The 67358-nt window shown below is 46.6% G+C and overlaps 1 protein-coding gene across 1 annotated transcript; it reads left to right on the top strand.

Annotated features, from left to right (window-relative positions):
- The first annotated feature begins 8575 nt into the window (after nucleotides 1–8575).
- On the top strand, nucleotides 8576–63451 carry LOC149328569 (A disintegrin and metalloproteinase with thrombospondin motifs like). Its single transcript, XM_089559024.1, has 14 exons — nucleotides 8576–8669; nucleotides 13158–13330; nucleotides 14716–14805; nucleotides 15882–16005; nucleotides 34542–34598; nucleotides 34666–34784; nucleotides 35344–35415; nucleotides 35523–35659; nucleotides 35727–35776; nucleotides 38815–38923; nucleotides 39799–39951; nucleotides 46816–46966; nucleotides 49069–49188; nucleotides 63371–63451. The coding sequence occupies exons 1-14, from the start codon at nucleotides 8576–8578 to the stop codon at nucleotides 63449–63451; spliced, it is 1530 nt and encodes a 509-aa protein (XP_089415150.1).
- The last annotated feature ends 3907 nt before the right edge of the window (nucleotides 63452–67358 follow it).

The raw sequence follows: 67358 nt of genomic DNA, 5'->3' as shown, positions 1-67358 counted from the left end.
TGGAAAAACAGCGCGAAAGCGACGGAAGACAAAGATGAAGGAAACCAGGAAGGATGAAGGAAGACAAAGGAAACCACACGGACGAGCGCTGACTCACAACTATTTTTTTGTTCAGAAAAAGCAGATATTTATATTTAAAAAAGTCACATGACCTGACGTCACCCGCGCACATGCCCAGAGTACAACAGTCGAAGAACTATATCATGAGTCAATAATGAATCTTTACAAAGCGATTTCAGAACACCGTGATTAACCGTAAAAGCACGAGACAGGCAGAAATAAAAAACAAAAGCGCGAGAAAGCAAAACAAAAATCAAGTGTTGTCGAGAAACGCGACCTCTTTATTGACCATCAATAAGGAAGGCTGACCGACGCATTCCTCCCGTCTTTTCCGAATATGATATGCCTCAATGAGCTCCTTTTCATCTTATCTTTATGGCGAAATGAAATGCGTGTGTGCGCGACTTACGGTCTGCATACTTTCTTATTTTCATTCTTGCAAGCTTTACAGTACTCTTTTAGATGCGAATAGTTTTAGTCCGAAAGTGAACGAAGATGCTCCCTAAGTCGAATATTGATACATCGGCCGGTCTGTCCTATATATACTTTTTACATGAGAGAGGAAGTTCATACACAACTGAACATGCGCACTCTACACACCTTGATCTATGTGAAAGCAAAGAACGAAATGGGCTAATTCTTAATATGTTGTCATGGCGGTTCCTTATCATGCGGCAAAGCCCCCCCAACTTGTGTGGCGCAGAAATCACCACATTCACGTCAAATCCGCCCGCCACCTTTTTTAGATTATGAGCCGTTCGGTGCACATACCGAATAACAGCGAATTTTTTCCCGTTCTGTCCAATTTTGTATTCAAGAAATCTTTCCGCACTGCCCTCACCAGCTTCTCACAAGTTGCTGAAATTCCCACCTGTGGAAACCTTGCGGCTTCTAATCTACTTCCTTGTAACAGCACACTGTCAGCTATGCAGTGATGGCATGAACTTGTGGGGCTTGAACGTATGAAAAAGAAGAGCTGATGCCCAAGAACACAATCAAAAGTGAAAAAATACTGAGTGTGCTCTACGTGCTACAACTGAATCTGAAGTGACAGAATTGTACACGCCTGTAAATTCCTGTGAAGCTCTGTGCAGTGCATCTCGTAGTGCTTAGCATTCTTGACCTCATAGAAGTGCTGACCAGGGTGCCAAAAATCTTCACGCTCCTGAATATGTCAGTAAGCATTTGGTGAATATTTAGTTTAGGTTTTCTCACCTATCCGCATTTAGGTAGGCTTCAGCGCTGCATGAACCATTCTTTAAAATTCGACTATACATTTATCGGAATGCCATGGCTTCAGGCAATAAACTCGAGCTTTACTTCTAATAGATCTTTTTCCAGTTCGTGTAGACCTTTCCAACATTTTCAATCTTGCGGTCAAAGCCTGAAATCAACCGGCTGAAAGCAAACATTAGCTGGCTGGCAACGAGAGTAACGCGCATCTTACTGTTGCCAATACACTCTGGGTGCTTGACGAACGCTTGAACTTCTGCTCGTGCGTGCGCTATAATTGTGTACTATTTTTTTCGAGGTGGTTGCCCTTAGTTTTAATGCCCGAGAGCCACTGAACACCGTTTGGACAGCATCGCGCTGGTAACGACAGCCCAAGCAACGAGAAAAAAAATATTCAGCAGAGACGCTTAAGAATGCTCAGGTGTGGGAATGAGAAAGCATTACTGGCGCTTGGTGCATGGTTTGCACGTAATGTTTGTACATGCATTAAATTTATTTTCTACGAGTTTATATGTACGATGCTACCCGGAACGCTGTACGACAAATCATAGCGTCATATTTTTGGTATGATTATATGGGAAGGCATATAACTAAAGGTGCATAGTCGTCGGCTTAAATCTTTGACTTAAGGTAGTCGCTGTAGGACTAGCAGTTGCGTCACAATTTCTATGTGAAGGCCGCGGTAGCTCACTGGTTATGGACCTCGACTGTTGACCCGAAAGACGCAGTTTCAATCCCGGCCGCGACGCTGGAATTTCTATAGAGGCGACAATCTAGAGGCCCGTGTACTGTGCGATGTCAGTGCGCGTTAAAGAACCCCAGGTGCTCGAAAATTCCGGAGACCTTCACTACGGCGTCCCTCATGATCTGAGTCGCTTTGGGTCGTTAAATCATCATAAACGAAACCATAGACGAAACTATTTCGATACGGAACTCTTGGAAGGCATAACATTGAAGGTGCATATGTCGTCTGTTCGAATCCATCTCTCAAGCCATCCTCCAACCTGACTAGCACATGTAAATTATATGCTACGAGAAATCGTAGGACGCCACTGGGACCGCTGTGCGACAAGCGGTTCCTTCAAAATTTTGGCATGAATGTAACCACATGAAGGGAGCCTCATGATGGTCACCCAGTGGGGGAGTGTATAGAGAAAGACGACATCTCAATGACTCCCTTTAGTAGCGGTTCTGGGCTTCCTGTGTAAGTAATAGGGATTCCTGATGGCGTCACTGTAGTTTTGTTGCTATCGCTGGGCTTCTGTACGACCTGCGAGTACACGCACACACAAAGACACGGCACCGGCTTGCCTCGTAATGGTACCAGTATTGCTTCCGCATTAAAGAAAATTAAATGCTGCAAAGGAAGCGCTCCGCAGAGCTCCGATGGTTGGGCGAGAGCCGTGAGGGAGCAACGTGTTTCAGATCCACAGTTTCTGTAAACGATGACTTCAGGCAATGTTGGGTAACACGCACTCAATTGTAAGCATTTTGCCCCCCTAGACTCATAGTGGATTTAGTCTGTTGACTTCGTTGACAGCAAGCGAACGGATTAAAATCCGGTACCCATGCTTCACCTGAGACTTGTAAGGAAGGTAAAGCGTGTAACCAGTGCAATAATACGTGCTCGCATATAGCCATGAAGCAGTTGTTAAAAGCCGTGAAAAGCAAATGGTGGCAAATAAAACAATATCATCTTGTGCTATAAAGACACTTCTTAAAACGCAGAGTTCCGAACGACGGTGCTAAAAAATGCTTGCGTTTTCAGCGAGCGAAAGAAAACCTCCGTGCGGAACCAAATACGATTGAAAAGTAGTTTTGCTTGCGGGAAGGGGAAAATAGTTTGCCATGAAATAATTCGCCGCCAACGGTAAAACTACTGTATTTGCTACGGAAAGTTTTTGTGCAAGAGATAGGCGTTAGCCAGTGAACAGACATACATTTAACGCGCACCTTCCACGCTGCCAGCTGGCTTTACCCAACATTTTCTCTACAATATCATTTCCTTGGGTTTTATAATTAGCGTTGCTCGCTTCTAAGGTGGCACCTCGATAGCACACTGTTGTGCTCTCGGTTTAATTTATAAATCGTTTGACTAGTCTGCATGTTTCGGCTTCTCATGCGAATGCTAGCAAGATAAAAATAAAATAGGGAGATATCGGTGCTTTTCTGTTCATAGCATAAAGGTTGCTTCAAAATGCATCCAGGCCAAAGCTTATTGGGGTGGTAGTGTCTTTCTAATGGTCTGCACCTATTAATTGCTTATGCGAACGATAGTTCTTTTTTTATTCAGAAAGGGCACATTATGAGCAGTAAAATGTTCTAAGTTCGTCTGATGATACGTGTAAAAAACACCTTATTTCCCTTCACTATATATACGCCAGAGAGACAAGGAAAGAGTTCTAAGAATAAAACTGGTTCAGTTGTGAGAAATGTCTTTCAGTGTAGCCTGCATGCAGCATTACCGGAGGGGTTTTGTTAATTGTGTACTCCAGACTTAAACGAAGTATATGTCGGTTTGGGTGCACAAACTATGGACTTTTAATTGGCTATAGTAGCTTGGCTCACGTTCTGCAAGAAAAAGTTTGTGCGACTTGTCGTTCACAACAGTATACTTCCCTGAATTATCCAGGGGCATGCAATGCAGCAGATTTCGGTCCTCCTTTAAAAATCCTACTTTCGCTTTCAGTAACGGTTAAAGTGAGCCGGAAGAGCGCGGGAAAACTGTGTTTATAAAACTATTTCTGAGTTTTCAGACTGAACTCCTGGTTGCTGAAAAACTCGTCAGCCGCAACAGGCTTCATTAGCTTCCGGAGGTTTGTAGCTGTGTTTCCTGGCGGCTTGATCATGCTCTGGCGGCTTCCTTAGAACTTGTATTTGTGCTCGACGTTTTGATAATATTCTAAACAGCCAAAAGGAGCTAGCGTGAAAGTTCCTAAGTTGGGTGGCCGGCTAACAGTCTCGACCAGTAGAGAACTGGCTGGTGGAGGCGACACAATCGTTTACTTAGTATTAAATAGTGTCCACTGCGTGAAGCTGTGGTTAGTGTGATTCTCATACGTTGGTCGCTTCGCCAGCTTATACGAAGACTCGCATTGCTCACCGGTGCAAGGAGAGGATTGCATAAAATCGTTTGTGCATAAAAACAAAATCTTTACCATTGTCAGCATGCAGTGGCATCACTGCGGATGTTGGCAATTCATTTTTATGTTTTTGTAATGTATTGCTTCTGGAGTTACTTGTGATACCGGCATAACTATGGAATAACGGAATGTTGGTCGAGTTGGCGCATTAGCAAGAGAACAGTACCGCAACTAAGAAAATACAGCAAGAGAATGGCGGAGCAACTGTTCGTGTTCCTTTTGCAGTGTCTTGTCTTTGTTACGCTGATATTCTCTTGATAATACGCAAGTGTCGTGTTCCTGCTTGTGTTGGCCTAGTTGCGTAGCTGTTGTCTTGCGTAACCGTGGCCTGAAAAGTTTAATTCTGCTACAAAAGACTGGAATATGCCCCAGACCAATTGTTTTACTGACTCGAAGTAACATCCTGATTCCGCGTTGCTCTAATTACTAGCCAAGAAAACCAGTGTTAAGAAATTCTGGCAGCCAGAGATAGGCAAATGGCTTTATTTCTGGCTTTCCTCCCTCACCTTCATTCTAAAATTTTTAGGCCTCCCTCACCCTCACCTTGATGCTGTATATAATCCCCTAGCCCTCCTTCTCTTTCGCATTTAATTCGCCGGCCCTCTCTCCCACTCACAACCAGCAGTCTTGGCATTCGAGCTATCTTTCCTTAATACAGGTATGTGTTGATGTTACAAAGTCGCACTAGGGCCAAACTATTGTTCACTGACTCTACGCTACACTACGACGAGACCTGTGGATCTTGCTTAGCAATCCGCTTGTACCCAAGAGTTGGTCTAATAAATGCCAAAGGAATTGCGGTTAATACTGTAGCCGATGACTAGCAACTGCTGCTTAACTCGGCTGCTTCCCCTGAACGTGGTCAAATGAACTGTTCCCGGAGAATAGATGCCACAGAAAGCACTTAAAAACTCAGAGCACCCTAATAACCAAATTAGAGGAGAGTGCCGGAACAGTTTCAACCAGAAAACAAGGCGACAATCATTAGTCCAAGCCTGAAAACGCACTTAGCATACGGATTTCCAACAGTCCAAGATGATTTCACCATCTTCGCTGCCACTCGTAAGAAGGTCTTAAAATGGTGCACTTTGTTGGAAAGGTCTATAGACCGAGCCGCCAATTGTTCGGAGCTTGCTCAGGTCAGAAGGAAATGTATCAGTCGCCATGAATAATATATTTATATATTCCCCTAAACCAAATAAACATTACCCTAAAAGCAATAAAATTTTCGAGTAATTCCAACCCGATATGTCAGATATGTGAGAAATTTAGTCTTGAACCTGACAATAACGTGGGACAATTACGAATGGCTAGTTTCGCAAGGTCATAGTGCAAAAATATTCTGCTCTCTTTAGTCCAGTACCCATGAACCCTTTTTTGTCACTCGTTTAGTTAACGTAGAAGTGTTGGAAAATTTTTGTATTGAGCGGATGTATTTTTCGAAAACTTGCGGGGTTGCAGTGGAGCGCCAAAACTAGAAGTGCAACACGGTAGGCTTCTAGGACCGAACTGCCGGCGCCCGGATTGCGCCCCCGGGGCTTGCATAGCGGGGCTTGCACCCCGGGCACGTGCCGCTCTGCTTTATCGTGAACTTCGGCCGCATTGCGCAACAAGGAATTTGTAGCGCCCACCACGCGGCGGCGACGATGGGCGCTACAAATTCAATTCACGCTCTCGTCTGTTATTGATTTGGTTTTTCATGCGCTTCGGTTAATTTTGGGGCCTTATTCCAACAGGTTGGCTTTTATCTGTTTCGAATTACGGGACCTGCTTCGCTCAATTGCTTTCCGGCCCGTCATCAGTAGTGCCCGTGGTGTGTATTGTTATTGTTAATCTTTTTGTGAAAGGCTTCTGTAATGTGTCTCGGATACTTGATAAAAATTCAAGGGTTTGTCGGAAGAAACCTCATTTGAAAGTAGGAGCCTGTCGCCTCCTTTACTTGTGCTTACCTTATCTCTGTACCTTTTACGCAGGCTTCAAAGTTAACCTTACCAAATTTCTTATGTGAGCATAAAAAAAAATTTTGTACACATTCTATTTATTAAGATAAATAAACTTCCATGCTATGCATTTGGTTCCAGAAGATTTGGCATTTTATGTCAGGACGGAACACTTCAGAACTACGAAAATCAAGTCCCAGTTCTTCTGAGCAGGTCCTGCACAGCTGCTTTGCCTTAATGCTAGCTGCCTATAATTTAATAGCTGTGAGCGGACCTTGAATTTTTAGGTGCCGCAAAACGCACCAGCAGTTGGTTTGCGGGAAGATTTAGTTTCATCTGTGCGGCCGCGGTGGGTCAGTCGTTATGGCGCTCTGCTGCTGACCCAAAAGACACGGGATTGACCCCGGCCGCGATGGTCGAATTTCGATGGAGACGAAATTCTAGAGGCCCATGTACTGTGCGATGTAAGTGCACGTTAAAGAACGCCAGGTGGTCAAAATTTCTAGAGCCCTTCAATGCTCCCTCATAGCCTGAGTCGCTTTGGGACGTTAAACCCCAATAAACCAAAAAATACCAGCTCCATCGGACCAGCAACTTAGCAGCCAACCAGGTGTCAAGTTTTGCAAAAGATTATCTCGCAGAAACTATTTTACAAACGGTCACGTCTTCTTGGATATTGGTAGCGAGAGTGGTTTTCATAAACACCTCATAGGCATTCGTCAGCCTTTTTGCTTTTTATCAAATAGACCTCATTGACATGTTAACAAATACGCTAACGATGTTATTTCACGCAATCAGGAGGTAAAGCAAACACGTCTAAGACGCGAACACTCCAGTGCATTTGAATGTTGCGTGTGTTTTCCACTTTCTTACACTGTTCCTTCATTCCTCTGCAAACATTGCCTCTTCTGCGTAACTCTTATAATTATATATGCAAAGCGAAATGCGCCGCTAGAGGGCTATAAATGTACACAAAAAAATGGTCGCGCTCAGTATGCATGCAGATTCATGTCATCATGTGTGCATATTTCAGAGATGTTGAAAGAACAAACGCGCGTTAAAAACATTCTAGTCAAAATCACGAGGAAGAAATAAGCTTGGGCAGGGAAGGGCATGTAGTGCGAAGGCAAGATAACCGCTGGTCCTTAAGAGTAACGGAGTGGACTCCAAGACAAGGCAAACGTAGCATGGGCCGTCAGAAGGTTAGGTGGGCGGATGATATTAAGAAGTTTGCGAGCAAACGGTGGCTGCAACTGGCAAAGGACAGGGTTAATAGGAGAGACGTTGGAGAGGTATTTGCCCTGCAGTGGACGTAGCCAGGCTGATGATGATGATGATGACATATGGCGGGAATTACCGAACTCCTCTTAAACACTTAACTGTCTGTGAGGGGAACTTGCTGTGTTGTGTCGTGAAGCAAACGCTATCATTCAAGGGGAGCCTGCCTTAATTCTAGCAACGTCTGTATAAGGATTGCCATGTGTAAAAGAAGCAACTTTGTATTCCGTTTTTTTCGGACTGAGGAACGTTATCAAATATTTTAGTTGCCCTCTTCACCTCTTTTCAGACCGTCGAAAAATTTAAGTTAGATGACACCATGGGTTATCATCCTATGCTTCCTTTAGGTTTTGCCTGCTGGAATTATGTTAATTCTGCTCCATATTTTTATTCAGTGCCATCCATAGAGCGGCCAGAGCGTTCCCGTGCAAAACGTAGCAACTGGCAGTGTTCTGTAAACATACGTACACATTTCACCTTTTATAAAACGCATAAATACGAGAACAGTATTTTTCCCAACATTACTCTAATCCCTATTCACCTTTCATGTTTCGTAGAAGCCCCGCACTTACCCTTTTGCATCGCATGGACGCACATGATTTGATCAAATTACTCTCTGAACTGTCCTTCACAATATAATGGGGGGGGGGGGGGCTCTCGAAGCAGTTCCGAGAAAGAAAAAATACCTAGCTGATATTATTTTTTTACTCCCACAGGATATGTCAGCATGATCTGAAGGCGGGGGTACCTTAAATGTTGCTGTAATGGCGCGTCGGAATTGTAAAAAGTCAAACATAAAGCTGTCGAGGTTCCTTCTATATATTAATTGCATATTGGGAGGTTCTCCCGCTCATAAGGCATATTCCAGCATAAAACTACTGCAGAACATTCCGTGTTTCAAGGGACCATCTCAGCGGAAGCATGTTGCCGCACTCTGGGCAGCAACATGTTAGGCGTTCCCAGTTCTTAAGAGTTTGCCTCTTCATCCTTTTACACGCTACTGAATGCGCCAAACGTAAGCACTTTTTCTATAGCATAAATCTAGAGGGAAATCCACCCTCACCACAGCATGTAAACTGCGGTAGTGCATTATTGACTTTTAAACCATTGCTGCTGAACGCGACAGGGTGTATATTCTAACAGTGTAATTTCGGAATAACTGTTGGATGGAAATCCGTGATAACTCACGGATTTTTTTTATGACTTCTTGTATAATATACTATTGACCCTAGTGATACCTTAGGGATTTTTTTTTACTTCTTGTGTAATACTATTTACCCTAGTGATATTTAGAATGAATATTTAGTAACGTGAAAGATGTGAACGTGATGATAATAGGTGTAAGGGTCCTCTGTTCCTCATATATAATCGCTAACAATTCCGAGCACTAATCATGATCAGGGTGTCGCGAAAAAGTGTCACCCTCGGCCCTCGTCAGGCCCTCTTTAAGAAACCAAAGCAAGATTCCGATAATCTATCAGTTTGAGGACTGTTGACAATAGCTCCTCTGCTTCCGCTGCGGTGAGGTTGGGCGAAGTCGACTCAGTGCCTATATACAAGTTTTTACCTAAGACTTTACACAATTTTTGTAAACAGGTTTTTTCATTTAAAAGAGTAGTTTTTCGGAATAGCATTGTCAGCGGCGTAATACTTCCGAATATAGCTAAGATGTACTACCTAGCAGTCTGTTTAAATAATATTGAATCCTTACTTTTTAACTATTACTGTTAGGTTGCTTAATTATTTCATGCTTACAGTTCACCGCAAATAATCTCCCTATAACTATTTAAACCATAACATGAGAGTAGCGCAAAACCAGGACGACGGACAAAAGGGAAGAGAACACACAAAAACAACACAGGTGCTACCTTAACACAGGCGCTAAGTTAGCGCCTGTGTTGTTGGTGTGTGTTCTCTCCCCTTTGTCCGTCGTCCTGGTTTTGCGCTACTGTTATGTTCTGGATCAATACCGACTTGCCCAAATATCCACCCTGGTGATTCAACTTTTTAAAATTTCGAGAACGCGGTTATCCTGGGTACTGTGTCGTCCAACAAATTTCGGCTACATCGTGCCGAAATACATGAAATTTTGAAGCTTGCAGGCAGAGCAACCCCACCCGTGCACCCAACTCGTCGAGAAAGCCAGAATTTGTTGGGCGACAGCGCCGAGGTTAATCTCGTTTTCTAAATTCAAAAAGTGTTATCGACAGTATTTAAGGAAGGCTACGCACCTCTTAATAATTAAGTAGCCTGGATGTATTAGTTGAAAAGCTAGTTATACAATATTAGTTAAACAGCCTGCTAGTTACCTCACCTGAGCTGTATTCTGATGTACGCACTCCAACGCTGAAAATGCTATGCGGAAAAAATCGCTAGTATGTCTCCAAAACCGTAATTTTAAGAATTCTGTAAAATGTTAAGTGAAGCACCTTGTACACGCGACAGCCCCAGTCATTTCATCGTCAACACACTGAAGGCTGATGGCGTCAGGCTGCTAGTACCGCTGAGCCGTCCGTGTTGAACCCATCGTCATCAACTTCATCTCTTGCTTCACGAGGCGATACTTTCGTAGCAGCTAAGCGAGATAGGTGCTGCAGCACCAATGGGATACAGAGAGAAGTAGAGGAAGTAGGTCTGCTATACCATGGCCTCCGAGATCCCCTGCTAGGCGCTCGTTCGTTGGCGGATGATCTCGGAGGCCATGACGATTCCATGAAATGACGATCACAGACAATGCCCGCCGTCGGTGATTGTCGGCGATCGTCCACTACAGCGCCGTCCTACAAAACAAATTTTCTATGACGACGCGAGAGTCTAGAAATGATGGCACAGGATGAAGCCGTTATTTAAAGCTGAAAGCCTATGTAGGCTCATGACTCACTGCCGTGTATGTCTGCAGTTATCCGACCCCAGCTGCCAATCAAAATGATCACGTCATCAACATGGCGTAGTGCGCCGTACCTCGAAATTAGTTCATTAAAACTGATTATAAAAAAATTATTAGAAATATAGTTAATAACTCATGTCGTCATCGGCATTCCGTAGTATGTCGTAACACAAAATGAATTATTAATATTAATTAAATAAGCACTAAAAGACCAAAAATAAAAGAAACTGATGACGTCATGAAGTGACTTAGCATGACGCAACCAGAAATGTACTGCGCATGCGCGCCACGTAACCCATGACGTCATCACCACGGTCTATATATGGAGCGCTGACCGCCGCTCCGGCTCCACCCTGGAAATGGCCGGCGCATGCGCGTGACGTGAGATATGACATCATCACTACAGTAACAGGGGTACCAACAGGGGCGGGAATGGCTTCCGCCTAATCGCTCTTAACTAAGAGCAAAGTGCCCACAGAATTTAGTTATCAATTTTGAACGAAGCAAAGACCTGGAAACAGCTATGGCTCACTGCTTGGACCCTGAAGGTATCTTGAGACATCCCATTTGTTTGGGCAGCCGTTTTTATGAAGCGGAAACAAAATCCCAAGTCGATCGGCTTCACGGTATGGACCGACATGCATACTTCGTCAAAGAAGTTTAACTGAATTTTGGACAATTGACGAAACAGTTCTTCGCCACCTTGAACGACCAGGTCCACTAGGCTACTGGCTTGTGAAAGATGACACTACGGTCCCCGAGCGGGTCAACAACCGGAGCGCGTTTTTGTTGCCTCTCTCTTGTACAGAATGCAAAACATTTGTCTTGAAGGCCAGAGTTGCCTGCCCCGGACTGCGAGAACAGCTACCAAGCTATAGGGCTTTAGTAGCCCTATATTTGCTCGGCCAGAAGTGACGACGAACTCTCTTGGGTTTAGCTACCAAATACTTACCTCCGTACTATTTTCAACCAGGAATTATCGCTAGAAAAGCGTTTCGCCTAATGTATATGATTTTGCCAAAACAGGCGAAATTAAAATGCTGACTCACCAAACTATAGCTTTACTAAATGTCCTACGGCAACCTATTCGTGCATTTTCCCGATTTTGTTTCAAACAAAGTGTAGAAGTAATAAGTTCGCTTTCCACTACTTTCATCGGTTTGACGAAGAAAACGCCAAGACAGTGCTATCGCCCTCCCTGTTTTCTCCTTTTCTACGTGTGACTTCAACTCCGTGTTCTTCGTGCAAAATAAGTAAGTATCCACCACTAAATTTTAATGTATACGTGCTTGAAAATGAGTTGAAGTCTTATAAGTGCTACACAGAGTGAATCATTCTACATGTGCAGTTAATCAAAAAAGTATTAGCCACAGCGGGGGCTTGCAAAAACTGGCCTTCCACGGCTGACCTCAAGTTATCAGGAGCAAATCTGCTCAGTGGCCGCATTTCAATGCACTGGATGGAGAAAAAAAAAACATCCTTAACTTTGTATGACAGTTCACGATGAATAGCATCAGGGGGCCAAAACTAACGCCGAGCGCTCTTCACAGCCCATAGTATTGCCCAACGGAAGCCTAGAAACATCAAAATCACCACATTAGACCGATGTCATAGCACACTACAGGAGTCGTCCGACTGTACTGTGCCGAAGAGTTTTGTTTCGTTCTTTGCCTATCGGCGGTGGTACGTGGTTTTTCCGCTTTTTGTTCGCTAAGCGATGTTCTCTCGTAGTGATGAAGCTGTCATGGTCACACGTAGTAGTCCTTTCGGTATTAGCGATTGCTGTCTTTTTATTTGACGCCTTATCCTTAAGCCTCGCTGCAGGCTTTCATTTGAGCGCGGCTGCTAGCTGCAGGCATTTGTATCATCAACGCCCGCTGACTTAGTTGATGATGTCGCAATCGCAGATTTGTTCACTTCAAGCGGGCAGAAGTTCGCCTATTAAAAAGTTCGTTTGAGTGTTACGCCGGGCCTGTTTACATGTGTCAATCCAACCGCCCTTGACTGCCGGAATAGCAGTATGACGAAAATTGCATTGCACACTATACCCTTTCATATGAAACTAAACCATATCATACCATAGCGTACTTTACCGACCGTACAGTACCATACCATACGACTTCACAACGCAATCTAACCTTATAAAAGCATTCTTTCCGTTTTGATTACCTCCATTAGCTCCATGTATTCAAAAACGGTGGTATGAGTCCGCCATGAAGTTCGGGTACTTGAGTATTAAGCACGAATTAAAAAAGTTAAGCGGCAAATTCATTCTTCTCTTCGCAGAAAGCCGCAGTTTTTCTCTTCGTTGCTTCCAAGGCTGAGTGGGCTGTTTAGGAATAAATTGGACGTCTGGAAAATTTGTCGGCGTATTTGCAATGGCGGCTTACTTGAGAAAACCTATAAAAAATTCTTTCCGTCCATCTACATTTTATACATCCGGAAATCAACTTTTTTGCATTTAGAAGGTTATCAGCTTCTTACCGCATCTTCACTGTAATCATTAGTAGTGATGACAACTTCAGGTCGGGGTTTTGTTCAAAGGTGTGTTCAGACTTCTAGCATTGGTAGCATTCACAGTCACTGTGCATACTATCGGTTTTCTTCTTTTTTCAGTTTCCGAAGGACAAAAGCTCGTTTTTCCCATACTTTTGGAGAGCCGCAGTAGCCATGGTGTGAGAGCAGTCCAGATAACAAAGGATGTTACGCTCAAGTTGGAAAAAAGCTCCGTTGTAGGAAAGGAATTCCTGCTTCGCACGTACCAAGAAGGGTTCATGCAGCACACCTATGTAAGAGGGCCAAAATTTCTTTCACACTTTCTATGCATTGAGAATTACTGCTCCCTTCTTTGTGTACTTCGTCTGGATCAAATGGAAGGGAAAGAAAGTTGAAGGTTTTCATTATCCAGAAATTCGTTGGCGTGAAACAGTACGATGGTCGATAGTCTCGCAATCACGGCTGTCCTCATAGCCTTAGTGTTCACACCATCAAGGTAGTCTCCTATTTTCGATTTTCTCGTAATTTAGTTGCAAACGCTTGTTTTATATTCGATCATTTTCACACAAAAATGTCTGACGTTAAAACACGACCACATAAGCTGTAGCCTTGCTCATGGAACCTAGGAAATGCAAAGATTTTGTTTAACTAGATTTACTCAACTGGAAGGAATTAAAGAGCATATTGCGCTGCGCTTAACCTTCTTGCACTGAGAAAATTCTTCTTCAATTTGTAGAGGACGTATGCGCGTAGTTATGGGAGAGCGCTTCGCTAGTAAACGCTAATATTTAAATGGCATTACAAATATGGATATTGATTGGTTCCATAGCACAATCCAAGACCAAGAAATGAATGTCTTGCACACTGTCATGGGCAACAAGGAAGCTAAGGTTTTGACTCCTCAGAGGTGTCGGTTGTATCAGAATTTTTTTTTATGTTTAGTAGGTTAATATTGCGTGTTTCATTACCCATTGGGTTGAATTTTTAGACGGCGCATGTAACGAGGTTTGGTTCAGTTTATTGGTTTATTTGGGTTTAACGTCCCAAAGCAACTCAGGCTATGAGGGACGCCGTAGTGAAGGGCTCCGGAAATTTCGGCCACCTTGGGTTCTTATACGTGCACTGACATCGCACAGCACACGAGCCTCTAGAATTTCACCTTCATCGAAATTCAGCCGCCGCAGCACAGATCGAACCCACGTCTTTCGGGTCAGCAGCCGAGTGCCTTAACCACTGAGCCACCGCGGCGGGGCGTAACGAGGTGTCCGTGTGGCACAGAGCTACAGTTGCTGGGAATTGTTGCAACTTACTAATTCTGTTACCCACAACGATGAGGTTACTTGCAACGCCCCCTGTTGAAAGACACCTTTGGAGCATGGAAGCTGAGACTAAATGGACGCATTAATTACTGGTGGGAAGTCGCACCAGTTGTCGCATCACGTTTAGGTGAATAACTCTCTCAACAAACACATTCCATCCTCTCACATCTGGAGAATATGGGTACTCTTATCTCTGCAGCCGTTCTTCTACTCTATAGTGCGCGATTAAAAATGCCCGTGCGATCATTTCTGAAGTGTACCGAGGCCTTATCTCTCCCACATTGCTTTAGACATCGACTAAACTAAGATGCTTTTGTTTTTGTTTTACTGATGTCACTATATCCATTTCCCTCCTTCAGCTAGACGGCGAAGCACTCGAAGAAGACCTCTATCACGACGCTGAAGCTCTGGCGTCTGTAATGGTGTCTGAAGAAAACGGGCTTAAAGTGGTTTGTATATTGAAAATAACTGGTTTAGGGAAATGATTTTCGGATATTTCAGTATTAGAAACGTGTTTAGTTTGTTCAGGCTGGCACTTATTTCTTTACTTCAATTATATACTCTTTTATTTGCTTTTATTGATGAAGCTCTTATTTGCGTAATTTTTACGCGATGCCAATTTTCAACTTCTTTGCATAAATACGAACATCGTTCTGGCCTCTTCGTAAGTCATGTCTATTAAGACGGGAAAGAAAAATGATAGCTCTAACGTCCGAGACCCGAAACGGGCAGAGTTGGTGACGGAACAAACGAGGGTTAATGACATCCTAGTCAAAATCAAGAGAAAAAATGGGCTTCGGCAGGCAAGATAACCGCGGGTCTTTAAGACTGACGGAGTGGATTTCAAGATGAGGCAAGCATAGCAGGGGGCGACAGAAACTTGGGTAGGCGGGTGAAGTAAGGAAGTTTGCGGGGATACGGTGGCCGCAGCTGGCAAAGGACAGGGTTAACTGGAAAGCACTGGGCAGGCAGTGGGTGTAGTCCCCTGCAGTGGGCGTAGTCCGGCTGCTGATGCAAGACACGAAAGTGACCAATGAATGTTGATTTTGCGAATATGGGCTTCCGGTGCACGCGAACATGACAGAATGTATGCAGCATAATGAAAAGAAAAGCAGAAAGTCCAAATTTTACTAGAGGTAGGCAGACAAGGTAGGCCAGTCATATGTCTAGCACTGTCTCTCACTGAGAAGTTGCATTTCTTCGATAGAAAGAAAACTAATGCGGAGACTTGTTCTAATTTTTATTGCCTTCTTCAGATGTGCCACTCTAAGGTTGTAGAATTTCAATTCTTTTATTTCTGGGTGTTCTTATGCATTTTGCTGCTTTATAAAGCTTACATCCAGAGCAGTAAATCAGCATAGTCAGCTCTAAATTGTTCCGTTGGTTTCCTTCCATGTTGCGACGTAGTTGAAGGGAGAAAATTGCATTGATATGAGCGCAATTGAGATTGGCATGTTTAAAACCGAAATATACCAGAAAATATGGTGAATTAAAGTTTGGCTAGGTTTGACTTTTGATTGCACAGGAGGGAATTCTAGGCCTAAAGCTAAGAATAAAACCACTGGATGGGCAAGAACGGACAATCGAAGGCCACGTTCCACATGTGCTCTATGAATACTCGGACGAAGACTCTATCGATGACGTCAAAGGCAAGTGATTCTACTAGAGGAGAAAATAAATGCGGAAATGGTCATGCCATAAAAAAGGCCAAAACGCCAAGTGCACAGGCATGAGAGTTGATGACCACACTGCAAATATCAAACTATCTGCATGGCTGAGAGAGGGCGAACTTTCCACTGGCCAAGGATCTCATCTTTTAGTAGCGAAATACTGCAGAGCTGGTAGTAATGCCAGCCTATGCTTTGCTAAAGTACACTGCCCAAACATTTAATCTATAAATACTGCAATTAGAAACTAAAAAAAAAGACAGATGCCTTTTCTGCTCGGAGTCGAATGCATAGAAATGCGCGCAAAGATTTTCTCGGCAAAGTGGGCGCATTAATATAGAAAAAGAACGTAGCTTTGCTGATTTTACTGAAATGTTCCCCGTGGACGGCGCGGTCATGCTGCCCTGCTATAGAGCAGGAAGGTTTCGATATGCTGCCCTACTCACCAACCACAATATGATTAAAGTGTATTTAAAAAACGGTGGTGTATGTAGGTTTTTGCGACACTTTATAGGTTATCTTGTGCTCAAAACATTTAAAGAACTTTGATGTTATGGTTTCGCCCCTAGAATTACAATATGTGATCTCACGAATCTAATAATCGGTTTTTTAAAAAAAACTATACATTGAAAGCAATAATTTCGCAGCACAACAAAAGCAGTTATTCTTCTAATACACCGAGCTAAATTTACTAGTACAGCTTTGGCGTTCTCCACCTATATGCTCGTCGCTTCGCCGTCGGGTTGTGTATAATAATCGCATGGTGTCATGTATCGGACATATTTTCGTGGTGTTCCTTATGCTTTGAAGCCTCCATGGGGGCAGTGTAGCTATGTTTCTCAGCTGCATACCGATAAAAACGCTGGTTCGATTCCTGCCTGCGCGGGCGCGCTACCATGGAAGCAAAATGATTGAGGCGTGTGTACTGTGTGATCTCACAACACGTTGTAGAAACACAGGTGGCTGAATTTATATGCCGCTCTCTACTACAGCGTCCTTCGAAGCCTGAGTCACTTTGGGGCATTGAACCTCACAAATTAAACCAAACCAATGAATCGGAGCGTCCTCAGGTGCATGAAAATCTGCGGCGAAGAAACTTTGGAAAGTGCTGGATTTCTTATCACCCACGCCTAGAACAAGATAAACGGTAGTCTGCGAAATGTTGAACGGGCCGGTATGGGAAATAAAAATTGATTCTCCTCGTTTTTCCACTCACGCCAATGCATGGGATGAAAGAAAAGAGCCTCGAATTCATAAATCCCTTCCAAATATGATTGTGCCTGCCTGAGACGACAGTGAGCACTGGCTGGTCATAATATGCAAATAGATATCTCAATCATGTAAGCTAACGGTAAAGGCGTGACCAGAACTTGAGTCACTTTAACGTAGGAGCTTTTGAGTAGATTTAGCGAAGAATTTTCTGTTACTGCTATCATGGGTTTGGTGACTTTAAGCTTCCTTGAAATGTACGTCATATAGAGCCCCTCTTCTTCCAAGGTTTGACTCCTCAATAGCTTAAAGAGGGCCTAGGTTCCGAAAGCCATAATGCCGTTGGTAGGAAAACAAAGTTGTCGCATAGCTGCCCGTCTTCACCACTCCAACGTCTTGTGTGACAAAACTTGCACCAAATATTAAAATATAGTGGCGCACCACAGCTGGAAGAAACCAAGCGGCTCATGGTTTCCTTTCTTGAGGAGCTCCTGAAAGTATTTTTGGAATTCCATTAAATTTATAATCAGTGAAGATTATTTAAATAAATTTTAAATATTCACTTTTCTATTCACATGTGTAATGTTAACTGATAGTGTGGTTAAGAAAGAATAGTTACATTTTTGGGAAGCAGTGTATCTCTTACGTGGTCATTTCATTGCCACATTTTAAGAAACCTCGCGAAATATGGGGAGAGGAACCCGTGGCTGCATTCCTACGAAACCATATTCCAGCGTTCCCAACCGTGTTTAGAAGGAAAGAAATGTACGCGCTCCGCCCCATTCGTATTCTAGATGATTCAATCTCGTGATACGGATCTGCGATGACCACTTTTCCGAAGTAGACGTATCAGCTTACCACTTCAAGTGCCTCATTACCAATTATATATAGCTGTTCCTTTTGGAGGCTGTTGAACATTACTTTTATATTATTTTTGGACTCGCTTTCTGCTCTGCCCGCCTAAGTCATTGATAATGATTTGGAGTTAATTCCATGAATGACTTGCCAAAGCAATGCTTCCGTAATTCAGTAATCAAGCAGGTGTATAAGTGATTTGTGAAGTCATTGTCGTCTCCTTTTTTTATGGATTGAGATGATGTTAGCGGTTTTCCAAGCTTCTGGTACGCTCGAGGTAATAAAGCATTGCGCATATAGGGTGGCTAATTTTTCTAGTACAACCTGCTCTCCGTCCTTCAATAGATCTCCTGCTACCCGATCCTGACCACCACCTTTACCCCTTTGCATTGCTCTTGAGGCTTTCTATATATTATCTTTTCTTACTGGCAGGATGCTCCATTGCTGTGCACTACTACCGCTCTTTTTATCGTCCTGATTACATTAGCTACTATATAGATTTCGGTACAATAATTCGGCTGCTCTGACTATCTTATCCGTAGTAATAAAGCAAACAAGGGAAGGGGAAAGAGGGGCTCGTTATAAATATGAGAGAAGCCAACAGCCACAGAAACCAAGGGGCAAAGGGAACTTTTTTATTATTATTTATTTTGTGGTGTTGATCAATTTAGAATATTACTGAATATGTAATCGCTTAATGCTAATTGATTAGAAAAGCAGAAGAAAAAACAACCACATGCCGCCGGTGGGATCCGAACCCACGACCTCCGAATGGGTCGGAGGGGTCCGGGCGTCATGTGTGTTTTCGTTGGTAGAAGTTACGAACTCGGAGACCGTTTTTGGATGATTCCGGATTTGGCACTCGTGAAAAGGCGTTTCATATCTTCCACAAACGCAGTTACAGACTCATTTGCGTGTTGATGACGGCAGCAAGACAGTCGCTCTTTGTTTCCGCACGGCGCTAATGAACGTTCCCAGTAGCTGCTTCTTGACGGTCGCCCTGGCCGTGAGGGAAGATTCGTGGTTTTCAAAACATGTTCAGGCAGGGCCGTCCAATGCAAAATAAACGTTCCGAAGCTTGGCGCTGTCGTCCCAGGCATTTGAGCGCCGCCACACGGTCGTACACGTCCAGTCGTTCTAAATCTTCATTTTGCTCTCCAGTGAAAGTCGGTGGCTCACGGGGCTGGCGAAGCACGACAGGCGTTGACTGTGCTCCGGGTTCTATCGTGGGAGACATAGCAGAATAGCAGGTGAGCACCCCCACCAGATGTCACGTAAGGGTGACTGCAGTCCGGCGAGCGGGAAAAAAGCGAAAATGGCTTCCGAACGAAACTCTTTATTTGGGGTCGCTTGCGTCCCCAAAAACTGAATGTCTGGGCGGTGACGTCAAGTGTGCTCGCCGGTCGTAGAAGACAATGCCCGCGGCTCTCGGCCGTGCTCCATTTAAAGCTGATAGCGAACTTTCGAGATAAAAAAACGCGAAGTTATCAGGACATTCTGTAACTATGTCGACTCGGCTCCGCCTGTGTGCGTTCAATCGAGATAAATGTGGTCGCGTCTGGCATCACATCCAAAACGATAAAGTGGCGTGCCAGCAGCTTCGAAGAATGAACAAACAAACACTGCAAAGATTCGCGGGAATATAATGCGCTCAAGGACACCTCTTACTCAGAAATACTACTGCTTCGTTGGTGCGGATCCCGTCGGTCGTGCGGATCACGAACGAGAGAAACTTGCATATTTGGCGGCTTCATTTCAGAAAACTCCTGCCAGAAAAACCGAGCTATTCAGCCTTAAACATTGTACAAAAAGCTGCCGAATATTGGCTACTTTCTGCTCGAAGTATTTTCACAACGGTACTTACCTGATTTATCTCTTGTAAATGAGAAACCACTGCCGGTTGCGGGCACAATTTTAATGTAAAAACACTACATCCCGAGGTCCAGCCACCTCACCGAGTTTGTGTGAAGCTTAACCTTGAAGATGACCTGCGCAAAACCTAGAGCAGCAACAGCTCATGCAGAAATGAAATGAAAAATGTGGCGACTGGGTACGAATCCACTGCTGCGTGAACAGATCAGCTTCGCTGGCGACTGCACGAGGGCAATGTGCTATTATCGCAGCGAATTATGACTCATGTTAAGCTGCAACACACTGTTATGCTGTGCATCGCACATTGTCGTTCTTATGCGCTTCCACCTGCGGCGCGAACAGATCACATCAGCTTAATGCCGATAAGAGTTTAATTTGAGCATAATATCGTCGCCAGACGTGCCAAAAGCCCATACAAGTGAAACCAGGGAAGAACCATGCTAAACACATGCTTCCGCCGGTCTAGCCAGTTCATGAAAGACATGAGAGCGCAAACCGGGGACACGGACGAGTAAGCGAACAGGACGAGCGCTGCAGGACGAGCGCTTACTCGTCCGTGTCCCCGTTTTGCGCACTCATGTCTTTCACGGATACGCGCCAACAAGCCCAGATTCAAGTACTTCCTAGCCGGTTCATTTTTGAAGACACCAGCTAAACAGCCAATACAGGAGGCAGTGCCACCTGCCGTACAAGAAAGGAACGTGTTCCGCGTTTGCAGCTAACGCATCAACTGAACCTGGACGTCGGCTGCTTCGTCCTCTAGAATGTGGCGTCGCTGTTGGGATTCACTCCTCAGCTCACCTTTTTAAAAACGTACTCATAGGTAAAAAAAGTTTCTCATAATCTCCGTAAAATTCAGGCTAATGCTCTGGTTACCTTTTTCTAAAGCCATGAAGACTATTACATTCTACTATAGATCATTATCCTAAATTGATATAAATTCTATTACGTGGAATAGATTTCCCATAAAGGGCTAATAAGTCAACATAATGCTCCAAAACGCGGCCAAGCGGCTGCAAAGGAAAGCTGTAGAGCTTCTATAGAAAATACATAATTTAATAAAAATGCTCCTAAGCAGCGCTCAGAAGTTCTGATAGCTGTGAGCTGCCGAGGTGGCTGAGTGCCTTTAGCTTTCGGCTGCTGATCGCAAGGTCGCGGGTTCAGTTATGGTTGACGCGGTTGGGTTGCAATGGAGGCGAAACCGTAACGCGCCGCGCCGTTTTTCTGCGTCGCAGCAAGTAAAAGAAACTTTGTGGCCTAAATAATTGCGAAGCCTCGACACAACCGTGCCCCTAGTAGCCTGTTTCGCATTCGTATCGGAAACCCCGCATACCGTACCAGGCAATTCCGATAGCACCCTGGCTCCGGCTCGAACTGGAAGCAAATAGCACCATACATGAAGAAAGTACAGCATTGATTGATACCACTGTAGTTTACGCCTCTCATGACCTGAAAAGTAACCACGGCGACATAACTGAACTCTGAGTTATTTCACAACTGAAAAATACATTTTTAGGGAAAGCACTTTTCTGGGTTTTATTTTTAACACAGCCGTCTAGCTCAATCGCCGTCTTGACCGGAATATATATATATATATATCGGTACGTTTTTGTTGACGGCCGTTTTCACATGCAAGGCCTTCCATGCCTCGCAAAAAATGGAGGAAAAAAGGGAAGCCTTTAATGCCTCATCGTTGTAAGCAGGAGCTGTCGACAAGAAATGTCACGCTTTTCAGTTGGTCGAAACGGCCGTAACGTCACAGTGCGCGAATTTCAAACGGGGCCAATTGTACTTTGGCTACTAACCATGCAACCAATTAAAGGGATCGTATAGTGATGCTCCAAGTAAGTTTGAGTTTAGTTAATTGCTTACTTGTCCAATTAGTGCAATTAACTTTTCTAGTAAGACCAGATAAATAAATAAAACCGAGTAAGAAATTGGCCGAGCTTGGGAATCGAACCCCGGTCTCCGGAGTGCGAGTCGAGCACGCTACCACTCCGCTATGCCAGCTTTTTTTTTTCTTTATTGCCTGTATTTGGCTCATGACATTGCACAACAAAAATACACATAACGCTATATACATACGACACTGTCGTGGTCAGCCAGCACGAGACTGGCTTCGTCAGCTTAAAATTCCCGCAACAAACACAACGGCTCTAGTCTTGAGAGCCACTCGGGAGGCTCCGCAGCTGCTTTTTGGATTGCAAGAAACCAGTCCATGCTTTCCCGAAAATAAATTCGGGCCGGTCGTGCGTCTTTGTCACAATGGTAGCCTGCCATTCTGGAGCGCCATATACAGTGGAGGCCCAAGAGCATTATGAGATCAAAAGGTGCCCCATCCTCATTATCAGTGCTGAAATAGCGAATTCCGTGCGCGTCAAGTGGTAGCTCTTTCTTGATGGTCCTTTGTAACACGTCCCAAAAATAAACCCCTTCCCAGCAATGCAAAAAAACATGGTCTATTGTTTCAGGCTGTTTACAAATTAAGCAGTTCGATCCCCACGGTAAAAAGAAATCCTTTCCCTCTAGAAACTTTTTAACTGGTAACGTCCCGGTGTGTAACTTAAACAAGAAAGTCTTTACTCCTGGTGGCACCTGCATTTTCTTCACCCTTTTTAAAACATCCCCTCCCGGGCCTCCACTGTACATGGCCCTGTACATGGGCTCTGGGAAAACAATATCACAAAGATCATTGTACAACTTTTTCCTTTTGCTTTTCCAGAAATAATCGGTGGAAAAACGTGCCGAAAGAAACCGAACGCTTGCTACAATCTCTTTGTAGTAACCAAAAGTTCCACCAGAGAGCTCTTCTGTGGATACCACAAACTCCGGCAGCAATCGGCGCAGCTTCACGTGGCACACGGTGCGCAAGAACGGGTCTGTGACGTCGCGAAAAAACAAAAAACGGTTCACCAGCTGCCTTAAAAAGAGGTGCCCTAGCCCTAGCCCCCCGTCTTTTACCCTCCGGAACAGGTTCGTTCTGCTACAACGTTCCCATTCGGACGCCCATATGAAAACTGCAAAAATCCTGTGTAGCTTCTGAACGTTCACACGCGAGCAATGCAAAACCTGCATCACATACCAAAGTTTGCTAATAAAAAAAAGATTGCAGACTGTAGCTCTGGCGAAAATTGAAAGGCTGGTGCCTTTCCATTTCCCAGCTCGGTCACGTGCGTCTTTAATTTGCTCTTTCCAATAGTCCTCGCTATCGCGATAAGCATCGAGCGGAACGCCCAAATACTTTCCCGGGGTCGTCGCCCACGGTACGTTGGCGAAATGGTCCGGGTGGGATGGCCACCATCCATGCCAGAGCCCAAGGCACTTGGACCAGTTAACCCCGCTACCTGTGACTTCGCTGAACGCGCGTACACACCCGACAGCTTCACTTATGCTCCCCTGATCAACCGTAAATACTGCAACGTCATCTGCATAGGCCAGCAGCTTAACTTCAGCTGCTTGTAACCTAAAGCCATTAATACTATTGTTTTCTATGATTTTCATGCACAGCGTTTCGATGTAAATACAAAACAAGAGAGGGCTGAGGGGGCAGCCCTGACGCACCGAACGCTGCACGCTAATGGGGGCCCCCAAACTCTTGTTAACAATCAGTCTTGTCGTGCAGTTTCGATACGCCAGGGCTACACCCTTACGGATAACTGAACCGACGTTCACATGGTCTAAAACGGTAAACAAAATTTCATGAGAAGCACAATCAAATGCCTTTTCAAGATCAATCTGAAGCATCGCTACTCGCCCATTGATGTCGTCACAGCTTTCAAGCACACTGCGCGCTTTGTGAATGTTGGAAAAAATTGAGCGCCCTTTGATTCCACATGTCTGGTGGGGTCCAACAATATCCGATATCACTGTCTGCTGTCTACGCGCCAACACCTTCATAAAAATTTTGTAGTCCACATTAGTGAGTGCTATGGGTCGATACGCTGTAACCAATTGTAATTTCTCTATATCATCCGTTTTAGGTATGAGCACTGTATGGGAGATCCCAAAAGACGGAGGCAATACGTTTATTTTATAGGCTTCATTGAAAATTGTACACAGCACTGGGGCAATTTCGTGCTTAAATTCTTTATAAAATGCCGCACTGAATCCATCTGGTCCTGGTGATTTTCCTAGGTTTAACTGATCTATCGCGTGCTCTACCTCGCTGTGAGTTATTGTTAGTTCCATTTTCTTTTTGCTTTCTTCGTCAAGCCGTGGCATTGCACCAAGAAACTGATGCGTAAAGGCTACTGCGTCTACAGGAGTCGATGAAAAAAGCCTCTGGTAGTATTCATTAAAGGCTTCTTTGATGTGGTCAGTGTCTGCCGATAAGATACCCCCCCCCCCCCCCCCATTCTATTTTATCGATGTGATTTCTTTCAGCGCGCGCTTTTTCTAGACCAAGAGCCCGTTTCGATGGCGCTTCGCCAGCAGCTGTGTCTTCCGCCCTTGCCCTCACTAGCGCTCCGCGATAACGCCGTTCTTCCATAAGCTCTATCTTTTGTTTTGTTTTCCTGACATCTTCTATCCATTTCCCAGGCTCTTTGCATTCCTGCTTCATCAGCGTTTGAAGCAGTGCCCTTAGCTCAGCTTCGTCTTGTTTTTCCTTATAACGTATACATGTCGCCCTTTCTATTGCTTTGATTTTTAAAGATTCTTTACTTAGCTCCCACTGTTGCCAAATCTTCAGGTTCTTGCGCGGGTTTATTTTTCCTATTGCATCCTTTACTGCTCTGCAGTAGATTTCGTCTTGAAGAAGCGTGTTGTTTAGCTTCCACATTTCCCACGAAAAAGCCTTGCTTCGGTTCACACTTCCCAGGCAGCACTCAACTAAACAGTGGTCTGAGAAGGAGACTCCCACAACTTCATAATGGTTACAAACAGGAGCAAGGTCGACTGATGCGTAAATGCGGTCCAGCCGTGCATGGCTTGAGCCCTGGAAATGAGTGAACTGCACTGTCCGCGCACCCTCAATAAGTTCAGCGACATCCTCAAGGTTTCCGTTCTTGATCATTCGCATCAGCACTTCAGTGCTCCTGTCTCGAAACCCCCGGATGATTGACCTATCGCGCGCATTAAGAACACAATTGAAGTCGCCTAATACAATGAGCCGCCTCTCCGTACAAAGGCGTTCTTGGAGGCTTTGGAAAAAGGCAACCCTTTCCTCAACCACATTCGGCGCGTACACAGTAACAATGCGCCACTCATTGCCGTTCAGACACAAATCAAGCACAATACACCGGCCATAACCACACGAAAAATAAGCCTGCACCTCTAGCCCCGGCAACTTCTTTACAAAAAGCGCACAGCCAGCCGATGTTCCCACTGCTTGACTGACGACAGCATAAAATCTAGTCGTGAAACGTCGCACCATGCTGTCGGTTCCTTCGTTGCCGTCCACTTTCGTCTCCTGCACGGCCAATACATCTATCTCGCGCTCCGTAATAAGTCGGTACACCTGACCTTGTTTTTTGCTTGCCGCCAGGCCCCTCACATTCAATGTAGCGACTCTAAAGGCGGAGGCGGGAGCCATTTTTACGCAAGAGGAAGGAACCAACAGCATGGTGCTTACCTTCCACGTCTAGCGCGCCGCTAGACGCCACTGTTGCCGCCGGTATCATCCGGCGCAAGAACATCACTCTGCTCGAGTAGTACCTTGCCTGCGTAGGAGTACCGTTTGTCAGCCGCATGGTTTGGGCGTGGCCGTAACGACGAACGCCGGGCTTGAGTCGTCTTTGCAGGGGGCTCCTCGACGCCGGGTGCTACCACTTTGTCCCCTTCAGGGCTGGCCTGGTCATGGGAACGCTTCGCCGGGGTGTTAAAGGGGGGCGTGACGCTTGTTGTGCGGGCGCCGGTATTCTCGTGGTGGTCCTCGTTCAGGTCCTTTCCCTCGACGACTACGGGCTCTGATGGGCATGCCCCGTTCTCTGGCGTCTCGTCAGAGACGCCGAGGGAGCCTCCCGTCGGCTGTTGGCTCTCTGCTTCGTCGGCCGCTTTGGTGTCGTCACTGGGAGTCCCTGACGTCGAAAGTGTGGAAGCCGACTTGCCCGCCTCGTCCGTACCAGTGGCTGCTTCCTCCGCCTCGGCGATGTCCATGAGTTCCGCAGTGTCGTTCGCCTTTCCGAGCCCGGTAGCTGACGCGTAGGTACGGACGCAGTCCGCGTCCACGTGTCCGTAGCGCCTGCACAGGGAACACCTGGGCACCCTGCAGTCGCGGCGAACGTGACCCGTGCCGTGGCAACGCAGGCACTGCATCGGTCGCCCAGGGACAACAACGAGGGCCAGCTCACCGGCTACTCGGACCTGGTGTGGCAAATCATCCACCTTAATTCCCGGCTTCAACTTCAGTAGCACGGTCCTGGTGGTCGAGCCTTTCTCCTTCAAGCCTTGGACACGCCAACGCTCCCGCGTCACCTCCGTCACGTTGCCGAACGCCGCGAAAGCAGTCCGGATGTCGTCGTCCGCCACACCGTGCAGCATCCAATGCAGGCGCAGCTTTACCTGCTGATCTTCAGGGTCAAAAATAATGCACCGGCGCCCTTTCACTTGTAGCTCTTTGCAGGCAGCAAGTTTCTTCGCAGCTTCTGAGGTGCTCATCGTCACCGCCCACACATGGTTAATCTGATACGCCCCCAACGCCACGACGTCGGGGAGCGCACCAGCGTTGGCCAGGGCGTCCCGAAAATCTTCCACCCTGTAGGGCCTCGCTCTCACGTCTCCGTGAAGAAACACCGTGTTAAGAACAACACGTCCTGTAGGCAAGGTAGGCAAAACAATTTCGTATTCCTGATCTGCGTCGGCAGCTAACCTGTTTCCGCGGCCAGCAAGTGCCGCTATCGCCGCTCCGCCGGAGCTCATGATCCTGCGTCCGTCACGCTCGGTGGCCGGAAGCTCGAATGTCCGCTATGCCAGCTCGATGGTTTGGAATGAACAAAGGTGCGTCTAGTGAATACGGTGTCTTCGTTCACTCCAATCTTCCTCCCTTCCCGTTACGGCGAGGTTCAGGTGTGCACCGAGATATGCGAGACAGATACATTTCCTTTCCTCAAAAACCAATTTACTGACGAGCAAGGCGTATTTGTCCGCGTTTCAGATTGGTCCAAATTGTCGTGATGTCACCACGCGCGAATTTTGACGGGTGTCCACCAAAATATGTGAGACAGTTACTGCGCAACTTTCTTTCGTCAAATACAATTTTCGACTAGTGCTACTGAGATATGCGAGACAGTTAATGCGCAATTTCCTTTCCTCAAATACAATTTTCATTTTCTTCATTACCGCCCCTCTTTCTTCTTTCATTCCACTTCCTCCCTTCCTGTACAGTGCGGCTCAGGTGTCCACCGAGACGACAGAGAATTACTGCGCCATTTACTTTCCTTAAAAAGCGTTGGCATCGCGCCGAACGGGTGGTAGCGTTCAATGGGCTCCGTGGCAGCGCTACAACACGCTGTCGCGTTCCACTCCTAAAGGCGTAGCTTAAGCGTCATTAATTGGCAGTTAATTAATGCACCAACAAAATGTGAAGTGAACAATCGCGTAGCAGAATGCATCACTCAGGCTTTCGCCTTTCAGCACTTTAGCCGCTAAAGTTCCTCGTAATTTTTTTCTCAAAGTCTCCCCATTTTTCGAATACTTTCATCTCTACTCCCATGTAGATATGTTCGCGTTTCACGAAGGCTCCCATCGCTCGTCACTCTTAGTGGGAGCCGCTAAAAAAGCGACAGGGCTACCGCCTATTGGGGAGAGCTCCTTAGTGTGCTGCGGACCCTCCACAGCCACGCGGTTTTAGTTTCGACAGCACGCGGGCCCAAAATTTCTAGCGCTACATGTAGTGCTCAGGAGAATTACATTTTCGAGAATCTAAACCTAGTAAGGGCGCTCCTCACGGGGAGCGACAGCTATCTCGTATATTGTGGTGCCTAACTGCAACACTTAAATTTCGACTTTTGTCGGCGCTCTTCTTACTTGACAAGACAATAATGGAGTGATTACTCTTTGAAATCCACCCAAGCTCAGCCATACGGTTGCAAAGGAAAGTTATACAGCCTCCACAGACACTTCATGCTTAAAAGAAAAGTTCTTCCTGATCCGGGGTTGAAATCCCGACCACTGGTTTACCTAAGCCATCGAACTACTATTACAGTTAACGAGGACGGCTAGCGCATGGTAGGGCGAGAGCGTACTGATAAATATATCGAAGTGAGAACTGTGTTGATCAGATGTGTTGGTATAGTAACAGCTCCCGTGAAGCGGTGGTTCCTAGTTAGAACCCCGGATCAAGGCGAATTTTCCTTCGAAAATTCGAAATGTTCGAAAGTTCGAAATGTCTGTGCAAGTTGTATAACTTTCCTGTTTTTCCGCATAGCTGCAGTCAATGAGTGCCAATGAGAAATTTGTCTCTTATTACAAATCTACTCCACCTTGATGTATCTTCTAAGACATTAAGATAAGGTGTCTTTAGAATATGCAGTAGATAGCACAGCAGAAGATTTCTACAGAAACCTATAAAGCGTTCGAACACAATGAGGACGTTTAATGATATAGGCAGTAGTTCTCAGCAATCAGACATACCGCCAGTAAGCAAAAAAGAAGACAAGAAAGCCATAGGAGCAATACAAAGGGGCGAAGCAGTGGTTGAGAATGAGGTTCGGTGGACACTAAGAATATTGTACTCGAAAAACTAGCCACTGTGTGTGGAACGCCTTATGACCTCGAACGTACCGGAATCATGGAAGAACACTAACTTCATCTCAATAAATAAGAAAGGAGACGTCAGGAACCTTAAAAATCGCAAACCGATCAGCTTACTCTCGTTTTTTACAAACCATTTACTATGGTAGTCACTAATAGAATCAGGAAAACCTTGCGCTTCAGTAAGTCTAACGATCACACATGCTTTCGTAAAGGCTTCTCGAAAATATACCATATTCACTTTGTAAATCAGCTGATAGAGAAATACGCCGAACACAACTCCTATATACAACCTTCATAGATTAAAAGAAAGCATCTGTCTCGGTGCAAACCTCCGAACTTTTGCTAGCAATACGCAATCAGGATATATATGATCCTCATGTATAATTGCTGGGAGATATCTATAACGGCTAGCAGCCACCGTAGTCTTTCATAAAGTCAGCCAAAAATTATAATAATGAAGGGTGTCAGGCAGGGAGACGCGTTCTCGCCAGTGATCTTCAGCCCCTCTTCAGAAAAAGTATTCAGAGACTTGGATTGGGAACAGTTGGTGATGAGAGTTAATTAAGAAGACCTGATTAATCTGCGATTCGCTCAGAATATTGCATCACCTAGGTGGTCACAAGATGAGATGAAGAACACGACCAATGGCCTAGACGTGCAGAAGAGAATTGTGGGTATAAAAATTAAAATGCAGAAAACCAAAATAATTTTCTGCGGTCTCACAAGGAAGCAGCAGTTTAAAATTGTTAGGGAAGCCCTGGAAGTGGTAAAGGAATACGTCTACTTATGATAGGTACTGACTGCAGATCCGGATCATGAGAAGGAAAAAACTAGGAGCATAAGAATGGGGTGGGACGCATTTGGCCTGTTCTCTCAGACTATGAATAGCAGTTTACCAATACCCCTCAACAGAAAAGTATATCATAGCTGCATGTTACTAGTACTCACCTATGGGCAGAAGCGTGGTGGCTAACGAAAACTGTTCAACTTAAATTGAGTACAACGCAGCGGGCTATGGAAATGAAAATGATAGGTGTAACGTTAATGGACAGGAAAAGGTTACAGTGGGTCTGAGAAAAAACGCGAGTTACTGACATGTTAGTCGAAGTGAAGGGGATGTAATGGGGTTGGGAAGCCCACGTAATGCGAAGGCAAGACAACCGACGGTCGTTAAGAGTAACGGACTGGATATCAAGGAAACGCAGGCACAGCTGCCTGCTGTGCTTACCTTAGAAAGTTATGTGGGTGGATGAGATAAATTTTGCAGGGATACGGTGGCCGCAGCTAGCACAGGGCAGGGTTAGTTGGGGAGGCTTGGGAGAGGCCTTTGTCCTGCAGTGGATGTAGTCAGGTCGATTATGATACTCCACATTCTGGGATTCCCTTAAACATCTCACCTACTTAACGTGACGTAGCTGTTTACCTATTTACAGCAGCAAAGCCAGTATTATAGCGGAAAGAGCTTTGTACCAAAGAACACTTCATTTTACAATTTCAAATGGTCTCCGATGAACACGCTTTGTAGACGCACATCGGGGTTTACGACTGACCCGCGCAATTATTGTTGCAAAGCGATTTTGTTGCGCTCCTTTTATATAGCTAGTCAGCTTCGAACAGCAAGTTTTAATGGACTTTCGAGCTGGTCATTTTCTGGCTCCATAATTTCCAGCCAGGGTGACTTTGGCTTATCGACGGTTTCACTGAGTCCGCAAGATTATGGGGCCAATGAGGTAGTGTTTTGCATAAGCTTTATATATCAATAACCTGGCGATATTATAACACCATCTCCGAAATCTAGTGGAGACAGAGCTCACAGCCTACACACGAGAGATGAATACGATGTGGAGCATGGGAACGGTAACATGAGCATAGAAGCATGCGATCTTCACACTCAATGAAAAGCCAGGCAAGCCACTGTTCCTTGTTAACCTTCGACCTAGATCCCTTGCATCGTGCTTGAGTAACAGAATGCAGCGCGTTATCAACAAACGCATAGCAGGATTCCTGCGCGAACACGACGTCGTACTAGACAAGCAATAGGGGTTCCGGCCCGAAAACTGTAGCCAATGTTTTCCTACGTTCCTCAGGCTATACCTAAAAGGCGCCTTCGCCAACATTACGCCCGAAGCGATTCTACATTGCCTCGCTGCTGTACACTGCGGGGATGGAGTGTCCATCTATGTCTGCTCTTTCGTAAGAAACCACACTGCAACGATTTGGTTCGAAGATGCGCTCTCGAATGTCATCGAGATTCATGGCCGGTGAACTCAACAGGGCACGGTGCTCTCGCCCCGGCCCTTCAATCTGACAATGGTTGGTCTCCATACCGCACTAAATAACACGGTCCGAATAAGTCATGCTGTCTAGGCGGATGACATTAACATATGGACCATGATAGGATAGATTGGGGAAATAGAGATTGCGGTCCCGGAAAGAATGGACGCAGCTGTACTCTACGCGCAGCGTGTGGGCTTGCCATTCTCCACCGAGAACACAGAGCTGCTCCTGGCAGCCGCACTGTTGTGCGACACGCCATGTTTCACGTAGGCCTAAAGGAATAACCTGCATACCACATGTAAAGGACCGTGTCAGTGTACTTTATATATATAAAAAAATGGCAAAGCAGACTTTGCGATAGTTTGGGACGAGGACCAAATTTACAACAGTGCATGTTGAACAGATGAAGCTCACTGGGAGAGACATCGATAGATTGAACCGAGCCTTAGACCTTTCGCGCCTCTCCTAACATCTTCTACACCACAGCCTCCTCAGGGAAGACCACCAGAATGGAGGCGGCTGTATGCAAGAAAACAAATACCGCGGCAGGGCTTCCGACTCTGACGAACATGACACCATTACTTTCGCTTGGCATGCTTAGGTTAAATTTGTAACCCCATTCTATATTCGCTGTGCCCTATTGTGACCAAATGCCTATTATCGATTACAGTTGATGCTCAGACTGTACGGAAAGTGGGCTGTGTTTATATGGCGAACGACAGCCGTGCCAATGCGTCCAAAAAAATTTCTTGAGCCTCTAAGCAGGTGGAATCGGCCTCATGCACGTAAAATTGAAACTTACTCTACAGCGGTTCCAGCAGTTCCGGGACTGTGCGACCATTTCCTGCTAGGAGCTCTACGCTGGAATGGCCCCACACACCTGACAGAAGGCTAGCAACAACGAGACCGCTACGCCATGAAGCCCTGGCCACCACTACTGCAAAGCCGCGGCACAAGCCCTCGAATGGAGCAGCGGTTTTCTTGGGATTACCTCGGCGAAGTAGACATAAAGAAGATGTACTGGGATCTGATGCTTAAATTCACCCTCCGAATCTCTTTTGGGTACCCCAAAGAGCGTGCCTCGGCCGGCGTTCTGAGACGTGCCCAAATTCTGCTAGTGTCCGTGCGCTCCAAATACTTTTTCTTCCACTTCCGCGCGGGTGTTTTGCCAGTGCGGTAGGAGGAGCACGGTTTCTTTCTTGTGTGGGGTGCCAACTGCCTCTTGAGCGGTAAGCGGGAAACAGCGGAAAACGTTTTCCTCGACAGAAATACAGCTCCAAAATTCTGAAAAAAAGTTCGAAGTTTCTTCCGTCAAACTTGGCACGCCACATGGGGAGGACTCCGACTCTTAGATGTGCCCTCATACTCCCCCCTTCTTAGCGTCTGCTTACTACTTCTGGGGTTCCACTCACTCTGGAGGTCGCCGACTTATGCAATTCAGTGCGTTCGAAACCACAAGCCAGCCGTAGGCAGATCATTAGTCAAGTTGAGTGAGCTAAGTTCGTGCCTGATACTCTGGATTCGGACGCCAAACTGAGAACTAGCCTGTCGCGTGGCCCATAACCAGCCATTGATTTTAAGACGCCTAAAACTCATCCTTTTATGTGTTACTGATAGAACAGAACAGTGCTCTTGAGGTCTTCGCTGATATCCACCGAACGGGCTCCTTTGGTTTTTTTTCTTTGCCCTGTCCCATTTTTCGCGTTCAAGCTTCAGCTTTATTTCCCTGTCTGTGCAGGGAAAGAATGCTGAAGCTTTCGTTTTTTTCCCTCCTCTTAATTGCGGCTTATCTCATGATTTTCTTTAGTGGAAAACTCGACCAATAGCACCAACACTTCCGTACATTCCCGTCCCATCTTAGTTATATGTGTGTAAACTGTGTTCTTTTCCCTGGAAGACTTGTCTGACTTAGTACAAACACGAATATTATAATTTTAGATCCTATCTGCTTTCCATTACCTATGTATTGTACATTTGATCGTACACTGACGTTTTGATTGTGAAAAAGATAAGACTAGCTTGATGAAATGTTAGACGCGTGTGCCACATCCAATGGCTGCGAAAAGGCCTTCTCAAATACATTGCCTCCGTGCAACCTCGCAAGTGTTGCGAATTCTTCGCACGCCTAGGCTACAAAGTGTCAGATGCCGTCATCAACCAGACAGTACAAACCGGCATCACGTGTGCGCCTAGGTACACATCGTATTTATAACGCACAGTGCTCATCCAGACAGGCGTCAAGCCATAATACCACTGCTGGTGTCAGAAGCCCTACACGCGAGGAGTCCCACACGAGTGAGTTCGATGCAGAGCTCCATTGTCGCAGCTCGAAGAGGGGGCATGAACCGCTTCGCCAGCTGAGGCGGGCGGCTTGCCGGCACTCTTTGCTACTGAACCTTATGCTAGCACAGTCCAGGACATTCAGGAGTTCACCGCAGCAAGAGATATGGACTACGCCCAGTACAGAACACACGGATCAATGATACTAACCAGTCCACTGTCATACTTACAGGCTGGCAGGAATCCTGTAGACGCATAAAACAAGGTGATGAACCTCACCGTAGCACGAGCGACGAGTGGTGCATTATCCGCTTCCGTCGGCTTCTTTATACCGCATTGTCTGGGTGCCACGTAACTCGCCTGTCATTGGAATAAGCGCGCACACGCGCTCACCTGCGAACAAAGCAGTCAAGTGATCTTGCGGAGAGTTAGCTGTTCCTCCCAGGTTGTGGAGTCGGTTTTGAGCGCGTATTTCGCTGACTTGCCTTATTTACGTGGGTGCGCGCGAGGACACTGTATATGCTTCCCACCTTACCATGCGCTCCCGAGAGAGGAAGTCGTCCTGAAGCGGTAGCTGACGACAGGAACTTTCTCTTCGACTGAAGACGGACGTGCCCGTCGTCGTAAGGATACATCCGCAAAATGTAGGTTTCGTCTAGGCCCCACGACACTCTACCATATTGTCTCAGAATCTGCTAGCAGCCCCCTCCCACTTCAACCGCCCATATGCCTCACCTCAAAGGCTTAGTGGCACCACTGGCTGTACGTGCCTTGCCCGACCATTGTAATATGATGCTTGGCTGGGCGCGGATATTGCAGCCAGTGCCTGGCTTTTGCTTTTTGTTAAGAGGTGAAACGATAATGGCGAAAATTGTCTTTGTTTTCAAAGTGTCTTCACTCATTTTCTCTCTCTGACGCTCTCGGCAATGCTAACGATGATCACATTTTTAGATGAAGAATACATCAGGATATCTGGATGAGACTGTTGAGCGAGAGATCGAGACGTTTGGATTCTTTCACGGGGATTAACGACACAAAGCCAGTCAGGCTTTGAAGGGCGCTGTTGTGGAAAGCTCAGGATAATTTCGCCCGCCTTGGGTTGTTTTACCTGCACTGACATAGCACAGTAGACGGCTCTTTAGCACTCCGCCGCCATCTAAATCTGAAAGCTTCGGCCAAGATCGAACTTCGTCTTTCCAGTCAGCAGCCGAGCACCATGACCACTGAGCCGCCGCGGCAGGGCAGATCCCACCTGAATTTCGTAAATTTTTAACAACTCTTGCGTCAGCATGACGTTCCTCGATGTTTCTGTTCGCTGTAATTTTTTCCAGGGCTTAAAACAGTGGAACCAAGAGCACGTGTTTCGGAGCGGCAGTACTACCAACAAGGTGACACAAGTGTTTTTAGAGAAAGTGTCATAAACTGAAACAATGTTTTTCTCTTTGTGTTCCAAAGGTCAACCGTTGCCTGAATTCGTATATCCAGAAGTGCTAGTACTGGTTGACAACGCATTGAGAAGCCAGTTTAGCGCAGATGCAAAAGTACTGAAATATTTTATTATATCCATGAATGCGGTAAGTGAAGCAAACCTTCTCATATCGGAAATAAGTTTCAGGAATAGGCGGGTTCTGTTTATTTCCTTCACGCTTACCGTTGCATTATGAACGTTCAATACAATGAAGGACTTCCGCAGATGCTAAAAGAGCTTCATCTCAATTAGGCATGGTCTCCTAAAGGCGGATATGCAAGTTTCCAAGATGAAATGGTACAGCTTTGATGCTTGTTTTTATGGAATGATACTTGTCAAACCTGGGTCTTGTCCCCACACTATGCGCACGTTCAAAGCAGCGAGGTATAATTCAGCAGTTTATTTTTGCAGTATTGTAGTATTGACTGCTAGTGTTCCGTCATTTGCCAACGTGAAAAGAAGGACAGCTCACTTAACAGAAGTGAATGGCTCTACCATAAAGCCGTCAATGCTTTCCTTTATTTAAATGAAAATTTGCCAAGAAGTTGGATGGTGACGTTACAAAACAGTAATACATAACTTTCTTGTAGTCACTGCGTATTGGTAAAGATTAGACAATATTTTTTATGCGAGTAACTTTGAAAATACTTTTCTTTGATTATCAGGTAAACCTCAGATACATGACTGTTTCGAACCCAAAAGTTCGACTAATATTATCAGCGGTAGAAATTCTTACGGTAAGACTCTAATATTTCTCACTTTATATTCCTCCGTTGTGTGTATATTCCATATAAATGATGTTATTCTAGAGCAGTTTTTTAATTTTTCGCTTTTGTTTTTATAGTGGGATCAAGAGCCGTTTTTGTACCGAGTTGACACAGACAAGGTTGACGGATATAGCACAATCGAGGGGCTGAGGATACATGTTGTCCGCAACTATGCAAGATATATGCTTTACGACATCGTATACCTTGCGACAGGGTGTGTAGGCAGCGCACTGTTTTCAAATATTATGCCGGATTTTTGTGCACCTTTTCTGGTTTTACAGACTGGACATGGGTTGGAATTCCTCTAAAGGCTGGAAAAGTGGGCTGAAGGGTGAGCCTTCTCGATTACTTGACTTGCAAAATTTTCTCTGCTCTCTAGATTTCTTCATTTGCCAAATTACTAGAAACATCATTTCTGAAAAGCTTCCTCACTCTCGTTTTGGCGTTGTAATAAGAAATACTTGCTGAATTGGCAAAAGAGCTGAATTAGAACACAACTGTTTCATGAATGCTTAAGTGACGTAGGAGCGGTTAAGATATGCAGCGCATGAGAATAACGAAGAACACTGGTGCGTGCCTTGTTCATAGCTAGTTACTGCACGAGTAATGCCATGCGTAAGCTGCTGGCAGAACAAACGGGAAGTATTTATCACAAAGGGTAGCCAACATTTCCGTAAGAGGACCTTTCGTCCTCAATGCCTCAAATCATTTTGTTTTACCCCTAGGAAAGAACTCCTCATTATTCACACTTACTTCAAAGTTACTTACTCTGTCTGCTACTGTGTCCAAAAATGCGTATCTTTATAAAAAATTGTAAGGCCCGCAGGGATACATCATAACATTAGAGAGCGGCTCCAAAGTGACTTGCGGCGTCTTGAATCCGGCATATCAGTCAAAGATTGTAACTCTTGCACAGACGTGCACAGAGTGACCGAATGGTGTTTCGAAACATTTGTCGCACTCGTGCAGCCGCTCGTCGCAGGCAATTACTGACAGTCAGAGAACGTCCAAGAGACTGTTCGAACTCCTATGCAGCTCCTTACGACCGCTTGTCGCGCCCGATGACCGCGAAGGTTCCACGATACTCGACACGCAGCCTATGTGGACGTGCTGGCCGCCTGACCGCAGGTGACCACTTCTGCTTGCTAGTAGCGAGGTACATGTGGTCTGCAGTAAATGGCTTGCGGGCGTCAGCCAGGGGCAACGTGACTACGTCGCGTGTCTCACTTGAATCCCATCGCGGATGCTCTCCGAGGAAGAGCGGTCGCTTCGAAAACAAGTTGTAGTTTATTCATTTCGTTTGTTTTTGGTTTACTACCTGAAAGACTCCTTTCAGCGTACGCCTTACCTGTCCCTACCTATAGGCCACCCCTTCGACGTCGTTATTGTCCACCATGCGATCTGCTGGCAAGATCCTTCCAAGATCTTTCAGTACATTTCGGCCGTTGTGCACTTCGCCCACGAATTCGACATTTGCTCCATTTACCGGTCAGGCCCCCCCGAGCATTCCTCCGCTGACAGCTTGTAGCTCTGGCCAGTGCCATTGATTGTGCACTCGTCCTTAATATCCGGCTCCCTGCTGGCCGAGCTCACCGCCACAGGCGTGCCTTTGGGACAACGACAGAATCCCTGAATTTTTGAATCCTCGACATCTTCAATGCGCCCTCTGCGGATTCCTTCTTTAGGTCCATTAGTCGCCAAGGTTCCCATTTTGCGATCCGCGACACACTTCTCTATGACGCAACTATCGCCTGGATGGCCACAAAATCGCTCTTCGTTTTTACTCGACGTATTCGCTTTGATGTTCTGTGCGATGTCAGTGCATGTCAAAGAGCCCCAGGAGGTCAAAATTACCAAAGCCCTTCACTACGACGTCTCTAAAAGCCTGAGTCGCAATGGGACGTTAAACCCCATAATCTAAACCAAACGAAACCAAACAAAACACTCACTCTGGCTCTGTGAAAACATACAAGCACCTTCGCGAGCGGTGATACTTGCGTGGATTGTACAAATTTGTTCGTTACTACATTAGTTCATGCAATGCCTCTCAGCACCTCAAGTCGACCCGTCGCCCTTGTGCGAGCAAGTTAGAGCCATTTCCATGCCCATTCGCCCCTTGGATTATGTAAGCATGGACCTGTTTTTGCCACTGTCAGCCAGCGCCGTCGGGAATCATTGGATTAGATTCACCGTGAAACACCCCTCTCGGTACCAAGAGTTGGAAGCCCTGCTCACCGTCAGAGATCGCGACGTCGCAAACTTCACCCTTCATCATTTCGTCCTTTGTCACGTGCCTTCTCGAACATTTCTCAGCAACAACGGCCATGCATTCTTGTCTGAAGTCGTTCACGAACTCCTAGATAGGATGCATTCCACATAGTTAACCGAACGACTACTGCTGTCACCCTCCAACCAATGGCCTCAGCGAGAGATTCATCCCGACTTCTGATTACATGCCATGTACTATAACGATGCAAAGAAACGCGAACAGAGTGTAGCCTAGGCGCTCCACTGTTCGCATTTCTTTTAAACACGATCTTGCATTTGTGGTAGCAGAAATATGCTCGAGTTGTCCGCGATGTATTCTAGGACGACTCTAACATCGCTTCCTTATCCCCAAAGTAAAAGCACCGTAAAACCAAATGGCTGACTTGCGATTAAAAAAGAACTCGGTGGTGGCCTAGCAATAAGCATGCTCGGCGGTTGTCGAAGAGAATGCCCGCCGCTCTCGGCCTGCTCAGTATAAAGCTGATAGCGAACTTTGGACGTACGGTGTGCAAAGTTACCTCAAATGTATGGAAGAATATAGAATCAGGTCCGCCTCGATATGATCAATCTAGATAATTCGTGTCGCGTCTTTGATCACAAAGAAAGCGATAAAGCCACGCTCCGGCAGCTTTGAAGAATGAACAAACAAAGAGTACAAAGATTCTCGGCACAAATAATAAGTTTTGGACGACACATCTTTGTGTAAGAAATATATTTATATTATAGGGGGCTCCATTACATTTAGACTAGGAAGGTTTCCGAGTGGAAACTGATTGCGTGGTTAGAGCTTCGGCATTTATTCTGAATCAAACACTCCAAGGCAGAGTACCGACGAATATATTCATTCTGAAAATATAATTGAAATACCGTGTCTGGAAAATAAATATTAAAAAGAGCTTCGATATATATGAAACCTTATGTGGCCTTTATGCTTTGTCAGTACAAAGGCAACATACAAAAATACATTCCCGCTCTCAATTTGACTTTTAGATACCTACTGTTTTTGAGCATTGAAATCAATGTCCCCTTCCCGTCAGCTCAACCACATCACTAAAATACTTTGCTAAGGAGAGCCCTCTTTTTCTTCTCCATTCTAATCAGGCCTCGCCTACATTGGAGGAGCCTGTACCCGTGAAAAAGTTGGCTACGGTGAAGACCGCGTGGGAACCTTCATGGGCGTGCGAATTCTAGCACATGAAGTTGGACACTCGTAAGATCGTTCTTCCTTTTCTGAAGCTCAGTTTCGTCCTCAGATGCTTAACAAAGTAATAATAGGATGGCAAGGGATACTTAGCTAGGCACGCCCACTTTAATCTAGTGAATGAGCAAAAAATTCACTGGAAATCGTAATTCGATTGTGTGTTAGTAGTGCGGTAGCATTTGCGGCTATTGATACCTCTACGATACCTCGCCAACGTCGAGCACATAAAATGTTCCCGTCTGATGGCATTAGTTTCCTCCGTCCAAACAGCGATTTTAACTTCCAATGACGCATATTTTCCTGATAAGGCTTCTAATGCTGTCTGATTAAAAACAACATTAATTTTACCAATGCCAATAAGAATGTAGTTACGCTGAAGGATAGTTTAGGCGTATAATTCCAGATACTACAAGTATGGCCGACAATGAAAAAAAAGTCCCCAAGGCAAATGGACTGACGTTTTCCTTCGTGCACTTTTTATCTCAGTACACACCGGCTAGAATTAGCTGGCTTCTGATTTTAGACACGTCTCAAAGCGGCTGAGTATGTTGAGCACATTCTGCGAGGCATGTGGTATGAATGAAGAGCACGGAGTAATCTAAAAATGCCAAGAAAAAATGTGGACCGCTTCTAAATCTAAGAACGAACTCGCTGAAGTTCATCTCTGCTCCCTTCATTAAACTTTTAGCTGAGCAACCTTTAGTGTTTGAATTGCTGCTTTGAATGGATAGTGGTGAAATTTTCTACGACGAATTCTTCTCGCATGCATTGGGCATTGCCAAATTTCAAAACAGAAAAGCGGAAGTTGAAGTCGCAGGCAGTGGCGTATGCTAAAGCTGTAATGTGAGATACGTCTCAACGGTGTGTCCTTTAACACCACGCAGGCTGGGATGTCCTCATGACGGTAACGGGACCGGCTTCTTTGACTCAAGACAGTGCCCCTGGAACGACGGGTACATCATGAGCTACCTGGATAATGACAGCAGGAGCATGAAATTCTCGAACTGCTGCAATGACATGATCACCCGGAAAGTGAGGTTGGTGTCATATTTCTTCCAGAATAAGTTCTTTGTACCTGTTCTGGGACTTGCCTTGTAATGACCCGAGGACTTGGTTGTGCCGCTTTTGTGTCTTGTATACTTTCTTCCTTCAGTCTGTACTAATTTCGGTACCCACTCCTGTGACAACCGCTTGTGAGATTGACAGTATCTTGAAATAAACAAATTGTACTGTATCAGCCGCGCTCGCTTACTGTGGGGAGCTGTGTGAGTGAAAGATGACGACGATTAAGAGGCGTGAAGCTCGCTCGCAGCCCGAACGTTTGCCTGGAACTTTGCTGGACGTTGGAAGGCGACCAAGGTTCTGGTGAGCCACAACCCCCTCTTACATTTGGTGGAGGCTGCTGTACGGTCCCCCTCACATCCTGGAGCTCCGTAGCCGCACCTTACCTTCGCCATCCGTTATGCCCGAAGTCACCAGCCAGACAACCCCTATCCCTTCACCTACCATCTTCTGTTCTGGCGGGCTCCGGCAGCGCGATCCCAGCGTATTCAGCGGTGCCGACGACCAGGATGTGGACGACTGGTTGTCGTCGTACGAGCGCGTCAGCGCCCACAAGAAGTGAGACGATGCCACCAAACTTGGTAACGTCCCCTTCTGTCTCACCAACGTTGCTAACTTGTGGTTCATAAATCATCAGGCCGACTTGCCGACCTGGTCGTCCTTCAAGACCAGTTTCTCGGAGGTATTTGGGCGCCCGGCTGTGCGCAAACTGCGCGCCGAACAACGCCTCCGCTGCCGCGCTCAGACCACCACCGAACCTTCATAAGCTATATCGAAGGCGTCCTCGACCTGTGCAAGCGCGTCAACCCATCCATGCCGGAGTCCGACAAAATTAATAACATCTTGAAGGGTATCTCCGACGACGCGTTCCAGATGTTGTTGGCAAGGAATCCACAAACAGTGATGGATGGCATACAGCTATGCCAAAGCTATGGCGTCTCAGGAAGCAGAGAACTTCTACTCGTCGTTCCGGCGTGCACGACGCGTCACTTCCTGCGCCGGCTGCCTGCAGTTTAGACTCTGACCCGGCCTCGCCGCTTCCTGAGATCAAGGCCTTTATACGGGAAGAGGTGGCTCGCCAACTGTCCCTCCTGCCTGTGTCTGGCGACCCTGCGCCATCCGTTGATCCCACATTTCGACGCACCATCCAAGAGCAGGTCGCCGATGCTTTGCCCTCCAGCCCTCGGCTCCCACCTGTGTCTGCCCCTCTCACGTATGCCGAGGTTGCTGCCAGACCACGACGCCACGACGCCTATGTTTCCCATCCACCTGTCGCGCCGCTGCCACCTCCGCCGGCACCTATTCGTCGTCGTCTGCCACCTCGCCGAGCCGTCGTGAACCCATGGCGCACACACGACAACCGCCCCTTATGTTGTGCCTGTGGCTTGCCGGGCCACGTCGCACGGCTTTGCCGCCAACACGAGCCGAGTTTCCGGGACGGGGCAGGCCCATACCGCTACGACTCTGCGCCTCCTTGACTACCCGTTTCCTCCGGCACCCCGGCGGACTCGTTCCCTCTTGACCGCTCTTCGTACTGTTCACGCCGGTCGCCCTCTCCGCGTCGCCGATCTCTCTCTCTCCCATGCGCCGGCGCTCACCTTCCCGTCCAGAGGAAAACTAACCGCCGCAGTTCCGGAGGCAAGAACTGCGATTCTATCGAACTCTTTAAGTCCTCCGTCGTCACCCGCAAATGTTGTCCAAGTGTTTATTGATGGTGTCGCCGTTCTCGCCCTTGTAGACACGGGCGCTGCTGTATCCGTTATTAGCGCAGCCCTTTGCCGAAGACTCCGTCAAGTGACGACGCCTGTTTCGAACTTTTGCCTCCACACTGCAAGCTCGCACCGCATTCAACCTCTAGCGTCATGCACAGCTCGCTTTGTTATCCGGGATGTTGTGTATATCGCCAAGTTTTTCGTGCTGTCCCGCTGTTCTCGTGACGTCATTCTGGGCTATGACTTTCTAACCTTTCATCATGCGATCATCCACTGTGCCCGTGCAAGCATTGAACTGTCTCCGCTCTGTGCCACCCAGCCGTGTGACACCTTTCCCCGATGTAGTAAAATGCTGGTCGCAAGAGACACTGACATCCCTGCCTTCTCTGCCGCCCTGGTTCCCCTCTCTTGCTTCTGCGTTCCCGATTCGACTGTTCTCTTCACTCCGACTATTGCTGCTGCCAGTCGCCACTGTTACCTCCTTCCGTTCGCTCTTCTCACTATCTGCGATGGCCACAGCGCAATTTACGTCACGAACCCCTTTTCTTGCCCGTCAACGCTTCTCCGTGGCGAATACCTTTGACATGTCGAATTAGCCGACCATGCTCTCCCATACTCCGTCTCCGAAGAACCTGCCCCTATCCAAATAGATGCCATTGATCCTGCTGCGCCAAACCAAGACACCGTTTCTGTTTTTTCCCGATCTTGAACTTGAACGTTTCCGCCCGTCATTCGTCTTCCCACACACCTCTCTTGGCCGCACATCCGTCGTCACACACAGCATCGACACCGGCACGCATGCCCCTTTGCTCCAGCGCCCATATCGCGTGTCGGTCCCTGACCGCACCGTCATTACCAAAGAAGTGAACGACATGCTTCAGCGCGGTGTCATTCTGCCTTCTCAAAGCCCCTGGGCCTCCCCCGTTGTTCTCGTGAGGAAGGACAGATCCATCCGTTTTTTCGTTGATTACCGCCGCCTCAACAAGATTACGCGAAAGGATGTGTATCCACTTCCCCGTATTGATGATGCCCTCGACTGTCTGCAAGGCGCGCAATTCTTTTCTTCACTGGACCTCCGCTCCGGATACTGGCAGGTACCCACGGATGCTGCTGACCGGCCGAGGACGGCCTTTGTTACGCCCGACGGCCTCTATGAATTTAACGTCATGCCGTTCGGCTTGTGCAATGCTTCGGCCACATTCGAGCGCATGATGGACAAAGTTCTCAGCGGACCCAAGTGGCACACGTGCCCGTGTTACCTGGACGATATCGTAGTCTTTTCTCGAGACTTTTCATCCCACCTGGTCCGTCTCGAGCGTGTCCTGCAATGTTTGACCGACGCCGGCTTGCAATTGAATTTTAAGAAGTGCTGCTTCCCAGCCCGGCGGCTTACCATCTTGGGCCACGTCGTCTCCAAAGAAGGCGTCCTTCCCCATCCTGAAAAACTGCGCGCAGTCGCCGAGTTCCCTCGACCCACATCCCTGAAAGACCTGCGTAGCTTCATCGGGCTGTGTTCTTATTTTCGCCGCTTCGTGCGCAATTTCGCTTCCATCCTCTCTCCTCTGACCGATCTGATTGCGGGCGACGCCAACCTCTCGTCTTGGACACCAGACTGTGATTCGGCGTTTACCACGCTTCACCGCCTGCTTGTGTCCCCTCCGATCCTCCGCCATTTCGACCCCAGCCTGCCCACTGAAATTCACACTGACGCCAGCGGCGTGGGCCTCGGCGCCGTTCTGGCTCAGCGGAAGTCCGGCTTCGCCGACCATGTTGTTGCGTATGCCAGCCGCACTTTGACAAAGGCGGAGAGGAATTATTCCGTAACAGAAAAGGAATGCTTGGCAATAATTTGGGATATTGGAAATTTCCGACCTTACCTATATGGTCGCCCATTCTCTGTCGTTACCGACCACAGTGCCCTCTGCTGGCTGTCGTCTCTCAAAGATCCCTCAGGACGTCTTGCTCGTTGGGTGTTGCGCTTACAAGAGTACGACATTGAAGTAATCTATCGATCTGGTCGTAAGCATTCTGATGCCGACGCACTATCGCGCTCCCCGCTACCTTGTGACTTAGACTCCACATCATTAGCCCCCACTGATGCCTCTTCCCTTGATATCGCCGACATGTCATTTCAACAACATCAGGACCCCTGGATCGCTTCTCTCCTCGCTGTCCTGTCTTCACCATTTCAGCGACCTGCGACCCGCACTCTCCGTCGTCAAGTCCGCCACTTTGCCATACGGGACGGCCTACTTTACCGCTGCAACTACGTTCCCGACGGGCGCAAATGGCTCCTTGTCATACCTCGGCGCCTCCGTTCCGACATATGCGCCTCTTTCCACGCCGACCCCCAGTGTGCTCACGCCGGTGTAGTGAAGACCTACACGCGCCTTCGACTGCACTTCTACTGGCGAGGAATGTACCGTTTTGTCCGACAGTATGTTCGCTCCTGCCCGGAATGCCAACGTCGCAAAATCCCTTCTCGCCGTTCCATCGCTCCGATGCAGCCCCTGCCTTGCCCCACGCGCCCATTCGATCACGTTGGCATCGATCTCTACGGGCCCCTTCCCATCACTCCGGCTGGACACCGCTGGGTCATAGTGGCAGTCTATCACCTTACCCGTTACGTCGAAACCTCATCCTTACCATCCTCTTCTGCAGAAGACGTTGCGTCTTTCATCTTGCATCATCTCGTTCTACGCCATGGTTCCCCTAAGGAGCTTCTGAGCGACCGCTGCCGTGTTTTCCTCTCAGACACAGTCGAAGCCCTGCTTCGCCATGCCACTTTGTTCACCGCTCTACAACGGCCTAATACCCTCAAACGAATGGCATTATTGAGCGTTTCAATCGCACATTGAGCAACATGATCGCCATGTATGTTGCCTTTGACCACTCAAATTGGGACCGCATTCTTCCATTCGTGACATATGCTTACAACACTGCTACACAAAGCACAACTGGCTTCTCTCCCTTCTTTCTTCTTTACGGCAACGAGCCTACCTGTACCATGGATACCGTGCTTCCGTATCGCTCTGATGCCTCCGAGTCTCTTACCCTTTCTCAAGCGGTGACCTATGCTGAGGAATGCCGCCAGCTTGCCCGATCTCTTACAACGCTGGATCAGAACTGCCAGAAGCACCTTCGCGCCCCTACCAGTCCGCTTCCATCTTAAACCCCAGTCTCGCTCGTGTGGCCTTGGGTTCCTTCAACCAGTCCCGGTCTCTCCACGAAACTGATTTCAAAGTACCAAGGCTCGTACCGTGTCGTCTGCCAGACCTCTCCAGTGAACTACATTATTGAACCGCTTTCGCCGCCCCAAGATGCGCGCCGTCGCGGCCGTGAAACAGTGCACGTCGACCGCCTCAAGCCTTACTACGATCCGCCTACCGCGTGTGCTCCCTAAGTCTGCAGGATGCCTCCTTTTTCGCCGGGAGGTAATTATAGTGTAGCAGCCGCGCTCGCTTACTGTGGGGAGCTGTGTGAGTGAAAGACGACGACGATTAAGAGGCGTGAAGCTCGCTCGCAGCCCGAACATTTGCCTGGACCTTTCCTGGACGTTGTAAGGCGACCAAGGTTCTGCTGAGCCACAACCCCCTCTTACAAAATGAATAAAATAGTGAAGTTTCTTGTAAGAATGCAATGTTACGCTAAATGGGGTGCAAATAATTTTTGAAAGGTAGCCATACCCACGGTTTAAAACGCGAGTGAAAACGGGGAAGAGTGCTGATGGTAACAATAATTTTGTGACTCCTTTTATTAACGCTTTGTACAACAGAGATCACCGATTTGAGATATATTGCGCTCAACTGCAATGACGGGAAGTGATATCGTTGCGTGGTTTTTCTTCTTCCTCAGCCCCGCACCTGAGGTGCGCCGTTAGAGACGGTTTTCTTAAACGATGACTCCTAGCAAGAGGAGCAATAGCAGCAAAAGTAACTGAAGCTTTACATACAACTTGTTTACAGTAGTTACAAATGTGCAGCAAGTTGAGCCAAATAAAACACAGGGTTGATCTGGCTAACAGAGAAATCATCCATTCTCGGCATAGCCGAAGATGCAGAGCATCTAAACCCAGCCCAGAACTATAGACTGGGCTCTCAGGTTTGGTATTATATCCCTAAGAGTCCCTCTCAAATCCGGGTAACATTCAGTCGCAGCTCGCATTGGTTGATTGCCGCTGCAGCCCCAAATTCTAAGAAAACCATAAACCTTAGCTGAAGCTGGTTTGGTTTGGTTTGCGTGGTTTAACGTCCCAAAGCGACTCAGGCTATGAGAGACGCCGTTGTGGAGAGCTCCGGAAATTTCGATCACCTGGGGTTTTTTAACGTGCACTGACATCGCACAGTAACCGGGCCTCTAGAATTTCGCCTTCATAGAAATTCAAGCGCCGCTGCCGGGATTGAACCCACGTCTTTCGGGTCAGCAGCCGAGCACCATAACCACTGAGCCACCGCGGCGGCGCCTTAGCTGTACCATATGACGTTCGTAGGGAGTTGCGTAAAAGCGGTTGGTTCGTCTAATCGCGCGTCATGCCCTTGAGCTTCAATAGCGGACCCGGCATCCGTTCTGTGGGGGAAGGGCTTTCGGTCAAGGCAGCTTTGGCCTGCCGCTGGCACCTACCGACACTCCTCGATGAAAGGATGACGCGCACCTTCGCCCGGGATTCTACGAAAGCATAGCTTCGGGTAGTGGGGAGGTGTAGGGCGAGCATGCGCACAAGGCTATTTTTCTCCTCCACAGACACGCGTGCACCACCGACGCACATTCCTCGATGAAAGTATGACACCCACCATCGTCGGTGATTCCTCGGAAGGCTATCTGCAAACCGCCACCCATCCTAATTTGCTAATTTTTTTACGGCGACGGGTACAAGAAATCGGCACCGACGCCTTCTTGGGATCTGCAGAGGCTTAACGATCCCTCACATTGGGTAACTTCCAGAACTCTTTCGGTATCCGAATATAAATTCTGTGCAGTCAAACCACAATAATTACTTCCCTTTAACAAAACTTTGAAATGTTTTGCGCCGGTTTCCTGTTTCTACGAAAGCATTTACAGTGCTACAGGCATATTTTGTTCGGATGATTTGAATGAGGCTTTCAGGTGAAACAACAATTATCTGCGCAGCTTCCAAAGTGGGCGCTGTTTGCTGGTCCAAACTACAACAAGTACAGTAATAAAGGGAAACTATACAAAGCTTCTGCCTGGAGATATCTACAACAGGGACACAATATGCAAAATGGCGTTTCCTAACGTTACGGACACGAAATTTATGAAAGTGAGTACCACACATTTTTTTTACTTATTCGTTTTATTGCTTTAGTTCCGGTGAGCTTTTTTGTACCTTGCACTGAGATGCTACGTCATAAGCTTGCTATACCGTGTGAAGTTTAGAAATAGCAAGGACAACACCAGATTAAGGGGGTGGGCGGTGTTGTCCTTAGTATTAAAGAAACGTGCATTCTTCAAGCGGCGTGATATGGTTCAGTATACCACGAAGCGCTTTAAGTAATACAGAATTTCAGAAAGGAATTTCACATTTGAAGTCCGTTTTTCTGCTGCGTTGTCATCACTGCCACGTGAGGTGTGGTAGCGAGGGCAAGCGTGGAAATGACTGTTCAAATCATCGCACTTTCTGCAGCCCAACTACTCTCAAATTCTTCATTGCACGTCTCCTCAGGTTACACGCATTTCAAGACCTAGTTGAAAAATCAGGCTTCAATTGCGTTGGAAAGAGGGAACCGATGCGCCATCGAAGAACGCTCGTACTGAACTATACTATTTTCTACAAGCTCGGCAACTGCCGCCTACCTTCCCATTTTGAAAGTTTCTCTTGCCGATCAGAACAAGGACTGTCTAAGCTGAATACATTCTAACGATTTCATCGCGTGCAAGATTTCAGCGAGAGGGACGACCCTCGACCGTTGGGGTGCATTTACTTCCTTTCCACACGAGCGTCAACACAGACCTTGCATGATGGCAGCACAGCTGGTATGGGTCCATGCTCTGATGCCAAAGGCCGTGGCTGTAGTAATCTGTAAACGTTGCCGGCAGTTAACGGTAGAAGTTAGTGCTCGGTAAAAGAATCGAGTCGGAAATAAGAGTTACTGTGCGGGCTGAAAAAAAAATCGCTGTGGCTTAGCTTGGTTAAGCCCGGTAATTGCGAAAGCAATATCCGTACCTATGCCATGGTACAGCTGGTAGTGTAGCTGGTGGTGGTGCTTGTGGTTAGACTTGTGGTGATGCATCGGTTATACAATCCAAACCAATCCAATCCCATCCAATCTAATCCCATCCAATCCATTGCAATGCAATCCAATCCACTCCAATCTAATCCAATGCAATGTAATCTACTGTAATGTAATGTAATCCAATCCAACCCAATCCAATCTAATGCAATCCAATCCCATTCAATCCACTCCAATCCAATCCAGTCCAGTCCAATCCAGTACAATCTAATCCAATCCAATTCAATCCAATCTGATATAATCCAATCGATTCCAATCTAATGCAATCAATGTCAAAAGAAGGTGACCCCTGGTGCCCTCCATTTAACGATAAGCAATGTGGACAAGTCTGTTTAGCGTTCAACAGCTCAAGGTCAAATGAACGTCAATGGTGGTCACCGCCGTGGCACGATGGTGGTCACCCCGCAAAGTGCAAGTAGTATTGCTTTCGCAATTTAAAGGAAACTGCTCATTTTGTTTTTGTATTTGCGGTGCGATCTCAGCAGAACCGCGGAAGAAAAATCTGAACACCTTCGTTATGCGTCTATCAGAACTTAGCGCTAGCTTGTCATGGTATGCACTGAGAAGGAATGAAGATTATATGTCCTCCATTTCGCTTTGGCATCAGTGAGCTGTTGCGCATTGAGTGGTGTATTCCAAATATTCCGGTCCCACGATGAATACACATCCCAGGCTCATGAAGCGGCGCATGCGTTTCTTTTGATTTCCTATTTATAATAAAGCCACAAGGCCTTACATGAGCTGCACAGCTTTTCTTCTCGTAGTGATGTTGATACCACACTCTCACGTCTGTCTTTTGGTTTAGTTTTGGTTTATAGGGTGTAACGTCCCAAATTAATCAGGATATGACGGGCGTGGTACTGGAGTAGTTCGGAAAACTTTCGACCGCATGAGAGTGCTTAATGTGCACCCAACTCGCACAGTACATGGACCTCTAGCATTTCGCCTCCATCGAAATGCGGCCGCCGCGGCCGGGACCAACCAGCGTCTTTCGGGTCAGCAGCCGAGCACCATATCCACTGAACCATCGCGGCGGCAGCGTCCGTCGTTTGATGTCATAACAGTGCTTTTGTGTGAACTACCAGATCACCATTGCAACGTTGCGGCTCACTGGAAGCCTTTTTTTTTGCAGGAAGATGATGGTACAAGAAGTTGTCACGCCCGGTGCTCAGTGTCACGCGCTCACGAGAACAGGAAGACAGAGCTTCGAGTGTTCCTGCCAGACAACTCTTGGTGCAGCGAAAAAGGCGGTGTATGCTTTGTTCGAATATTTTTCTTCCTTATGTCATCCCGTTGACAACAATCCGCAAAAAATTCTCCACACGTGTTTTCAGAAATCATTACAATGAGTAAACTAATTGGTAGGTAATAGATTAAGGGAAACACAAAAGAGAGCACAATGATTGTGGGTAGCTAGTAGTTTACGCTATAACATTTAAGAGCACAGCGGAAAAAGGGGTGCTGCTTGTGGTTTTCGTGTGTAGTTGTGAAAAGGAAATTTTCTGAGGTTCGGGGGGGCTATGAACTTTCATAAGGAATGAACAATCATTTAAGAGGAAGTCATGACTTACTGGATTGATGGATGCTAAGAGGACCATGTTTTTGAAATTTGGAAACAACTTCTACGGCGCCGTGAGGCTCATAATGGCAAACAATACAGGCACCAAAAAAAACGCTGTTATTTCGCCCAGTGAAAATAAACCAAAACAATACGAATATGGAGTAACAAATTTCATCTGCGAGTCTCTATGGGAATGCTGAAAGCGCCAAAGTCTTTGGGGTTTTATTCACGAAACGGGCAACAAAATTCAGGCTAGCAGTGTTTTCAGAAGCTGGAGTACTATTCCCCATAATTGTAAACGTCGTGGCAGAACACACCGTATATGGGCTGAAAACCTTCTAAATTGACAACGAATTCTAATAGCAACAGCATCTTAACGATTCTGCGCTAGCATACAGGCGATGATGCGCCGATCGAAAAAGACTGCTAACGTTTCGCACCGCCTATAACATGTAATGTTACAGTGGTACAGTTATATTTGTTGAGAAATAGCCTGGCAAAGCAGTGCAATGCTGTCCGCGCGAATTAAGGGATCCTAGCAAAAGCCTTTATGGAAATTCCGGATAATCGCATCGGGTACGATGGTCAAGAGAAAAGATGAGGGGGCGAAACAAAACCACTCCCTTGCAGATGATTTTTACGGACGTCTCGGCCTTCGCGGTCTGCCTTGACCAACCAGTGCAAACAACGGCCTTAAAATTGCTATATCAGCCAAGTTTTACCTGCTTCTGGTAGCAGTCGCTTTTGCATGAATTCGGTGAAACGCGATCATGCTGACTAGATGTTGAGACAGGTTAAGAAAAAAGAAAGACCCTTGAAAGGATAAAGACAACCTGGCTGCATGACACAGGGTCTCGATTTTTGCTGTCTTGTAGGGAGGGGACGCCATGGCCTCTGCTTTCTTCTTTGCTTTCTTTAGCACGCCTACGCTGGCCGGAAACACCTCTGCAGCGTAACTGATGGTCTCACTGCGGACGCGAATATTTTTCAGGGCATGTAAACCGCCAGCATGCGGCAAACTTCTGCTGTATCTAACCAGATACCATTATGCGTCAACCGGAGAGTAACAACACGTAGGACGTAGGGAGGTGGCTATTTTATTGAGGCAATACACCGATAAAGGCTGCTCAGTCGTAGAAAACACAATAGTTGATGATAAATCCAGAACAAAACTTTGTATTCGTTGCAGCAAAGTCAATTAGGAAATTTATGAACCTGATAATCTGTGCAGCTCAAAAGAAAAAAAAATTACCGACGATTGCGTTACTTCATAATGCGAAATTTGAGCGCAGCAAATAAGCTGTTTCACCTTTTCGATAGTGAGTCAACCCCAGCTGCGGAGTTGGTTTCAGGGCAACGCCGCCGATGCCGACACAAACAATATGATACCCTCGCTTCCGCAGCGCTAAGAACCAGGTCTAGCCGTGGGAAGGTGGTCACGTATTCGTCGACGTGCCGGGGCCTACGTGAAATAACCGGCGCGTCGGCAACTGAAGAGCACCCTATCCGCCACACAAGAACAGGGGGGGGGGGGGGGGGGGGGGACCCTTTCCTCCTCTTTCTGCATGGCGGCGACGGTGTTCTATGCAGTCACGTTATCTTGACTCTCTAGCGGCGTCAGCGGCATCCAGCGCTATCAGTCGGTCGTTATCAGTCGGTCGCTGCTAGCGCTGGGGGGATGAAAGGGGGGCGGAGCTGGTTACGAGGCCGACGCCGACGACGACGCGAAACCCAGGAACGGACGCCAAAGAGCTGCGCTCTAAAATTAGGAGTCACTTTGGCGACTAAAGTGGTGCAAGGCGAAAGCCTTAGTACAGCATTCTGTCACGAATGTGGTTGTGAATGATGAATCAAGTGCTGCCAGCGAATGACGCGTCCATTGGCTGTCTGCGTGTGTTACTGATGTGTGGTTAACATGTTAAGCTTCGCCTGTAAGAGTGGAACGCGACAGCGTCTTGCAACGCTGCCAGGGAGTCCACAGAACGCCATCGCCAATTCGGCTGTACGCCTTGCTGGACGGTAAATTTATTTTTTGAGGAAAGGAAATGTATCTCTCTCGCATATCTGGGTGGACACCTGCACCTCGCCGTAAGGGAAAGTGGGAAGATGGGAGTGAACGAAGACGCCGTATTAGCTAGACGCGCCTTTGTTCATTCCAAACCATTCAGCTGGCATTACGGAGTGGCTAGCGTGCTCGTATCGCACTCCGGAGACCCTGGTTCGATTCCCCAACTCGACCAATTTCGTTCTCGGTTTTATTGATTTATGCGGTCTAATTAGAAAGGTTAATTAGGCTATTTCATATTTATATTATTGTATTTCTATCCATCGTGTTCTGTCATTAACCTGTCAATTGTTGGAACTGTCTAGGATGTTCGACACAACGTATATGAAACGAGCAACGTCTTATTGAGTGGGGAAGTGCGTGGTGGTGGAGGGAACGCGGCTTCGTACTTATCTGTTTTTTTTCAGCAGCGTCTCCTTCCGCGGACGCTGTTGTCGCTGCGGCGCGCGTCTTTTTCTTTTCTACTGACCTCTTCATTCTCCTCTGTATTAATTAGGCTAATTGATTAATTAAGCAATTAACTAAACTCAGTCAAACTTAGTTGCAGCATCACTATACGATCCCTTTGATTGGTTGCATGGTTACTAGCCAAAGTACAATTGGCCCCATTTGAAATTCGCGCACTGTGACGTCACGAGCATTTCGACCAATTGAAAAGCGTGACATTGGGGGCGGAGCTGGTTACGAGGCCGACGACGACGCGAAACCCAGGAACGGACGCCAAAGAGCTGCGCTCTAAAAAATATATCGCACTTATAATGTGTCAGTACATTGGTTGGGTGGTTTATGTGGTTTAAAGTCCCAAAGCGACTAAGGCTATGAGAGACGCCGTAGTGGAGGGCTCCGGAAATTTCGACCCCCTGGGGTTCTTTAACGTGCACTGACATCGCACAGTAAACGGGCCTCAAATTTCTCCTCCAAAGAAATTCAACCGCCGCGGCCGGGATTGAACCCGCGTCTTTCGGGCCAGCAGCCGAGCACCATAGCCACTGAGCCACCGCGGCGGCTGTATCACTACATTCCCATAGTGCGGTAATGCTAGTGGTGTCATGGAACATCGAAATCGTCATGATAAAATTAGTTTAAGGGACTGAAAGGTTAATCGTCTTGATGAATAGCAATGCATACATTTTTCGCGGATGAAGCAGGTTGGATTAGAAAGTTAGACGTAGTTATTTTTCTGATTCTGAGTTTCACTCATTTCTTAATGTTTTCCTTTAAGGCATTCAAAGGAATTTTGTTAGGTGGGGCGGAGGAAATGCGGCACATTCTCATTATTAACGCTGCAAATGAACTGCAGGAGTGCATGCAAAGACCGAAATAAATAAGTAGTACTCTCTTAGGTGATTCCTTAATACTACAAGGACAGGGTTAATTGGAGAGATATAATAGAGGCCTTGTCTTGCAGTGGGCGCATTCAGGCTCGTGATGAATTTCTTGGATGGAGCGTTAAAGCAACACGCGGAGTTTAAGCCAATGAATGGGAACAGAGGCTCACGTAGAACCGATGAGGTTCGGAGTCTCCTTGGAGTGGTCGGCTGTGGCTGAATGAGGGCAGAAGAAACTTCTAACAGTGCTCGCTAAACACTCTAAATTGACGTGTTCTCCAAGATAACGCACTTCCTCTTGAGTTATACTGCGTTAGGTGAGTAAAGCGAAGATCTTTGCCTGCTATACAATACGGGGACCTGTTTCTAATTACAAAAGTGCCCTACGGTAGCCTACGTTCACATTACAGAAAAAAATAGCTATAACAACTTGCATCTTTAGGTGGGAATTGTGTAGGAGAATAGCGGGAGCACGTTAATGCAGCAGCTTTTGTAACATTTTCCTGGATACCGAGCTCCCAAATGACCATTTCTAAGTTTTAGCCAGCGTACAGCGACACAGCCGAGCCATTATAATTCGAAAGCGGTTATGTCCAATTATTGGCTACTTCGAACATAGAGACTGGTCATTGAAGCTCTTGCGTACAAGTAGAAGGAAGTGGCACTGTCTATCGAAGTGAGATCGCCTCTCGTGGAATATATCAAAATGCTAGCCGGAAACGTGAGAATAGCGCTTCTGCTAACGTACCTCTTTGATCAGTTTCCTTGTGCGAAAACGACTCGGCTGTCTGGACTTCGGCTCCTGCTGGCAGCGCCAGCGCTTTGAAACCGCGTGAAGAAGTGCACTCGCCTGTGGGCTTGGGTCTCTTGGGCTAATTACCTACGCCACATCATAGTTATGCGGTGAAGGCAATCTAACTAACGAAAGCCTAGAGGTGCTTTTTGCCAGGCGCGCTTCGTTGCTGAAGGCGTTGCGGAAGCCAACTGTATCTCCATTATAATGAGTGATTATTCCATTCTAAGCGTACTCGTAACACTCTTACGCATTTAATGATGGACCGTGGCAACTTCCAAAGCGCCGTCTGCTGCGTCTTGAATGCAGAGTTGAGACGTAGCAAAGCCGAGCGAGCGGTGCATTGCTAGCACGACAGCGGGCGACACGTGGCTGGAAGCGCTTCACTGCAGGGGTTGCAACTTTATGCTCCTAGGTTATAAATAAGCTTAGCTATCGCTATATTGTATATTTATTTTTTTACATCGAATTATCCATGTGTCGAAATATTTCGCGATCCAGATCGAGTTCAAAATATGTTTGTTAGACTGTTGAGATCTTCTTGTGTCGTGTTTGCTCACTCGTTAAATAGAATGCAATGCATACGAGAACAAGGGGCGAGTAATACCTAGAAATCCTATTCCTAGAGGTACTCCGTCCAGTATATGAGAACTAGAGTTCAGTAAAGCAGTAAGTTTGGCTAGTTGGTAACGATCCATCTAAAGACGGCGCCCAGAAAAAGACGGAAATCACAGGAACAACGGACAGGACAGGAGCGCCATAGCAACTGATGCGTGGTCGATGAAACACCTCTCTGTCTTTATTTGAATAGAAACAGCGCAGTAGACGGGACCAAGAAGAGAGAACACACAGACAGCGCCTGTGTCTGTGTGTTCTCTCTTCTTGGTCCCGTCTACTGAGCTGTTTCTATTCAAATAATGTACCAACTAGCCCGGCTTATTCCTCTCTTGGACTTCTTTCTCGATGAGCACCACAGTGTGAGAGGTCTTTCTTCGACCACGCATCTGTTGCTAGTGCGCTCCTGTACTGTCCGTGTGTTTTCCGTGATTTTTTGTGCGCCGTTTTTAAATGTATACGAGAACAAGGAATGAGTAATGCCTAGAAATGCGGATCCTAGAGGCACTCTCTTTAGTATACGAGAACAAGGAACGAGGAGTACATAGAAACGCTTATTAAGGCGTAAGCCTTTAATGCCTCATCGCTGTAAGCAGGAGTTGTCGACAGAAGTGTCACGCTTTTCAACTGGTCGAAACGGTCGTGACGTCACACTGCGCGAATTACAAACGGGGCCAATTGTACTTCGGCTAGTAATCACGCAACCAATTAAAGGGATCGTATAGTAAGTGGGACTATACGAGTAAGTGGGACTGAGTTTAGTTCATTGCCTAATTACCCAATTAGCCTAATTAACCCTTCTAGTCAGGCTAGATAAATTTAACCGAGTAGGAGATCGCTCGAGTTCGGGAATCGAACCCCGGTCTCCGGAGGACGAGACGAGCACGCTAACCATTCCGCCATGCCAGCTCGATGGTTTGGAATGAACAAAGGCGCGTCTAGTGAATACGGTGTCTTCGTTCACTCCCATCTTCCTCCCTTCCCGTTACGGCGAGGTTTAGGTGTACACCGACATATGCGAGACAGATTTCCTTTCCTCAAAAACCAATTTACCGACGAGCAAGGCGTAGAACCGAACGGACGATGGCGCTGTGTGGACTCCCTGGCAGCGTTGCAAGACGCTATCGCGTTTCACTCTTAGCGGCGAAGCCTAACATCTTAACAACGCTTCATTGACACAAGCAGCCACACCGCGCTTAACGCTTAAGGCTTTCGCCTCACCGCACATTAGGTCAACAAAGTACCCCCCCCCCCCCCCTGAATTTTTCTAGAGGTACCCTGTCTAGTATACGAGAACAAGGAATAAATAATGCCTAATCCTTATCCTAAGGGCACTCCATCTTGTGTACGAGAACAAGGAACGAGTAGTACTACAAATACGGATCCTAGAGCCACTCTGTCTAGTATACGAGAGCAAGGAACGAGTAGTACCTAGAAGTGTTTACCCTAGAGGTGCTCTGTCTAGTATATGAGAACAAAAAACGAGTAGTACCGAGAAATGCTTATTCTAGAGGTACTCACTCTAGTATACGAGAAAGGAACGAGTAGAACCTACAGCAGCTTACCCTAGAGGTACTCTGTCTAGTGTTCGATAACAAGGAACGACTAGTACCAAGAAATGCTTATCATAGAGGTACTCTGTCTAGTATACGAGAACAAGGATCGAGTAGTAGCTGGGAAAGCTTATCCTAGAAGAACTCTAACTAGTATACGAGAACAAGGAACGACTAGTACTTAGAAATGCTTATCCTGGAGGGTCTCTGTCTGGTACACGAGAACAAGGAACGACTAGTATCTAGAAATGTTATCCTAGATGTACTCTGTCTAGTATGCGAGAACAAGGAACGAGTAGTTCATAGAAATGCTTATCCTAGAGGTATTCTGTCTATTATACAAAAAAAGGAACGAGCAATACTAGAAATGGTCACCCTAGAGGCACTCTGTGAAGTATAAAGAAAACGGAACGAATAATACATCGAAATAGTTATCTTTTAGGTACTATATCTAGTATACGAGAACATGGAACGAGTAATAACTGGAAATGCTTATTTTGGAGATATTCTGTCTAGAATAAGAGAATAACGAATAAGAGAGTCACTCCGCCTAATATGCAAGAAAAACGAACGAGTAGTACATAAAAAATGCTTATCCTTGATGCACTGTGCCTCGTTTACAAGAAGGAGCGAGTAGCGCCTAGAAATGCTTATTCTAGAGGTACTCTAATATGCGAGATTAAGAAACGAGTAGTAAATGAAAATGCTCATCCTAGAGGTACCGTGTCTAGTAAACGGGAACAAGGAACAAGTAATATCTAAAAATGCTGATCCTAGAGGTACTCTGTTCAGTATACGAGAGCAAGGAACGAGTAGTGCCTAGAAATGCTTATCCTAGAGGTACTCTGTTTAGTATGCGAGAACACGGAACGACTAGTACTTAGAAATGCTCATTTTAGAGGTACACTCTCTGGTATACAAGAACAAAGAACTACTAGTACCTAGAAATGCTTATTTCGAAGGAAATTTGTCGAGTATACGAAAGCAAGGAACGATTAATGCATAGATATGCTTATCTTCGAGGCCCTCTGTCTAGTATACGAGAACAAGGAGCGAGTAGTGCTTAGAAATTCTTATCCTAGAGATACTGTAGTATACGAGAACAAAGAACGACTGCTACCTAGAAATGCTTAACTTAGAGGTACTCTGTCTAGTATTCGAGAGCAAGGAACGACAAGTACCTAGAAATGCTTATCCTAGAGGTACTCTAATATACGTGAACAAGGAATGTGTAATAACTAGAGTGCTTATCCTAGAGGCTCTCTGTCTAGTATACGGCTATAAAGAACGAGCAGTTTCTACAAATGCTTATCCTAGACTTACTCTGTCACTAGACAGAGAACAAGGAACGAGTAGTACCTAGAAATGCTCATCCTGGAGGTACTGTCTAGTATGTGAGAACAAGGAATGAGTAATTATTAGAAATGCTTTTCCCATAGGTACTCCGTCTATTGTACGAGAACAATGAACAAGTAGTACCTAAAGATGCTTATTCTAGAGGTAAGCTGTATAATATACGAGAGCAACGAACGAGTAGCACCTAGACATGCTTATCTTAGAGGCACATTTTCCAGTATACCTGAACAATAAATGATGAAATGCTTGTCCTACTGGTAACCTGTCTTGCTGTTTGGAAAAATAACTGCTCGAACACTACCACATAGGAGTTTCTTGAGCGGTTGTATACCTCACCATATTTCAGCGACCTAGTTTGAGAAAATTTATGCAATGAAATTAAAAAAAATGAAGCTGCGCGCACGGCGTAAATATGTGCTCGGTTTCTATCGTAACGTCTAAGTAATAAATAAGTCTTAAGCGTATACACAAACACGAAGTTGCGGAAAGGCATAAACATGTTTGTGGAAAGCATAATATAAATGTTGCTCAAGTAACAGAAACCCCACCCAGGGGAAAACTAAATGCTGCAGTTCCGGAGGCAATAGCTGCGTCTTTTGCGAACTCGTTAAGTCCTCGCTTTCCTCCCGCGAATGTGATTAAGGCGTTTATTTGAAGGCTCCCCAGTTCTCACGCTTGATGACACTGGCGCTGCCATGTCGGTGATCAACGACTCTCTTCGCCACTAAATTCGTAAGGTGACGACGCCCCTGCCTGACTTTTCGCTCCGTACGGCCAGCTCGCAGTAGCATGACAACGTAGCATACCCCAGCAAGTTTGTTGTGCTGCGTGAGTGCTCTCACGATGTGATCTTATCTATGTATCTATGTATCTATGTATGTATCTTAAAACGTATCTATGTTATCTGGATGAAACTGTCGTTTTTTCCAAAGTGTTGCGAGGTACGGGCTGTGGACTCGGTGAAGGCTGGGAATTGGGTCCTTGATAAAAGAATTTGACCCAAAAGAAAAGAGGGCCCCAGGCCCTTGGAAGGTACAGGATGGCTCCCCGAGCAGCTGCTGTCTTCCACTGCTGGAGGACGACTTCCTGGCATTTTTGGGGGGTTGGTTCTGTTACCTATCCGCCCGCGTCGCACGCTCAGAACCTGGTTTCTGACACGGAATGCGGTTCTTTTCTTCAGGCTTTAAAACAACGCCATCTTTGTTTACATCAGTGACAGGTAGCCCTGCTAGCTCAAGGTAAAAGCCCTTCATCTGTTGTTGTTGCTGTTGTTGTGACTGAGAGAAGGATGAAAAGGAAATTGCACGGGCCTGCTACTGGCTCGAACCAAGCCACCACAGCTGCCACGTGCAGATAGAGGAGAGTTAAGAGATCAGAGGAAAGAGAAAAAGGAAAGAAAAGACGCGCATCGCAGCAACAACTGCGTCCGCTCCGGCAGTGGGGCGCTCATCTCTTCTCTTTGCTGCGAGCCTCCCGCGTGCACCTCAGGTCCAACAACTGACTCCTTAGGTTTCCCACGCTCACTAAGGGTACACTTCTCTACAGCTTGACGAGCAAATATCTCGTTGGCGTCGCAGCTAGGCACCAATTCCACGCAAACGACCGCCGGACGTTTGACTGCCTCTGGGTTATGCGACTCGTACCTCTGAGGATTGTCAGGTTGCGCCTCTTTTCACAGTTTACGACTATCTTCTTCTTGTGCATGTTCTTGGCGCTCTGTTTTCTCATTTTCCGGTTTTACCGAAGTTACACATCCTTCATTCCTGACTGCTTCTCGTTGCATCTCAACTTCAAGCTGCAATCTTTTAACCTCCAGTTCCTGTTCCTCTAATTTCCGCTTCTGTTGCTCTGCCGCTACCCATTGCTCTTCTATTCTTTTCCGCTCATTTTCTTTCTGCACTCGGCATATCTTTGCCCAAGCATCAGTTATCTCGTCCTCTTCAAACTGCTCCTCTTCAATTTTATGGCGAATCTCTGGCTTCCGCGTGCGTTGGTATACTTCTAAACCAAGTTCAGCTGCAAACAGGAGCAATTGGTCTTTACTTAATTTCTTTATATCCATGGTTGGCAAGAGCCGACTACAAAACCTGCAAAATAATCACACACCCTGTGGCGAACAAATGCGGTCAATTGCTCAGATAGAACCCAGTTCTAAATCCTCTGGTGATACGTAGTCGCTTCGGCACTCATCCAGCCAGGATCCCTTGATGGCCAGCGTGTCTTCCGAAGACAGGAACTGCCAAGTCCGTCGATCCCAGATCGTCGATGTTGCCTTTTTGCGGTTGTATCCACGCCTGGCCTTCATCCTGCGCTGCGACGAAGGTGACTCCCTGAGCCACGTAGCGGAACTCCGTTGATCCCAGACCCTAGAAGACGCTCTCTCGTCAGCAGCTCTCCCTCAGCCTTGTCCTTATCCCGCCCCTGCCAACCAGTTTGTTGCGAGGTACGGGCTGTGGACTCGGTGAAGGCTGGGAATTGGGTCTTTATTAAAAGAATTTGACCCAAAAGAGCAGAGGGCCCCAGGCCCTTGGAAGCTACAGGCTGGCTCCCCGAGCAGCTACTCTCTTCCGCTGCTGGAGGACGACTCTCCTCGTTCACTCCCGTGCGTTCACTGCTGCTGCTCCCTCGAACGCCGTGCCCACGAGACCAAGCAGCGCGTTCGCGGGAGGAAGCGTCCCTAGGCGCTGACGGTCGTTTTCTCGAACGCCGTGTCCCCGTGTTCGCGTCCCCCAGCTTTTACGTTCGCGTTTTCGAACGCCGAACATGAGACCCGCGTCAGCGACGAGGCCGCACTCTGCGACACCGAGTATGGGTCGGAACACGACACAGCACAAACAGTTTCCGGATCTCTGGCCCACAGGCCAGCAGTGTCTTGCAACGTAACAAAAGGTTTTTCTTTCCATTCACTGTGCCTTCAGCGTGTCCTCACTTGCCTTACTGCAGCCGGGTTACAACTAAACCTGAGGAAATGTTACTTCGGTGCCCCGAAGCTCATGATATTACGCCATGTCACCTCCAAGGATGGCGTTGTTCCTGATTATGCCAAACTTCGTGCCGTTGCTAACTTTCCCAAACCGGCCACCTTAAAAGAACTTCGCAGTTTTAAGCTCAAGCTGTCTCAGTGCGCGCAAGAGAATTTTAGGTAGTAGTAGAAGACCTTTATTCGACCATAATTTACAGGCCGAGCATGTCGACCGCCTGGGCGACCAGAAGTCGCTGTTCTTCCTCCCCTTCAGTGCTAAGCCAATCGAGCCAGGTGGTGATGGATAGAGAAAGTGGGGGGTAGTAACCCGAATCCTGAGCAACCGGGCCATAAAAGAGGCAATGGTCCAGGTCCGCATAGATACAGGCAGTTGGGACAGGATTGATTTATTGTAAACTTTTCATTTGCCGGAAAGAGCTTGGTGAGAGGTCGCGTTAAGTGGTCAAGAGTACGCAGCCCTCAACGACTTTGTCAGCCCACTACACTTTAAAAACTTGCGTTCTGGGGCCAGAGCTAGCCAGCACGGTCTCCCACCGCTCGAGAGAACGAGCGGGAACTAGACCACCCCGAGGTGGCGCTATTTTGCAGTCCTACAGGATGGGATCGTAGGTGGCTCGTTGGCCATAGTATTTATAGTTTGGGTTGTAAAAATCTGGATAAATGTGCGCGAGGAGTGATGAGGTGCTTATCGATGTCCTCTGTAGACGTCCCCACGTAACCTCTTGTTCTTTAGTCAGATTTTTGTCCGGAAGGGAGAAATTTCTCCTGTCTTGCTTAGAATGATTGGTTAGATCATTATATGTGATTATGGAGTCCTTCGTGAAATTCAGGGAGCCAGACCCATCCACAGCCCGGTCGACGAAACCTCGGGCTTTATTGTGGGCTGCATCGTTCCCCAGATTCCCCGAATGGGCTGGGACCCATACCAATTCGGAATAATTTGGTGAGATTTTGGTTGCGTTAAGGATTCTGAGGGACGTGTTTGTTTGTAATTCGCCTTTTTGCAAAATTGTTGATACTCATCTTGGAGTCGCTGAGGATGATGCTCTCTTGGGTATGCGCTAGGTCGAGGGCTATAGCCGCCTGTTCTGGCGTTTCAGATGATTTCGTTTTCATTGTTGCCGAGACGATGTGGTCACCACTCTCGTTAATAGCAACAACTGCAAAGGCATTCGTATCTTTGTATTCTGCCGCATCTACACAATGTTTTGCAGCGCGCTGTCCGTATTTATTATGCAAGGCTTTTGCTCGTGCTTGTCTTCTCCCTCAGGGTGTAAAGGGTGCATGTTTTTGTGGAGTGCTTTGATTAGCAGGGCCGTCCTATAGTGGTGGGGTAAGTCTACTTAGCATCTTTATTCGTAGGTTGAAAGTGAATTCCAAGCCTGGTAAGAATACTCCTACCAGTTCTGCAATTGGCTAATCTCGCGTTTTGAGCCATTGAATGGGCTTCTTTCCGTTCATTGTAGGTGTTATGTATTCCTAACCTCATAGGCCTTACGGTTGAGGCATTTAGTGGCAGTCCTAAAGCAGCTTTATAGGCCTGCCGTATCCTGCTATGCAATTTGTCATTTTCTGCTTTCGCAAGTTTGAGATAAGGGGTGGCATAGAGTATCCTGCATAGCGCAAAGTCTTGCACTATTTGGCATAAATCTCTTTACCTCACCCCTTGTCTTCATTTAGCTATGCAGCGGATTTATCGCGCCGTCGCTTCTACCGTGCGATCGATAGCGATAGAGAAAGAGGCGGGCCAAGGTGATGACTGCATACATTTGGATGTGCCGAAGTAGGCGAGCCTGCGGCACCGTGAGTGATGAATGCGGAGGAGGGAAAAGGCGTTTGTCGGAGCGGAGCTCGGGATAGACCTCTTTTATGGTGCGACGAAGGGTGAGTCTCCCACCGTCCTTTGAGGGCTTGGGCCAGGGGACCAACGGTGCCCGGAAAAGTGTGTCGTGGGTGAGCTGATGGGCCAGCGGATTGCCGTCAGTCCCTGAATACCCAGGGAGATACATGCAATCGAAAATCAAGCCTTCCGTCGGCAATAACACCAAGGTGTCGAACAAGGGCAGCACGTGATGTTTGGCCGACAAGTGCTTAATCAGGCATTACTGTGTCGCGTTTTCTAGTTAAGGACAAAAAGGAGGTTTTCTTAATATTCAGTTGAAGGCTCTTCATCAAGCTTGCAATCTGCTGCAGTACTCTATGTTCTCAATCTTATTGAACAATTTCAGATCATCCGCAAAAACTAAAATCCTCGAGTTCATAACGTGCAGCTGCAAATCATTATTAAACACTAAAAACAACACTGGTCCTAATTTGGAGTCCTGAGGCACTCCCAATGACAATACAAACTCGTCGGACATACAACCGGAAAATCGGACCGCATTATGGTGGTTTGAAGGTAGCTTTCGAGCCATTTGCAGTAAATGTGGCAAATATAATATTTTTCCATCTTCATAATAAGAGCCTCATGGGAAACTGTCGAAAGCTTTAATCATGCCTAAGTTCATTGCATATACCTGGCCAGCCTTAAACACGTGAGGCCTATTATATTCTTGACAACTGCATCAATTAGTTTCCACGCATCGCCCTTTTAAAAAACAAATATGAGCTCACGCGTTCGTACATTACCATTTCAAAAACTTTCGCAAAAGAACAAATTAGTGACACAGGCCGAAAATTATTCACATAAACGTCACCAGAGTTGAATACAGGAACAACCATTGACAGATTCCAATTAGAGGGAAAACACCAGTGCGCAAAGATAAAATGATCAAATGTGCCAAATCAGGAGCAAGAATGCTGGCGCATCCCTCAATTATGAAAGTGAAATTTTGTTCATTCCTAATGTTAGTAATAATGATAATCATGACGTGTGCAACAATTCCATAACACGGTAGAAGACAGCATTATGAAATATTGGGCATAGAAGAAGGCAAATGGTTTCATATTACAAGAGAGCAAATTTTTCTCTTAAAAATGATTCTTTTTTTCAATAAAGCTGATATTTTGATCAACTTTTAATCCTATTTTAGGCAATAATCGATGAGAGAGTATACAGAAATAATATAATGGCCAGCATTCTACTAAGACATACACGCAAGTTGCCCTCATATCTTTGCACATAACTTGTTTACTCCAGTACAGAAATGATCATTTTTTCCTTGCTCTAATTTTTTTCAGAAGGTTTGCATAAATGGTGATTGTGTGAAGAGGAAAAAGAAGCCTCGAGAATACAGACCGTACATTTCGCAGCTGCCATGAAAAATATTTCACTATATTTTTCCGCGCCTAATAAAGAGCGCTGTTTTTCAAGCGTTTCGGCTTTCATCGTCTGTCCCATTGAGACGGTTTTCACAGCAACAAAGTTTTTGTTACAGCAACCATAAAAAGAGGTAGGTACAATGGTTTGAGAATGAAGCGGCATCGACGTGACTACGTTCAGATGTAAAACCACCAAAGGGGCAGTATCAGCGAGGACACTAGTGGCGGTTACTTTGACATTCTCCTCTGCCGGAACCGCATCCTTCACATGTGTGTTTGCGATGGAGACCGCGCACCGCCTTCCAATGAACACGTACTTCGCCCCGCCTGCACTTCCAACCGACCACATGAGGTAGCTTTAGACGCAGTCGGTCTCTACGAAGCTCGAAGTTCTCGTTCCAAATCAAAATAATTCCCCACCAGAGTTGATCCCTCCATAAACCTCCTATCAATAAACGAGCACTGCGCAGCCGTATAAAATTCACGACGATCATCCGCATCTTTGGAGATACCGCAGTGCACACAGTAATCGTGGTGATGATGGAGGCCTGTGCCGGCGCCCCCACTGCTGAACAGGTATCATAAATGATTCCTCACACTCTATATTCGGGCACAAGAAGCTGCGTATTTCTTCTGGTTTTGGACCGATGGCAATTTGCACTACGTGAAAATTGTTTTCAAATCTGAAACTACGAATTTGAGACAGCTTAAATATTCAGTATGCAACGATGCTCTAGGAACCTTGTCTCAAGATCGCCATTGTATAAAAAACATAGCCTCCTGTTGTTATACAAACTGTCAGAGACAAATCCAGTCACGGTGAAGTCGCTGCGGCGGTTAAATTATAGCGCTTGGGCCACAGCCAGTTACGAAGAAAGGCCACTACTAAAGTCTGCCACGAGGACCCCTCTAGGTTCCTGCTTTGCAACCAACTGCGTTGCCGCCAGCCTGAGTTAGCTGCGTATGTGCTTCGGCGGTAAGCGCGCTTCAAAACTCATGATGTGCAAAAAACTCAGGTTCAAGATGGGAATAACTAGTAATTTTACGCCTATGCCACCTCAAGTGGCGACAGGTATGCATTGAGTAGACGAGCTGGTTTTTATTTCACAGTGAAGGAATAAATGCGGTGCCTGTGCCTTTGAAACCACCATTCCGCTAGATTCATGTTTAGTGTTTCATGTTGTTATTTCCTTTTCTACCACAAATTGTACGTTGATGAACGTAACAGAAAGCTTAGGCTCAATTTTTGGCGTAGTGTTTGTTCTGATGCGGTCACAAATCTTGAGCCATAAAACAGCGACGTTGTTTGAAGCTTGTTTGGCCATCATCTGACCTGAGCTTGCATTCCAAGAAGCACGACTTCCGATCAATATTTTAGGAATATTATAAGCTATCTTCCTACACAAGAATCAAACTGTCAAAGAGATAGCTGAAACTTTTTTCACTCGCAAGGCTGGCGCCTCAGGCGTTAGGACACCTGTAGCACTACAGGAGTGCGTTCTGGACAGCATTCTGTGAGCATGGCCTGATTATTCTTCATATCAGGTGTGAATAATTCCCTTTCTGGAACCATCAATAGCTGCTTCTCTCTTTGAGTACAAGAACACTCCTTGTAGCTGGCTCTATCGACAACACACAGAAGTTGGACGCCGCTGTGGTGGTGGTGGTGAAAAACATTTATGGGCAACTGAATATTTTACAGAAAGGTGATTGGGGTAGGACCCTATTGGCCCTTTCCCCTCACAGTACTAGGTGGAGCCCCTATTCCGGGGCCCTATTGGCAAGCAACGCCGCCCGCGTCCGTTGAACCAAGGCCTTTTGGCTCTTTAGATCTTGACAGCCGAGCAGGGCCGCCTCCCAGTCCTCTCTGGTGGGGTTGGGGATGGGGGGGATAGATGGGTTAGATTGACACGCCCAAACCATGTGGAAGGTGTCAGACACCTCCCCACAGAACTGGCACCCGCCATCAAAGGATGTATCGAAATGTTTAAGCACCGCCGGGCACAGTACAGTGTTAGTGAGAATTTTGATGAGGAGGCGCTCGTCAGCGCGATCCAGACCCTTACAAGGGGCCGGGTAGCGCCGGTGCTCCTCCTTGTAGTAATCGGTGATTTGTTTAAATGTAATGGCCAGATTGTCTGATTGGGAGTACCCTTCCAAGGACAGGGAGATAGCCCGGGGAGAGAGTGCGCGGGCGGCCTGATCGGCCTGTTCGTTTCCCTGGAGTCCCTGGTGACCGGAGGCCCAAATCAAGTTGCCTGGAGTTGGATCTTCAGAGACAGGGCTGCACATAAATATCATTTTGACATCCAGGCTCAAGCCTTGCAACATCCAGCATGTCTCTAGAAAGTCCCTGAGCTGTTAGTGATTGCGTGCACATTCAAAGAAGCGCCTCAGAGCGCAGGTTTGCCAAGGAGGCTCTTTTACCGATGCAGCATATTGCTATTTGTTGTTGTTGTTGTTGTTGTGACTGAGAGAAGGATGAAAAGGAAATTGCACGGGCCTGCTACTGGCTCTAGCCAAGCCACCACCGCTGCCAACGTGCAGATAGAGGAGATGTAAGAGATCAGAGGAAAGAGAAAAAGGCAAAAAAACACGCGCGTCGCAGCAACAACTGCGTCCGCCGGAGCGGTCGCTGCTGAAAAAATCAGATAATCGGCCGAAGCCGCGCTCGCCGAAGCGAGGTCAGATGCTGCTATTTGACCCAACGAGTCCTCCTGCTACCCGCTGTGGACACAACTTTCATAGGCGCCCTGTTTTAATATAAAAAAAAATTAAGGAAGGCACTTTGTTGACCTAAAGTGCGGTTAGGCAGAAGCCTTAAGCGCGGTGTTGCTGCTTTTGTCACTGATTATTGGTTAAGATGTTAAGCTTCGACTCTGAGTGTGGAACGCGACAGCGTTTTGCAATACTGCGAGGAAGTCCACAGATCGCCATCGCTCGTTCGGCTGTACGCCTTGCTCGTCGGTAAATTGGTTTTTGAGGAAAGGAAATGTATCTCTCTCGCATCTATCGGTGGACACCTGAACCTCCCCGTAAGGGAAGGTAGAAAGATGGGAGTAAACGAAAACAGCGTTTTCACTAGACGCGCCTTTGTTCATACCAAACCATCGAGCTGGCATGGCCGACAGTTTGGACAGTTCGTTTTTCAAATGTACTTATATTCTGTTTCGCGCAAAAATCTGTACAAGCATTTGATATTGATGCTCTTCCCGCCCCCCCCCCCCCCCCCCCCCCTGTATCGTTCCTCCTTCTTTGGACTCAAAAGTCATAATGTTTTAAAGCGAGTGCTAAAATGCCAATACAATACCAATTCGTATTGGTAGAGTTTAGGTGCGTAATGCCAATACACTACGCACCAAAACTCTACCTGTCAACACGTGGCTCGATAAGAAAAATATTTTTGTGTCTTGTGTCAACTGTCGCTTGTGCAATGTGTCTCAAAGAATTGAACATTGTTTTATAGACTTCAAAGACGCGATTTTGCTTTAGGAGTTGTTGCAGAGGACGCTACAGAAAGATTTCCTCCTAAATTCCCTTTGTGTGCGCTAACTTGTTGTTTCCCAAACTGACTCGAACAAATATGATATAATTCATCTGATTGGACTTCATAGCCTTTGGAAAACGCGCATGAAAGACTGCAAAGTTGAACCTGTTGTTTCGCCAAGAATTCATTTCAGCCGAATGTTGCTGCCGGTAAAGGACATTTACAAAGAATTGGACTTTTCACCGGATTGGTTTCCTCTCCTGATGCGCTGTATATCCTTACCGGCTTTTTATTTCTAATATGTTTACTATCATGTTTGTGCCAGGTAGCGCCTACCTAGGTGCGTTGTAAATTGTTTGTGTGTGTGTGTGTGTGTGTGTACACACACATATATGTATATATATATATATATATCCTTTC

This window comes from Amblyomma mixtum, chromosome 9 (assembly GCF_055824585.1).
Source record: "Amblyomma mixtum isolate Tamu chromosome 9, ASM5582458v1, whole genome shotgun sequence".
NCBI lineage: Eukaryota > Metazoa > Arthropoda > Arachnida > Ixodida > Ixodidae > Amblyomma > Amblyomma mixtum.
This window is presented reverse-complemented; position numbering and strand designations above follow the sequence as displayed.

Excerpts from the sequence above, each read along its gene's own strand:
- LOC149328569 (XM_089559024.1), top strand. The coding sequence starts at position 8,576 with ATGTTGCCGCACTCTGGGCAGCAACATGTTAGGCGTTCCCAGTTCTTA. Across the intron at positions 13,331-14,715 it reads GGTTCATGCAGCACACCTAT|CTAGACGGCGAAGCACTCGA; the intron begins GTAAGAGGGCCA and ends TCCCTCCTTCAG. Across the intron at positions 34,599-34,665 it reads GCGGCAGTACTACCAACAAG|GTCAACCGTTGCCTGAATTC; the intron begins GTGACACAAGTG and ends TGTGTTCCAAAG.